Source organism: Vicia villosa, unplaced genomic scaffold (assembly GCF_029867415.1).
Source record: "Vicia villosa cultivar HV-30 ecotype Madison, WI unplaced genomic scaffold, Vvil1.0 ctg.000084F_1_1_3, whole genome shotgun sequence".
Taxonomy (NCBI): domain Eukaryota; kingdom Viridiplantae; phylum Streptophyta; class Magnoliopsida; order Fabales; family Fabaceae; genus Vicia; species Vicia villosa.
In genome coordinates, this window is record NW_026705007.1 from 480,688 (window position 1) to 552,776 (window position 72,089).

Here is a 72,089-nt window from a genome sequence, read left to right on the forward strand (position 1 = left end):
ATAAATAGAAGACCTTTCTTCTAAATGCAAACATACAACATTTTTTAAACTCACCATTGCACATAAAGCCTGTTTTTAAACTCGTTTGTTATGCAAATGTATGGTACCATTGAGCCATAATCTCTATATGATGTGGAAGCATTTCTCTATGTTCTAAAGGCTCAGCTTGATAAATTTTGCCAAGAGCCGGTTGTGTCATCCGTGTCAGCGAATATAGAGTATGCGAATGATCAAACAAGTGGTGTGCATGACAATATCTCCAGCAGTCGTGGTCGTGGATGTATGTCGCGAGGTAGCGGTCGTGAAAGAGGAAGCTCATCATTTGGAAATAGACCTACATGTCAACTTTGTAGAAAATATGGTCATATTGTGATTGATTGTTGGCATCTATTTTATGAGCATTTTACTCCTACTTAACCTCATGACAAGAACTCAGACTTTTCAAGTTTGCCTACTTAAAATACTGAAGCATCCACCTCTGATTCTCTAGCATTGGTCATGATGTCAACAACAAATGAATATTCCTTGCCTAGTGATCTTGAAAGTCAGGCAAGGTTTTCTAACCCAGGTGTTTCACACCATCTTACTTCTAAGTATGCTTACTTGCACACTAAGAAACCTTATTCAAGTAATTGTGGAATAAATGTAAACAATGGTCAATCACTCAACATTGTGTAGGTTCCTCTTATGTTTATTCCAACTCATGTCCATCTTATACACTTTCTCTTAATAATATTCTCCTTGTACCTTGCTTTACACACGATTTGTTATCTGTTTCTATGTTTTCAAAAGACAACAATGTTGCTTTTGAATTTCTTGAAAATAAAAGTAAAATTCTTGGGGAAGAAATAACAACATTAGAAGTCAATCAGAAAAATGTGAATCATTAAGAAACGATGTTACTTGTTTGCATGAAACCCTAGGAAAATTTATTAAGGATAAAAAGAAATTAATTTTAATCCTATTTAGTCAAAGAGCTTCGTACAATAAAAATGCCTTATGTTATAAACCTAATAAATCATTTAGTAATATCTGACATGCTAAGGAGAAATATAATTGTCATGTTTTCAAATACAATTTCTACAATAAGCTTGGTCATATGGAACATTATTGTTATGCAAAATTAAATGAATAAGATGGTCTAAAGGGGGTAGCTGTAGAACTTTTAAAGTCACTAATGCACTAGGAACCAAAAATATTTGGGTACCAAAGGTGAAAAATTAATTTTGTTTTGCATGAAGGCTTTGCAGCTTTAAATAGGCTATTTACAAATTTAAAGAAGTTTTACAAAGCATAAGTATACTCTGAGTATATCAAATAAATATGGTCCTGATGGTTGTTGATCATGATGATGCTTAGTGGTATTAATGGTCTTTGATCAAGGTAATATTTAAATGGACTTATTGATCCTTACGGCCATGGAACTTCTTGGAAGTTTGAGTTGAAATATTTGTCGAACCATGTTTTGTAGGATACTGGAAGAATTCATCAAAGCGTGATATTATGCTTTTAATGATGACAAATAAAAGGAGTTTTTGATAACGAACTTGTATGACAACTTGCATAACAACCTTTATAAGCTATGAGGATTCAAATATCACAAGTGTTAAAAGATACAAGCAGACAAGTTAGGGTTTGATGATCACTGCAAACATCCTCTAATGATGGTACTTAACATGAATAAATCTCAAGCCTAGTCTCTAATAAGATTCAATAAATTTTCTATATTATTGTTTTACTTAACAAGTCTTGAAGCTTCAAAGTGTGAAAGTTCTCCCTATTGCGTCTGAGTGAACCGTGTTTTGTAAAAAAAAGGGCTTTTTCGTAAATATATATATGGCTAAATCACACATACACACACACTAAAAAAAGTTTTGAGCCTCTACTTCTTAAGAATAGATCCCTAAAAATGTTTTGGAGTCGTGCCTATTGAATTGGAAACTGTCATAATAGTTTTGGACAAAATTTTGTATTGACCAATCCATTGACAATCATACCAAATCAATTGAGTTAGTGAAAAATTGTCCTTAAATGTCTGTGATAACGTCTTAATGAAGGGTAAAGCCTCTGTATCTTTTCTTTCCTTTTAAATCTTCATAGTCGTTAATTTTTTGGGCTTCTAATCGATTGGAGCAAGGTGTCAATTAATTGGCTTATAATTTAGTCTCATGGAAATTTCCTTCTTTGTATCAGTAGATGCTATTCCCTTCACAATTTCACATCCAGAAGCGTGAGCATTCTATCTCACTCATCACACTCTTTCTCTCTCTAAAATATTTTTAACTTCCTCTCACATCATAATGGACATCCATCTTGGCCATCCACCCAGTCGAGTCCTCCTCCTCCAAGTTATACAGGGAAATGTTCCGTATAGATTTAATATCATGTTGATTAAAGGTATTATTGATGAGGTCAGTCTTCCAATAACCTTTTTCCTTATCAATTAGGTCTCCAACTCCAAAAACTTTTGTTCCCAAAGGTTTTTGTGTTAGGATTTTAAACCCAAATGATTCGAAATCCAATTGTGGCTTTAAAAACATCCACTTTAGGATAATATTTGGCTTTTAACTCCCTAGACACAAGAGCCCGAGATTCAATATGCATCCTCCAAACCTATTTAGCTAGCAGAGCTTTATTGAATTCATGAAAGGTTCTTAAACCAAGGCCCCCTTTCTTTTTGGGGGTGTAAACTCTGTTCCAATTGATCAAGTGAATTTTCTTTTCTCCCCACCGCTAATTAGCAATAGTACTTTCCATATTTTTTCACAATCCTTTAGGCAGCAAAAATGAGCTCATTATATAAGTGGGAATAGCTTGTAGGATCGCTTTGATCAATATAGCCCTACCAGCATAGGACTTTTTGTTATCTTTCCAAGAGTTTAGTTTATCCCTGACTCTATCAAGAATGAAATTGAAGCTGAGATTTCTAGAGGTTCCAATGTGAGTAGGTAGACCCAAATAGGTATTGATTTTCCCCATTCTAGGAAAGCCAATAATCTTCTAAAAGATTTCCTATTTGCACTAGTTAGTGTTGTTGCTGAACATAATATCCGACTTGTGTGTGTTAATTTTTTGTCTCAAGCTGTCTTGATAAGTGTAAATAATATTGAGGAGCATATATGTTCTTTTTCCTCTTCTTTGCAAGAGATTAAACTACCATCTGCAAAGAAAAGGTGAGTGATATAAGGAGCATTTCTAGCTATTTTAATCCCATTAAAATCTTTCTTTGTTTGGGTGTTGGTAATAAGAGGGTCTCCTTGATAATACGGGGGATAATAGGTTTTATTCTATTAGCAAGGGTTTTAGTTGAAGGTGGAGAAAAACACAAGAAAGGGGGGATTGAATTGTGTTCTTTATCAGTTTAAAATTCCCTTTATTTAAATTCTTTTCCTTCTTCTTTGTATCTCTTCTTCTAGATATGCTTTTGTGTTGCGGAACCATGCTTGGAATGGAGTTGCATAACCAATGAGATGTTCATTTAAACTTCTTATGTATTATCAGAGCTTCTGACTTGCTAAGTACAGTTCTGAATATGTTTACACGACTTGAACGAAGTTAAATGAATTTTACAAAAAGTAAAGAACACGTTTGTTTTTATCCTGGTTCACCTCATGAATAAGGCTACCTCCAATCCACCTTCTTCATGTGATTTTCCTCTCAACAGAGGTCTTAATCCACTATAACCAAACTTGATTACATCTGTACGATCCTCCGTCGTGACTAACAACCTGCACAGCCAGCTGTTGTGACTAACTGCAATGGACTGTTCAGTGATCTGATCCAGATATAACATCTATTGACTCCCGCACAGCCAACTGCTATGTCTAACTCCTGCACAACCATCCTGTTGTGACTCACCCCGCACAAGCCAACTGCTTGTGACTAACTTCTGATGATGAACCGTTCAGTGATCTCAGCGAGATATGACGTTCATCAATCTTCTGGAGATTACAAGAGTGCTTCTTAGCTAAGCAGATTTCTCCTATTCTTAAGTACATTTGTTTATGAAACATTGACTAGAAGTCACTTCTGGTGTCTAAACATCCTATCATAAGTTTCTAAGATATTACATACTACGAGCAACAACTCTATATGTTTTACATTTAAATACAATAATCAAATATCTTGCAGTCTTCTTTTCTTCAACTTCTGGATGAGATCTTCTCCTTCTGTAAGCAGATTAAGAGCAGCAGCTCTTGTAAGGTTGCTTCTTGTCTTGATCTTCATCTTCAAATCTTCTTAAGCTGATTAAGAGCAACAACTCTTTTGTTGATTGCTTCTGATTTGATCTTCAGCTTCTTCTTCAAGCAGATTCAGAGCATCAACTCTGTTTTTAGTTGCTTCTTCAAATGATCTTCTGAAAGCATATTTAGAGCAGTAACTCTAGTGAATTGCTTCTTCATATTGATCTTCAGCTTCTTCTTCTTTAGTACTGATCTTAAAGCTTGTTACAGCTGATGACATATTGATTAACATCAGTAAACATGAAACACTCTTTGAGCAACAACTCAGTTTATTCAGTTTCCTTAGTCATCCAATATGAACAATATTAGACCTGATCAGATATCAGTGGATTTCTTGTAAGTCCATTGGAGGATTCTACTTAACAGCAGAGATTTCATCTTTACTCATTTCAGGTATATGGTTTGTGTATAACAACACATTGGATTATCACATACTGAGTATGTGTTGCCTCTTGTGGAACTTCTGAAGCATGGTTTCTTGTTGCATCTTTTGTGTTTTCATGCTCAACTGCTCTGCTTATTCTTCTACAAAGTTTCTCTTAAGATTTTCTCTTTTTCTTCTCTCTGTAGTTGAACCATGGATACACACTCTAGATATTCATTTAATGCAATTTTAGTGTTCCATTGACACATTCTTCACACACATTTGGTGTCAGTCTTCTGTACTTACTTGGTGCTCATATTCGACACACTTGGTGCTTACCTTACATTGCACACATTCAAGTTTGAAGTTTGATCTATTTATAGCTTGATGTGTTACCGTTGAAATAGATCCGTTGAGATTTGTTGAGTATACTTTGAATACTTTGTCTAGATTGAAGGTTTAATGACAAGTGTTGTTCTTGGCAGAACCTTATCTTTAACATGATGATTGCAGTTGATGGTGTGCTTCTCTGGTTAAACTTATCTTTCCAATGCGCAGCATGTGGCTTGCTTCTTCAATCACCCTTGGGAATTGCTCCTTTTAAACGTTGTAACCATTTTTCTTATGATGATGTTTCTAACGGCTTTCCATTTGATTCTAAGCTTTGTATTTTTATTCAATTTGTATGTTGAGTTGTAGATTCTTCATAGGTTCACAAATGACTCTGTTGTTGTTTGCATTTTATATGTCACTGTGTTACTCTATTAGAACTTCTGATCTTTTGTTCATGTGATCTTCTTGTTGTAACGGATTTTTAGGTATATTGATATTTCTTTTTCAATTCCTTTGAAGCTTCTGATGTACTTTCTGATTTTGTGCTTATTATACATGAACGTTGATATTTCTATTTAACTCTTTGAAGATTGTCTTGTTTAAATCTAGCTCGTTGTGATACTGTTGTAGTAGTATGTTCTTCTGAGTGGGCTTGTTTTGCATGTTCTTAATCAGAACATCTGATGAATTTTGGCTTCTTTAATCTTCTATATGTTTGATTCTTCTTTCATATCTGAGCCTGTTTATGATGTAGTCATTGTACTCTCTTTCTGATGAATCATGTATAAGGCTTATAGCATAATATCTGCATACTAAGTGAAACCATTAGTAATAAAATTGTTACTCACAAAATATACGTTTGTTATCATCAAAACTAGATTCTGAACATAGATTTTCAATCTTGTTCTAACATTAGTGACTATTTTCATGATCACATTACATAGGGCTATAGGTCTGAAGTCATTAGGATTGGAGGGTTTTTTATTTTACAGATTAGGCTAATAAATGTGTGGTTGAGGTTTATGAGATTCTCATAATTGTTAAGAATATTAAGGATGGTCGAACTAGTGTCTTTCCCAATAATATGCCAGTAACTATGGTAAAAACTAGTCGGGATCCCATCTGGCCCTGGAGAGGCATGGCTTATAAGGTTTTTGATGGCTACATTAACCTCATCCTTAGTGAAAGGTCTGTCAAGGTCATCTTTCTCTTTCATACTATAATGGTAATTTTTAAAGCAGTCCGCGAGAATAGTAGAATTTTTAGTCTGAAATTTATTCTCATAGAAGTGAAAAAGAGTTTCTTGAATATCCTCATCCTTATTAAAAATATCTCCATTAGGCATTCTGATCATAGTAATTTTATTCTGACTTTTCCGTTGGTTTGCCCTTTGGTGAAAAAAACGTTGTGTTTCTATCATCCTAACAAGCAAATGAATTTTAGCCCTTTGCGCCTTCCTTATCTCCTCTTGGTGCATGATATTATCCAACCTAATCTTGAAATCTTTAATTACACTAAAGTTCCCGTTATTCTAATTTCTGTCCTGGTATCCTTAAGCTGGTAAAGGATTTTGTTATTCTCATGAGACAGGTTGCCATACTTCTGTCTGCCCCAGCTCCAAACATCTTCAAAAATGTCATTGAGCTTAGTTTTGATGTCTCCAATATTAGAAACGTTCAAGCTATTCTTCACAATGGATTCAATATCCAAATCTTCTAAACAAATATTCTTAGACTTCTTTGGTTTATCCCTTTGAGTTTTGAAAGTTTGATTAGGAAGATCTTTTTTTGAAATCTGGGATTAAAGGGTTGTGGTCAGAGGAAGTTCTAGGGAGGTGGGTATTAGTGTGGTAGGGAAATGTCTTCTTCTAATCTTTTGTAGCCATGAACCTATCCAGCTTAGCCACCATATATGTGCCATCATGGTGGTTATTGCACCATGTATCCATCTTACCTTCAAATCCAAGATCATGTAAGCCACAATCAGTAAATATGTTATTTATATGGTTAGTTAAGTTGATGTCAACAGGGTTTCCCCCAATTTTTTCACTATCACAAGTAATGAGATTCAGATCTCTAAATATAATCCACTTAGGCATGTCATATCTTTGAGCTAAGTTATTAATCATGCTGCAAGTGAGATGTTTTTTTATTAGAGTTAGGATAGCCATATATGCATGTACCCCTCAAAACAAAGTTGTTATTGTTAGAATTAGAAACCGACATATAAAAATCAATCATATTTTTTATTAGAATCAAGGATTTGCAATTCAATATCATTTCCCCACATTAAAGATAATCCTCCTGATTTTCCATTCCCATTACTACTATAATTAATACTATTAACGATCCATAAACATTATTATGTTTGTCTTGTACCCCAAAATGTACCCTCTTAATTTCGACCCTAATTGGCTTTGGCTCCACATTCATCTGCATAATTCATTAGGTTAATAACTTCATAATCATTCATTAGCTTTGGCTTCAAAGGTATGGGATCAAATATTTGTTGTGATTTGGGTTTCCCCCATTAAAAGGGAGAGACTTGTCCCTCAAAGGATTGATTCATCATCATCATCATCATCATGATCTTACTCATCAAAGCACAAGGATCGTCATCCCCTTCAAGATTTCCTCAGTGCTAGGGTTTCATCAGGAGATTGTGTATACTGAGGGTTTTGGTACTATCAACAAATCAAGTCATCATTGATTGGAATTAGGGTTCTCAAACACATCAAGATCTCCATTTATTAAGTTCCTTGTTCATCAAAGCATTGTGTTTGAAGACTATGGTTTTGGCATTCATCAGATGAAACCAGGAATTAGAGTTTTGTTCAAGGGATCATCAAAATCATTATTCTATAGTCCTCAAGGTGTCTCAAGATGCTAGGGATTTCTCCATGATCCTAGGGTTGCATTTAGTTTGAAGTTGTTCAATTCAACTGGAAAAAGTCAACAAAATGCCTAAAAGTCAAACTTTGACTTTTGAGATTTTTATTCAACCATGGACTTTTCAAGTCAAATTTCAAAAAATATGGAAGGTGGATATTTTTATCAAGTTAAGTCATGAAAATCAAGAAGTTTGTGGAAATTGATAAAATTGAGAAACTTAGATTTTTTTTCTAAGTGTAAAAATTTCATGTTCATGAAGGTGACTTTCCAAGGTTGTAAATTTCTCCTCAAGCATTTAATTTGAACACTTAGGGTCTGAATTCAAAGATGTTATTTGATACTACAAGGTGGTGGAAAATTTGGGGCCAAAAGCTTTCTCTAAGGGTTTGAAATTTGTTTGAGAAATTTGAGGGTTTAAGAAGGAAAATACTTAGAAAAACTTCTAAGTATTGAAACCTTTCCAAGTGCATGACTTTATGGCCAATTTGTGACTAATTAAAGTAACCATTTTTTATGCTCAAGGGCTACAATTCAAGATTTCATATAATACTACGTCATGGTGAAAAGTTTGGATTCAAAGGCATTCCTTAATTGCTTATAGCAATAGGGCAATATGAGATGTCAAATGGTGAAAATTGTCAAAACACTTAGAATTTTTCTAAGTGTAAAAAATTATGTCAAAGTGGTCAACATTCCAAGGTTATAACTTCCTCCTCGAGCATCCATTTTGAGCAAACAAGGACTGCAGTTCTAAATTTCATATGATACTACATCATGGTGAAGAGTTTGGATTCAAAAGCATTACTCATTTTCTTATAGCAATAGGGTAAGATGAGATCTCAAAGTTGTGAAAATGGCCAAAACACTTAGAAAATTTTCTAAGTGTTTTTCAGTCTCAACGTTCAATTTTGATGGCCTATTTTCTCCATGATGCAAGTTGATTCTCTTCAAGTATTCAACATCAAAGTTGTAGAGCATCATGCTAACTTTCCATAGATATAAAGAGCAATATTTTTGGTTGCTTGAGCATGAAGTTTTGAAGGAGCAAAGTAGCCATTGTGGGATTGCATAATTGGTCAAGTTAGAGGTCCAAAACCATGTCCAATCAAGAACATAACTTTATAAACCACCTTTTCAGGTCGCATACACCTCTTATCCTCAGTTGATGCTTATTGTTTCATGGTGTTTCTAATGCATAACAAGCTATCAAGCATATCCAAAGATTATACTATAAGTGGATAAAGTATTTTTGCCAAAATTGCACAAAGACAACTTTCCCGATAAACCATGTCTTGAGCCTCGTGATCAGAAGTTATAAGCTGCAAACGCTCCATCTAAACACCTAATCACACTTGAACGTCTCCATCCATGCCAAAAGCCCTAATTTTTGTGATTCAAACCTATGAATTTTTGGACCTTTTCTTCCACTACAAGCATACCAGCTTCTCACAAGCTTTTAGATAACTCAAAGTCTATCTCATAACTCACTTGAAGCCTTTATAAAAAGCCAACATTGGTTCATATAAAAAAAACACAGAAAATCACCACACAACTCCATTATTATAACTCCAAAACTCCAAATTTTTGAAAATCATTATCATTCCATTCTCTTTGTAATTTTTCTCCATACACTAAATATAAGCTACTGAATGTATCAATATTCCAGTGTAACCATCAAATCGCTCTACCCAACTTCCATTTTTCAGTTGTGCAACTTAACTTGAGCAAAACGATTTAGAGCAGCTAAAAACAAAGTGAGGATATCATTACACTCTCGGGGACTCAGGGAAGCTATTATGATCTTCTTTTTCTTTCAGTATTTGAGTCTCAAGAGGAAACAAACTCACTCTGTTATGTACTTTTCTGTCCTTTGTTCTCATACATACAAACATCATTTTTGATCAATTTTGTTGCAGTTATGTTAGTTTTGATGTGTTGATTGAAAGTCCTATAATTTGGATCTTTGATTTTGCACGTATGAGATTTAATTTCATCATGAAGTTTTAGGTTTTTTTTTGCTCGATTACGTTTTATACCATATGAATTAGTGAAAATTAATGTCATATTTGTGTTTCTTGTTAAATTTCAAGTGAGATGGTATACTCACATGTCAATTTTTATGTGAAAAATTGTTTTGACCATTTTTGAAAAGTTACAGTAACGAATGAAGAAGATGAAGTTGTAACAATACTGTGCACGTTATGTTAATATATGTTATTTTTAATTGATTCTATAAAACGAATGAATGGCATAGTGCGGTGGTAATGCTTGAGATTTGTTACTTAGAGGTCTTGGGTTTGACTCCAAAGGAACCCTCTTTTTACTCCTTTTTTTATTTTCACGCATTTATGAATTTGTTTTATTTCATTTGCATTTTTTAGTGCCTATACTATCACCACGCCACCTAGGGCACAGTGGCTGAAGTTTTGCCTGTGTACCCCCAGGTCATGGGTTCAACACCCATGGACCTCTCCTCTCTTTTTTATCCCTTGTTTTTTATTATGTCCTTTTATTTATTTTTCTTGTATTTTTAAGTTATTTCTTTATCTTGTGATAATTAAAAAATGCTAGAGAATATGTGTAGTATTTTAGGATGTTTTGTTTATTTTGATGTTGTTAATTTACTTTCTTTTTTTTAGTTCATCAATATAATGCATTTGTCTTGGTCAAGAAACTTTTGGTGTTTTCTTTGAATGCATGATGCTATGTCTAAACTTTCTATGATTCAACTTAGAGGACATCTTTGTTAGGGTTTTTGCATGTCTTGAACTTGATAATCTTAGGCTTGATGATTGAAAATGACATGCTCACATGTTTACTTGATTCATGTTTTGAGGTCTTTCTTTTAAGTATTCCTTCAATATAACATTGTTTGCTTCCATGATTTAACTTTGGCTCATAACATGACATGTGATTCTCTTTGCTTAATCCTCACTTGTAGTCGAGTCTTGTATTTAAGTCATTTCTTCAAGTCTTGTGTTGTGCCTAACTTGTGGCTTGCTTTTGAGCTTTTATTTGGTATTTAATATTTGTTTAACTTAGGTGTTATTGATCATTACTTGTTTGATTCACATGCCTCATTAGGGTTGTTTAGTCCAACTTAATTTTTGATTAAGATATGGATTGAGCCAGACTTTAGGATTCTATCCAAATATGACAACATGATTAGGGTTTCCCTCTCATCCAAATTTAAGTCCATCATTGCATGTTAACATTAGGTTAGAAACCCCCTCTTTAAATCTCAACTATAGGCCCACTTTGCATGATAACAACTAAGATCAAGTTTCCCATTAGATTTTGTTTCTTTCTTATGCATCTGCATCAAAAACTAAAACCTTTTTCTTAATCAAATCCAAAAACACTTAATAAATATCTCAAACACTTTCAAAACTAAAGGCTAATGTACTCAAACACCCCCAGCCTTGAGGGACCATTTGAGGGATTACCTAATAAAACACTCAACAAATTCAAACTCTTTTCCTTAGGGATTTTCTTTAAAACCTTTTCAAAAAGGACATGTTGAATTCCATTCTACACAATACAACAACGCGTAAGTCTCCAAAGGTCGAGCGACAAACATTAACTATTAGAATGCGAACTTAGCATTGTAAAAAAAAAACACCAACAAACAAAACCTTTTCAAGACGAACTACAAACCTCTAATTTCCCTATTGCACTATGGCGATACATAGGCATTAGGTTTTGAAGCTGAGGCGAGCACAATAATAAAACTCTTTTCGTTTTGTTTCCTATGTGTAAACAATTATGCATGCATTCCCCTTAGCAAGTAAGTTTTAGATATACACACCCATTGATTAGAACAACAAGAGTGTGTCCCGTTGAGTACAACAGGCGTGAGGGGTGCTAATATATTCCCCTTGCGTAATCGACTCTCTTACCCAACATCTGGTTACGAAACCATGTTCTTTTCCCTTTTCTTGAGGTTTTCTTCGATGTTTTCCTTTCTCTTCTTTGGGATAAATAAATATTCGATGGTGAATTTGTTGCCTCTTTAAGATAGTCTCAGTTGTTAGTTTATTTTTCGCGAGGTAGCGACAAATTGCTGCCAATATACTACATTCCTAGCATAATTTGTGTGTTGATATTCAGGCTAATTTTGGCCTTGACAATTATGGTTTTGTCTTGCATTTCGTAGATTCTAGTATTCAGGAATTCCCCCATCATTTCTCCAATTTTTTTACCCATCTGATTAGTTTTACTGTTGATAGGTAGCATCCAAATCTGAAGTCATTTAGGTGCTTTAGATAATTCCAGGTTGGAAACTGGGTTATGCCCATCCCATTTCTATAGGATCAACCATGAATTCCAAAAGATCCAAGGGCCCCCTTTTAGGATTCACAAGTGATCATTCATACTGTCTATATAGAACTAAAATATACCAGTATTGATTTCCTTGAGTGTTAGATTTTTGGGGTTGCACCATATATTGGCAAGAGCAAGTTGCATGGAATTGTTGTGAATAGGCTTCTCGATGATAATTTTCCCCATAATACTAACCTTTTGTGCCGAGTTTTGTTCTTGTATTTCCTCCTCTTCATACAACATAAGGCCAGGCGATTTAGAAGCTGCATAGTTTGATCGCGTTGCCATATGACTATTGATATTTATTGTCTCTTTTTGTGGTATAGTTAGTAGAGGGATGTTTGTTTGATTTTCTTTTCTTCCGGTAGCCATTTCCCTATTTCTTGATTGTTGATTCTTTGGTTTCTTGGATTATCTTTTGTTGATTGGGATTCAACAAGCGTGAAACCTGTGTTGCTTGATTCATCTGTGTTGGTTATTATTTTGCAGGTCGGATCCATCTTGACAGAAGGGAGGATCAGGGAAAAGGATAGATAGCAGAAAAAGACCCACTGAAAATAAGGGAAAACCAAAGAGGCGGGAAGATGGGTAGACAGAAAAACCAGAGGAACCACCATAACCAGGGTGCAGAGGAGAACAAAGGGAGAACACAAACAGGAATAAAAATATTCAAACACCAACAAAGCACCTATCCAAAGAAGACACGCAACTGTGGACAAAGAGGGATGGTAGGAGAAACCGAGGAAAGAAAGGGAGAAGAAAGGGCAAATCCAAAGAAATATTTAGTTTAGTTTTCTTGAATTCTTTTGATTATAATTTTATTTCAATAATTTATAGATCATATATATTTAATAAATATTTTATAATAAGCGTAATGCTAACGTGTGCTCTTAGGACATATGTTAAAAAACCTATAAATAAAAAATTTGTCTAAAAAAATAATAAAAATATATTATAATTTTTAAGATAAATTTTCTATAGTTAGTTCTTATCATGCACCACACATGTTAGTATTTTTTTTTTTTTGAAATAAAAGACTTTATTCATTTCAAAGAACTATTACAAGCAAGGCTATAAAGCCCATATAAGTTGACCTTATTTACATGAGTATATTAACTATGTGATTTCTATACTTGGGTTTCATCCACCCTCTATAGACTAAAGAATGTATAATAAACCTAATGACACTTTGAGTATCCCTATAGGACCCTTTATTACCAAAAATCATAGAATTCCTATACATCCAAATGCCATAGAATACTTCAGTTGCAGCAGCTTTTAGAAGCACATTAGGCTAGCCTTTACCTTTGGATTTCCTTCTGATCCAAGCCAAGTCAAGTTTACTCTCCATCTTCAAATCCATCCATTTGAAAATCTCTTGCCAAATGATGAAAGTACCCTTACAATTGAACAAAAGGTGATCAAGATCTTCATTATCCTCTTTACACAAGTCACATAAAGCATTCTGCAGCATGCCCATGTTCTTCATCCTTGTTTTGGTGAATAACCGGTTCTGACATACCAGCCAAAGGATCACTTTTGATCTAGGCCTTGCGAAATTATGTGTCATCATATGGTACCAGTCAACTCTAGCATCATCCTCAATCAAGATGTTATAGACCTTCATCATGCTGAATTTCCTCTGATTTCTCATGCTATTCCAGCAGTTCTCAATTCTTCCAATCTCAGATTTGCTAGCCAAGATGTGTTTGAGAATCCAGGTACAGTTATTGCCCGGACTATCAGCCATAAAATCCCTACCCTTTAAGTAGTATGTGTGAATCCACTTCACCCATAGGATGTCTAATTCCATGCTAATATTCCACAAGCATTTAAGCAAAGCCACATGGTTCCAAACACTCAGATTTAACACATTAAGACCTCCTTGCTTGACTGGGCAGCATACTCTCTTCCAAGCCACAGGGCTTTTCTTGCAAATGGAAGCTTTTCCAGACCAAATGTAAGACCTGCACAGACTATCCAACTTTCTAATAACAAACTCAGGTAATGGCAGACATGTCATCCAGTATTGGACAGTGGCAGAGATAGCGCTTTTCACAAGTTGGCACACATGTTAATATTATTCTTATAATAATTATACCCATGCGTAATCACAAGTATTTTGTTACTTATATTAAAATTAAGAATATCCTATTTAAGATATTTAAAAAAAAAAGTAAAATGGCATTTGAATTACTGTAGCATATAGATACCAGAATTGGCAAATGGCAGCAAATACATTAATGGCTGATGTCGGCAAATGGAATTTTTTTCCCCATATATTTTCCACCCAATAGCCATATGTTTTAAAAGGAGGGGGTGTTTGCGCGGTACTTAGAGTTGATTTTGAAATAAAAAATTATTTAATTTAAAAATAAAATGATATGTTGTTTACTTCAATTTTAGATGATAATTCAAAAAAAAAAAAAATTCAAATCGATCTAATTTTATTTTAGACTGGTTTTTAGACATTCAAATCTATACAAGCCCCAAAACCATCCGGGCCAAACAATGAAACAAGCATTTCCAAACTAAGCAAAAGTAAAACTTAATGCAGACATATTAGTTTAAGTTATAATGTTTTCATACAAGTACTGTACTACAATCTAATTGTGCACATGACAAACAACATACTCCTAGAGCACTGTCTTTAATAGGTAGAAGAAAAATAAAGTTTCCTAAAAGTGGCCCATACGTAGAACTGAGTGAATGACTCATACATGTGATAGTGTCACAGGAAAAATGTCATGTATTATTGATCATGGCAGTGTCATCACGCTTCATATGTAGGTGTGTGGTGGCCATTTATTGTAAATATAATGCCATATTTTACCGTGTGTCGATAGGATATAGAAGATTGGATTTTTTTCTTTTATTTTTAAGGGCATTCGTTGTAAGATAAGGACTGCACGCAAGAATAGAAAAAGTGTATGGGATACATATAAGAGAAACAAAGAATGAGTACAGGTCACTTCTTCATGATTGTGGCCACTTTAGTCCCCATTCTTCATAAATACAGTGATATGTAGGACATGGAGTTTGTGGAAATGTTACTTTTGGATGCACGGTAGTACATTATAATTCCTTTAGATTGGGATTGGGTAAGCCCAAAAATTATGGCTCAACATGCAAAGGATCCACATTCAACTACATGAATTCTATCATATTCCGAGGCACACATGATCAAATTATGATTAAATCACGGCCATTTGATAGCAATCAGGCAGAAACCCAATATGTATAAAGTGTTATAGGTTTAAGTTCTCGTAAATCTTTTAAGTTCACTTAAAACTCTCATTGACTTGAGTAATGTTTTTGCAAACACATTACTCATATAAAAAACAAATATCAACATCCACCTCAATAATGAGCTTGGTCCGCCATCTTCGTAGAAAATAAGTAATTATCAAAGAAGCGATCAATCATACAAATATATAAATATTTGATGCCAATTGAAAGTTAAGCAAATACATAACACATAAGAATGAGTTGAGTCTTAGAGCTTTAAAAATTATTTAAAAAATAGTCTTTGAATTAAAACAAACTTCAATCCGACATAATTAATAAAAATACTTATTTTCTACAATTGATAATTGTTCCTTTTGACGAGGAAACTTGTTTCCTAAATGCTCGGATTCTGGTTGCCATCGCTTGAAGATCGAGATCTTCCTAGCTTTTTGGCCGTTTTGGAAAGAGAGGATACATGCACACACTCTGACACTCAAGTCAATGACTGACATATATGAGAAGTATAAGTTTTCTAAGGATTTTTTTGTGTATCCGAATTTGACGCATATAGCCCTTTTACAGGGCTCATATCCTGCCGTCAGTCGATGGAGTCCGACCTTCAAAGATCGAAAGACGACAGCGAATCAGAGGTCTGGTGACGATGGCAGCCAACCAGGTCTCAGGCTTATTCCTAGATTTGTTTGTTCGTGTGTCATATCTTAGACTCGTTAATATTTTGACAGCTATGAATATGAATATCTCTTATTTATTGTTAACACGTGGTGGATAAGGTAGCAATCCTAATGAGAAGAAGTTCATAATATTATTATATTCTTAGGGCTGGACAATCTTTTGGGATTATAAAAGGGATTTAGGAAACACTTTATACATATTGGGTTTGTGTGATTCTTATATTGAGAGTTGGAGAGATTAGAAAACACTTAGGTAGAAAAGAAAGTTTAGTTTGGGAACTTCAAAAGTTAATGTATTGTAACTCATATTGTAATCTATTGTAATACTTTTGAAACATAGTGAATTAGAGAGTTTATCTCTCCCCCAAACATAGATCAGTTTGATCAAATTGGGTAAACAATTTTCTTTGTGTTCTAGCCTATTATATTGAGAGTTGTCTAAAATTACTTGGGTGGTTGCCAATGTTATTTGTTCATCATATAAAAGTCTTGGTGTGTTTGAACTTTTAATTATTTTACCAGTTCTTCATAACAAGTGGTGTCCACCGTGAGGCAAAGGGGTTAAGTTTTTAAACGAGCACCAAGATTTCTAATGGAACATCGAGAAGTTTCCTAGAGACAATGACTTTCGATTTTGGAATGTAAAGATGCAAGCAATACTAATTTAACAAAGTTTTGTATAATCATTGAAGGGAGAGACATTGATGCCTCAGTGCCTAACAAAAGCTGGGAAGGTTGATATGGTGAATAAGACCAAAAATGTCATTATCTTATGCCTCGAAGATAAAGTATCAAGTGAAATTGCAAGGAAGAAGACCATGATTGGTACGTGGGTCAAGCTTGAATCATTATATATGACCAACTCATTGACTGAGAGATGGTGTCTAAAACAACAACGAGAATAAATCTATTATAAAGAAGCTGACACAATTTCACAAGATCATCGATAATTTGCAAAATATTAAGGTGAAGATTGTTGATGAGGTCTAAATTCTAATCTTGTTAAACTCATTACCCTTACCATTTGAGCACTTCAAGGTTACCTTTATGAATAATAAGAAATGTACTAGTACTTTGGATGAAGCTAGACGAACGTAAGAATCATATGAGTTATCAAAGTTGAAATATTTGAAGGTTAATGATTTTGGTGAATGCTTAAGTGTCTCGAAAAGAATGAGTGAGAGTAAAGGAAACCAGAAATTTAATATATATATATATATATATATATATATATATATATATAAATATTTGAAGGTTAATGATTTTGGTGAATGCTTAAGTGTCTCGAAAGGAATGAGTGAGAGTAAAGGAAACCAAAAATTTAGAGAATTTCTTCACCCACCTCCTAACCTTCTTGCCCACCCCTGGTGAATTTACAACATTACCCCTTGTTTCGGAAGTTCATTTCCGAAACGGTACTTTTTTTTGAAAAAAAGGTGTTTTCGGAAATGAACTTCCGAAAACGTGTTTTTCTTAATATAAAATATTGATTTCGGAGATGCATCTCCGAAATAAAGTTACATTTTCAGAAAATGTGGTGTTTCGGAAGTTCATCTCCGAACTCACCCCCCATGATGGAATTCGGAAATGAACCTCCGAATTTATGTCTGGACAGAAGAAAAATGAAAAATAACAACGATTCGCTTTATTTAATCGGGTGAAGATTACAACGATAATATTATTGAAAATTAAAGTTACATATTGTTGAACACGGGTAGGTGGGGATGAGTCAACATTTTGATAACGTCGTCCGCCGATCTTTGAAGTTTGGCGTCCAACTCGATCGGGCCTTTCGAAGAAAATCGGTCGAACGTTGTCCACATAACCGCTAAATCTTCGTCGTTCTTGATCTCAAAAGGTGTGATCATCAACCCTCCCTCGTCGTTAAGCGATGGCGAGCGGTACTCGAGCTGACAGTTTGAAGAAACTACCTACGACATCAGGAAATAATGATATACTTCTGGCCGATAAGGAAGATGTTTTTATTCCAGATAACCTTCATATGAAGAAGCTTTTTGAGAGCGAGAAAGTTTTTGTATGGTATCCTAAGCATAACATGACACCATTGTTCAAGAGTAAATTATCTGATATTTACAAAAAAGTTGGTGCTAGAAATATCTCTGAGTCACTATCAAAAAGAAGAATCATCTGTTGTGAATGATGATGTTGAACTCGAGCATGTTGATCCAAATAATATTCTCAACTTAAGGGGGTTGGTTAAGCTTATTCTTGGTTTTCTTGCGTGTTGTAGCCTGAAAATGGAACAAAGTAAGAGACATGAAGCTGTTCAAAGTCTTGTCAACTTGAGTTTCCGCGAGACAAAGGAGCCAATCAATGTAAGCTATAGTTTATCATTATCATCAGGGGACGTCATTACAAAAAAATCAAACAAAGGGGTGCGCTGGGAAATTCAAAGTTCTATGTTTATAATCCAGAAGATGGATAGTGTTCGCGGCGATGAAATCCAAGAATCTACATATTGATTTTAAAAGCGAAGAAATTGATTTTCTAATGGAATCCAAGAATCTACATATTGAGCATGAAGATGAGATGTTCCTCAACTCTGCCTTCTCTTCTGGCTAACTCTATTGCCGCTGCTTACTGGTTTTTCTGTTTGAATATGCTTTTCGGAAGTTCATCTCCGAAGACACCCCCCATGAGGTGTTTTCGGAGATGCACTTCCGAATTATGGAAATTTTTTTAAAAAAAAAAGCGCTTCGGAAGTTCATTTCCGAAGCAGGGGTATTTTGGGATTTTCGCTGGGGGTGACCCCCATAGGGAGGTGGCTAAAGAAATTTTCAAAATTTAATATATATATATATATATATATATATATATATATATATATATATATATATATATATATAAGTCATAGTCCAAGACGAAGTTTAAGGTTTTTGATAATTCAAACAAAGTTTAAATGTTTCACTTGCCTCAAAATTGGCCACTTCAAGAAGGATTATTCCGGAAGAGGGAGCAAGTGTGATTTTGTTTAAAGTGCAGTTGCTTCATATGACTATGTTTATGAAAATGATGGCCCACTATGTTCATGGGCTTTTAAAACTTTTAATCAATTAAAAGCATGTCTTAATCGATTAGCTTAAGTTAAAAAAGGAAAATTTGAATTTCAACGTCACTTAGTCGATTATAAGCCTCTTGATTAATTAAGAGGCGTTTTACTTAGTTTTAGTGTATTTTACCTTCCTAATTGATAAGACAAGCTTCTTTGTCATTTAAGCACTTGCCTGAATATATTTTAAAAGTTTTATCTAAAATATGAGAAGTTTGAAATACTTTTTCCATGTGTGTGCGCATCGTCTTAGCAACCCAAGACCTACTCTTGCTTCATTTACAATTGACTGATAAAAAGCAAGATAAGACGCTGAGCGCGAGATCAGGGGAGCTTTTATAATTTAACAAGTTCAAGTTCATATCTTCATAGTTTCAAGTTCTTTTTCTTGATTAAGCTTTGTCAAGCATGTTATTTAAACATTATCTATTTGATGGTGACAATACATCTCTCATAATTGTATTCCAATGACTCGCAAGTGAAGACTTAGGGTTTATGATCACATATGGTTTAAATTTCAAACTCTTAGTTGATGGTAATCAACATGGATTATATCATGCCTCATCAAAAGACTCAACGTTATTGTGTAATGCTAAAATCAAAGATAATGATGTCAATACTTAAAGCTTGAGAGTATGAAAGAGAGGAAGTGTGAAAGCCCGCGTGACTGTGTCCATTTGAGTGATTAATGTCTTGAAAAGATAGAAGGTCATTTCTGGAAGTATTATGGCCAAATAACACACATAAAAACACACACACACACACAAATCATTGAGAAGCCTTTCATTTTTATTTAAAATCACCAAAAAAATGTTTTTTTGGGGCCTAACCAGTTGATTAGGAGATTGTCTGGTTGATAGGATTTTTTTAAATTGTCTAATCGATTATATTATATGCCTAATCTATTAGATAAAGCCTAATCGAGTCTATAATGGATTATGACAGTATCTTAATGAGTGGCAATGACTCTATATCTAAACCTTTAATTTTGGGCCACAACAATCGATTATTTGCACTACCTATTCGATTAGCCTAACCGATTAGGTAACTAATTTGACCCATGGATTATTTCCAACCTTACACCAAGTGTTAGCCCATAAATCGAGATATTCTCCATCATTTTTAATCATCCAAAAAATGTGTAAAACCTCACTTTTCATTTCTCTCATCACCTCTCTATACTGTACTTATTTTTCTCACATATTTTAGCCATAGTGCTTTGAGAGTGTTCTTGAGTCTTAGTGAGGATATTGTTATGGGTTAAGGTATAATTGTAAATTTACCAAGAGTATGTTTTTCTCTTGATTAAATAATTCTTCCTTATGAAGTGATTATTTTGGTTGAGAGCTAAACCATATAAAAAGCTCTTATTTGTATATGGGGGATTAGTCTTAGTCTCTGTTTGGTTCGTCAACTATGCCATTAAAAAAATCTCTCTTTTGGTTCATGAAGATCAGCCAGTAAAAGTCTCCAAAACGATTCTTGAGCTCAGCTCAGTTAAAATCTTTATCGGTTTGAGATCATCTTGGTGTAAAATCTCACTCGGTTTCTGAGTTCTGGACGATATAAAAACTCGTTATGTTCGAGATCATCCTGATATAAATCTCAGTTTAGTTTGTGGTCTTCCCGTATAAAAACCCAGTTTGGTTCAGAGGATAGCTAAATCAAAGTCCTGTCTTGGTTCGAGATCAACCTGTGCAAAATCTCCTTTTATGTGAAGACTAACTCCTTCATCCCTTGTTCATTTTTGGTTAGAGTTTAACCTAAAACTTTATTTCCTTATATAAAGGGGATTGTGGGCATAAGCTTCTAAAAGGCCTCAAGCATAATGGATACTCTCAAGATCAATTTATTGGCGTAATTAAGTCTTCTTGATTGAATTTGTATAATTCTCTATTGTTATCTCATTTCCCTTATCTTTTTATTTTTCAATTATTTACTTTGAATTTCTGTTGCGTTCTTAACTATTTTTAAAAAATAGGTTTTAAACTATGATTTATCAAATGATTTTGTTTTCAATCAAAGATTTTCAAACCACCGCAATTCACCTTTCTCTTGTGTATGGAGTCACATGTCCAACATAAGGGACCTTCATCAATCAATCCAAATATTGCAAGGAGCTCATAAAGAGGTTTGGCATGGAGAATGCCAAATCTATAGTAACTCTAATGGAAACCTCATCCAACCTAAATAAGGGCGATAAGGTAAAACTAGTAGAGGAAAGCAAATATTAAGGTATGATTTAATCTATCAGTTACTTCATTACATCCCGTCCTGATATTATGTTTGTTGTGAATCTTTATGCTTGCTTTTAAGCATCCCCAAAAGGGTCACATCTCAATATGGTCTAAAATGTCCTGACATATCTCTCTGTTACACCACATATGGGTTTATGGTACCCTAAAGGAGCATGTTGTAACTTGGTTGGATACACTAGCTCTAACATGTCACTTAATTGGGAACTTGCTTGTCTCCTGACATTGCAAGAAACAAGCAAATGTTGTTCTATCCATAACTAAGACAAAATATGTTATTTTAAGTAGTTTTTGCATGCAAATTATTTGGATGAAACTATAATTTAGTGATTACAGAGTTAATCTTTGAGTTTTCCCAATAAAATGTAACAACACTAGCGGCATAAACCTCATTAAAACCCGATACTTCACTCTTGGACTAAACACATTGAGGTTAGTTACCACTTTATTATGGATCATGTTGAAAAGGGGAGATGCGTACTTGAGTTTGTAACTTCATCTAATCAACTCGCATACATTTTTACTAAGCTTCCTCTTAAGGAAAACTTATTTTTCATAAGAACTGAATTAGGAATCTCAAATCAATCATACATGAATTAATATGAAAATTGATTCTTCTTTTTATTCTTACTCCATTTATCTAAATGATTATATGTAATTTATGTGCTTTGTTTTTCCCGTATATTTTACTATGCCAAAGAGGGAGGAGTATACTCTATTAAGGAATAAAGTATACTCTCTAGTCATGTGAGGGGGAGTTTAACCACTTCAAATTTTATCTCTCTGTTTTCTCTTTTACCATCTCCTTGAGAGATGTAATCATAATAAAAGGGGGAGAATGTGGATTTATATGCTTGCAGGTATGAGGCTAATGATCAAGATACTCTTGACCATCTTAGTGTTTTACTGATGATAATGTTGATGATTGTTGAATTCAATGGTGATATCTTTCTAACTATTTGAAGATGATGATTAAATATAAGATATCTCAAGCCTCATCAAGTATAAGATTCAAGGTTCCATTAAAGTGTTGCTATGATAGGTGTATCTGGCAAAGTAACTTGAAAGCTTTTGAGTTGTGAAAGAGAGGAAGTGTGAAAGCTTGCATGGTCGTGTTTGTTTGAGTGACCAAAGTCTTGTGAAAGTATGTGAGTAGCTCCTAAGATATTAAGGCAACACACATAAACACCTAAAATATTTCTAAGTCATCTTTTTATTATTTGATAAATACACCTAAAAATATTTTTATATTCTAGCCAACTGATTAAGGGAGTGTATGATTGATTATAAGACTTTTTTCACTAAATAATCATTTATACCTAAGTACCTAATCAATTATTTTCTCTTGGTTGAGTCTAAAATAGATTAGGACACTATCTTAATGATTGGTAATGTCAAATATCAAAATCTTCCATTTGTGGCCTAGACAATTGATTATTATGGGATAATAATCGATTAGCCTAATCGATTATTTAGTTGGTTCAACCCATAAATCATTTTATTTTTAAGCCTCATTTTCTCCTATATAAAAGAGGTCTCTCCTCATTCGAAAACAAGCCAAGATTCAGAGATTTGCCATTTCTTAAAATTTATCACTATCTTCCTCTCTCTTTAATATTTGTACCAGAGTTATCTTAGTACCTTTAAAGTGAAAACTAATTTTGAGGAAAGTGTTATATTGGTGTTGTGCAATAGTTATATTTCAAATACTCTAGAAGGTTCGCGTTTGGTTCTTAAGACCACCATTAAAAACCTTTGTCTGATTATAGAACTTAGTATGGTAAAAGTTCTTTTTGGTTATTGAGATTTGTTGCTAAATTACCTACTTAGCTCGCGAGCTTAGCTCGTGCAAAAGCTCTATTTTGGCTGGGGGGTAAGCTAGTCTAAAATCCCTTGTCCCGCTTGTATCAAAGGTTTGGGCATAACTTATAAAGCTCAAGTTTTAGTGAACTCTCAAGAAGATCTCTTTGGGATAGGACTAGGCCAATATTCAGCTGAACCTCTATAAATTTCAATGTCATCTCTCTAACTTTATCTCTTTAAATTCTTCCATTTACTTTATTGCTTTATTTCTTTTCACTGCTTTTCTCTCTGAATTTTTAAATACTAACACAAGTTTCTTTTTAAGTAAGAAAACTTTTAAAATCTCGGTTTGGTTATAGAACTCAGTATGGTAAAAAGTTCTTTTTGGTTATTGAGATTTGCTGCTAAAGTTATCTTTTGGATGGGGGATAAGCTAGTCTAAAATCTATTATTTCACTTGTATCAAAGGTTTAGGCATAACCTATAAAAGCTCTAGTTTTAGTGAACTCTCAAGAAGATCTCCTTGGGATAGGACTAGGCCAATATTCAACCGAACCTGTATAAACTTTGATGTCACGTGTCTAACTCTATCTCTTTAAATTCTTCCATTTACTTTATTGCTTTATTTCTTTTCACTGCTTTTCTTCTGAATTTTTAAATACTAACACAAGTTTCTTTTTAAGTAAGAAAACTTTTAAATTAGTCATGAATTTTAAACACCACAATTCACCCCCCTCTTGTGTTTGAAGACAATTGTTCGACAAAATTACAATTGAAATATATTTTTTAGTGTGTTTTAAAATGAGGAGAATCTCTCTATTTATAGGAGAGAAATTTGATTGAAAAAGGAAAATATACGTGGTCTTTTAATGATCTACTCAATTAAGGCCTAGGGTTAATCGATTATAAGCTTCAATATAATTGTAACCCTAATTCTACAAAGGAAACCCTATAACACTGATTTGTCTAAATCAATTAGGAGTATTTTTTATTAATAAAGAAGTATTTTTGCCTTTCTTTAATTGACTAGACTAATTACCTAATCGATTAGGCAATATACTTATGCTTCTTAAAATATTAGGAACGCTATTGGTCAATCCTATATGCACCTTCATAGGTTTTAAGGTGTTTTACCAAAATGGAGAGGTTTAAAAATTATTTTTAAGTATGTGTGTGAGTTGCCTAAGTAGTTTAAGAATTACTATTATATCTTTATGATACACTGATCACCCAGACACAAACCAAAAAAAGCTTTCACACTTTCTTTCTTTCACAATATTTGAAGCTTCAAGATCTCTTGCTTGACTCATCAATGATTCAACACTTTGTATGTGACTTGATTTTTCTAACTGATGAGACTTGATAAAACTTCTTGATATATATACAATCATCATACATTTCTTGACAAGAGATCGTTATGGAGTCCATAAAATGCCTCTTGACATTTAGGTGTTGTCCTTATTGAATTTGACTTTACATCTTGATCTTACAAAAGCATCTTGGTAGAACTTCTTGATCACTACTTCCTCTTAATAAATGAAGACTTTATAACATCTTAATCAACGCTTTCTCCTAACAGATAAAGACTCTACATATACTATTTGACATATGGTGTTATCGTAATCAAAACCATCATGATCATCTAATGGTTCCAGATAGTTATACCTGCAAGCACATAAGTGCACATAAGTTATTTTATAAACTTTCAAAAATCAAAACAACTTAAAGGTATAATTAGGGATCTTGCCAATAGTTCCAAAACCAACAATTTTACCTTTGTTTTCACCATAAGATGCAAAGTCGCCTTTATTAGTAGTAAAAGAAGAGAAAATATTTGTATATTCACTGAAGTGATTTGAACAGTCTCTATATTTCATTCACCTATATTTTGAACAAATATTTCCAAAATATATGTGCCACATTTATTTTGTAGAATAACAGTTTGAAACACACAAAAATATCATCCGTGCCTAGAGCAATAGTGATGATAGTTTTATTTTCAAATTGTACTTCACTTTTTCTTTATCCTTTTTGTTCCCCAGATTTTTTGTTTGATTTCCACAACACCATTAACTCGATGAGTAGGAACAACTGACCAATTTTAATAGAGTCCTAACCATTGAAAAGTCATACCACAATGGTTAGAAAAGGGATACGACCACCACCGATCAACCGTTGTGAGGTAAGGTGTTATTCTAGGTATGATACTTTCCACCATGGGCATAGGACCGTTGTGATAAACTAGTTAGCGCTCTATATATCATAACAGTCAAAGAATACAATTGTCGTGGGTTTGAAACCCAGTGATTGCGTGATTTATCATATTATGTGCTATATAAATTGGTCATATACAACTGTTGGATTTTGTGCGTGATCACAATAAACATTCAAAACACCAAGTAAAAATGGTGACTGTTAAAACTGTAACAAATATGTTGTTGCGGCAGTTCCAAAACTATTGTAAAAATTAAAGGAGATGGAGCGGCAATTTTGTAAACTGTCGTAAAAAAACTGATATTTTGAAACAATTTCTAAAATACCGCAACCTGAGTTTTGAGGCTGTTTGAACCGCCACAACAGCAAAAAAAAAAAAAAAACCAAAACTTTTTTTTTTTTTAGTGATAATCATATTCTAAATTTTAATTAGTCGATTTTAAAAATCCTACCCCTTCTCTAAACACGAACAAAGTCCAACAATCTATGAATCAGATAAGAGTTAAAACCTTAACCATGTTAATTTAAGACGAAATTTAGTTGATATGAAATATAAATTTTTTTAATAAATTTGTTTAAAGATACTTTAAAAAATTATTATAGCATTTTAATATATATAAGTAATTGGATTTTAAAACAAATGTACTATAATTAGTTGATTATATTATTTTTCTTATTAGAATATTAAAATACCACTCAATTATTTAATAATTATTATTTAAGATAAATAATATTTACGAAATTTTTATAAAGTTAACATTGGCAAATTTGACATGATTAAAGATATAAACTTATTTAATTTTTTAAAAACACTAGTCCATAATAGTACTATAATTATGTAACAAAAATAGATAATTACTCGATGGATTATAATATTTGACCATGCAATTATACAACCATTAATTAGGAATATAAGCTAAAATGATAGGACATGTGGAAAAACGAATTTGAGTGGGGAGAAAAGGGTGAGCACGAATGAGCGAAACTGATATATTTAAATCCAATATTCAATGGAACTTCATGTCATTCATGCATGGTTTTTTTAGCGGATTTTTTATTTCACCCATGCTTTTCGAGAGTATTATGCGAAATTCTAAAAATATCTTTAAAAATAAAAAATATGTTTCCGATTTGTACCTCCACACACATAATTTAGTCGTTTTTGAGATTCGCTCCAATTTTATGTTAAAATTTATTTTGGAAATACACTTCAGATAAAAAATCAAAAATATATTTCCGGTTCCTAATAATTCAAAATTTTAATAAAGTTCTCTTCACAAATCCATTACCCAAAAACCATATACTATCTCCACCATTTTCCTAAAACAAATTCAAGCGACCAAACAATAATATTTAGAATCAAACCAAAAAAATAAAACATTCACCATGTTCTCTTCAATCTTCCAACATTAACACACCCACCAACAAATAATTTTCATAGAAAAATCAGTCCTTCATAGCCTCATGTTGTCACCACTTTCAACCTTAAACCACCACACGGGATAGAAAACCATCCAAGTTTTCAATTCAACCGTGCCCTCTTTAGGGTGGCAAACGGGCATACCCGCCCCGTTTAGGCTCGCTCCGCAAAAGCTCGAGAAAAAATGGAGCGGAACAGAACAGACATATTTGAGAGTGCAGGTTTAAAACTTTGTTCTGCTCCGCAAAAATTGAAAGTAGGGCGGAGAAGGCCCGCAGACATTGAATTTTTTAGACCTAAAAATAGTAAAATTGTATGAAAAATTTATGCCCGCAGAAAAACAGAGTGGGGCGGGGCGGCATATTAAAGAGAGTGGGCAGGTATGAAAAAACTCCCCACAAATTTTTAGTCTCTTAATCTTTTAGTTAGTTAGTCTATTTAAATATTATTTTAATTACTTATTTATATATGTAAAACAAATACTCCCTCCGTCCCATAGTATAAGCAAAAATCACCTTTTCAGATTCATTGAATAATTAATGTATCTGGACTACCAGATATATTAATTATTCAATAAATCTGAAAAGGTGATTTTTGCTTATAATATGAAACAGAGAGAGTAAAGGGTTAATAAGGACGAATATGAATAAGGTATGATATTAACTCATTTTGGTTGGGGGGGGGGCGTAATAATAAAGGTATAAGGTGGATGGCTTGGGAGAGGATGACTATACGGAAGAGTGAGGGAGGTATGGGATTTAGGGGCTTTAAAGCTTTTAATATGGCCATGGTAGCAAAATAAGGTTGTAATCTTTTGGAGAAACCTCATTCCCTTGTGGCTAGAATCTTCAAAGCAAGGTATTTCCCTCAATCCTCTTTTTTTGATGCTAAGGTTGGTAACAATCCGAGTTTTGTGTGGCGGAGTTTAGGGAAAGCAAAAGATGTTCTGAAGCTTGGAAGTAGGTGGAGCATAGGTGATGGGAATAACATTAAGGTTATGTATGATTCGTGGCTCCGGGAGAAAGGTAGTTGGTGGGTTAGTGACCCTCAATTTCAAAATGTGCATGATCTATATGTAAAAGATCTTTTGCTTCCTAATGTCAAGCAATGGGATGTGGTTAATGTGAACACTCTTTTTAATCAGGAGGGGGATGAAAGTATTCTTAGAGTACCTTTGATGGAGGATGTTGTGGAAGATAGGTTGGTTTGGAAAGAGGAGCAGAATGGTGAATATAATGTGAAATCGGGATATAGACTTTGGAGAGGATTGCAAAGTAGCATTAGCCAGTATGTTGTTGAGGGTAATTGGAAGAATCTATGGAGTACTTCCGCGCCTTCTAGAGCTAAGCATTTGTTATGGCGGATCTGTAGGGGTTGCCTTCCGACTCGCTCTAAGTTGCAACAACATCATGTTCTTTGCCCATCTCTTTGTCTTGGGTGTGAGTTAGAAGAAGAAGACGATTGACATGTTTTTTTCGGTTGTGTTTCTACTTCTCATAGTTGGCGGGCAACAGGTTTGTCATCTATAATTGATTCTCGTTTACATTCTTTTCATGATGTTAAGTCCCTTATTTTTGACGTCTGTAGCCGGGAGGATAGTAGGGATGCGGGTAGATTTGCTGTTATGATTGAGGTGCTTTGGAGAAGTAGAAATAATGTGGTGCGACAAGATGTTCATGAAGATGCTATGAGAATTGGTTTACAAGCCTATCATAATTGGTATGATTGGTTTCTTGCTAGAGAGGAGCATAGACAGAGTGATGCTAATAATATTTCAGCGATTTGGACTCCCCCTTTGATTAATCAAATAAAGTGCAACGTGGATGCTGGGTTTAATAATTGTCGAGGTACTACTAATAGAGGGTGGTGCTTTAGGGATCACATGGGGAGATTTATCAGAGCAGGTGTTTCATGGGATGTGGGTCTCTTTTCTGTCTTTGAAGCCGAAGCCATCGCTTTGAAGGAAGCTATCCATCATGATATCTCTTCCCATTTCTCTCATGTTATATTTGAAAGTGATTGTCAATTTGTGATTAATTCTATTCAAGCTAAACATGTTGGATCCTCTGAGTTTAGTTTTATCATTAAGTCTATTCAGAATTTGTTATCTTTATTTCTGAACTTTGAGGTAAAGTTCATTAAGCGCCTAGCAAATTCAGTTGTCCATACGTTAGCTAAGGCGGCCAATTTTTGGTCTAGGCGTAGTTTCCTTAATATATTACCTCCTTGTATTGAGTTTTGTTTGATGAATGAAAGTTGTTGAGTTTGTTCATGTAAAAAAAAAAAAACTTCATACATACATTTATCATTTAATATGCTTGTTTCACACCTAATAAACATGATTTATTATTATTATTATTATTATTATTATTATTATTATTATTATTATTATTATTATTTTATGTGTTTAATTAAGAGACACTTAAGTGTCAAAACATAAAATATTCAAATTATAAAATTATCCTATAAACCAATTCCATATATTTTTCCAAAAATAATTTTCTTAAAATTAATAGATAAAAAAAATACAAACTTAAAAAGTGCTTAAATAATTTTACAACCTAAAATAAAGCCAACATATGGATTTAAAAATCGTACAAATTAAAGTCAAATATATTTTACAAGAAATATGAAAGTCAAATATTAAAAAACTGATTAGATAGATTCAATAATTGACATACTTTATTTATGCATTACTAGCCTGGCTGTAAACTGTAACGAAAGGGGAAGAAGATATTATGGATGAGGATAACGCAGAAGCATTTGTGGTTCATTCTCTTCCACGATATTCATTCTCGGTAATAATTCATTCACTAACCCCCAAACTTGTCACTCTCATGTCATTTTTCATTCCTACTCACTTTCCACACTCCAATTTCCCACTACTTCGCTTTCTCCATTTCATTTTCTACTAGTATCTTAGTTAGTATCAAACGGAATCAATAAACCCTTTTTCGTCTAAAACCCCTTTTCTCTCTCTAATCAATGGCTTCCATGCCCAGAATCATTCTCAGAGACCATAGAATTGGGTCGTTCGATGCGATTCTTAGGCCAAATTGTAGTTATCTCCCACGGAGAAGCCTCGTTAATAATCATCTAGGTATGTTTGTTGTAATGTTTGATGTGTTTTTTTGGTTCTGTTTTGTTAACGTGTTTTGCATTGTTGTTTGTGTTTTTTTCAGACGTGAGAAGTGATTTTGGAAGAAGCTGTGCGGTTAGAAGTGAATTGCGGGGCTCAAATTCAGTTGTTGCGGCTGCTAGATTCCCCTTGGTTCCTCTGAGTTCTAAAAGGTAATCTTTTTGAAATGTGCAATGAGTCTATGTAGTACTGACACTTCACATTGAAGGCATAAATGGGGCCTGCCATGGGTTGGGGTCGTGGTTTTGGTATAAGTGTAAGTTTGGTTTAGCTTTTGGAAGAAGTAAAAACAATTATAGAGGATAGAGGCGTAGAATTGATTCTACTTGAAGCTAAAATTTATAGTTTTTGAATTTTAACATGATTTTTACGTTGAGATTTATTGATCAACTCAATTTTGCATAAAGTTATCCAAATATAAATCACTTTACATTCAACTCATTTTTAATCAGAATTAATTTTACCAAAATTAGTTATCTCAAAATCAATTTTTTCACCGCATAACCAAATACACGCTAAGTATTGAAAAAAGTGTTTTATTTCATATAATTGGAGTTTGTGGAAGGATTTGAGGAAATGGAATCAATATTTCCACATGCAGGTTAGGATGATAGTACGAGGTAGCTAAGCTAGGGTAGCTTTTGTTTGTCATTGTTGAATGGATAGAAGTTTTGTGAATTGTTATAAAAGATGGAAAACTGTTAAAGCTCTTGTATGAAGGGCTAGTCTGTTCTTGCACATGTATTATTGATTGGATTTGTCTTCAAGTAAAGATTTGTACTATATTGAGATTTAAGTTACTCATTCTATTTTAGACTAGAAACAAGGGAAGAGAAAAAAAGGAGGACAAAGCCAAAAGTGCACTGAATAATGACTCTAACTTAAGAAATTATAAACATTTTAATCTGTGGTGCTTTTATGGAAATTTAGCTTCTCAGTGCATATTTTAATTTAATTAGAGATACCCTTAGGCTCAGATTGTTTTTTCGCATCGGTGGTAAGTAACGTAACTACTGAAAGTCTTACTGTGAACTAATCCTCCTGTTCTCAATTTTAGGTATACTCTTTATGCCTTCAGGCTCAGATATTGTGGATACCATAGATTGTTAGGTTTATGGTTTATTTCATTGCTGGGATAAAACTATGTCCTCTTAATGGTTAGCATGTCTTGTCTTCCTTTTCTCCTTTACTTCTTGAAAAAAAAAATTTAGCTGCTTGGTAACATTATGTTCATTTTCACATTATTGATTTAAAATGAAAATTGGATTGAAAAAGGCCTAACCACCGTATGACAATGTTTCTCTAACTCCGTTCTGTAGTAGTCAGGCACTGACTGGTGATTTGTGTCTTTTCTAAAAGGCGCTTGAGTACTTTGTTTAACATTCTTTAGATAAGTGCTAATGACTTGCGTATTTCTATGTTTAGGAATTTGCAAATATTGTGCTCAGCTACAACAAACGTTTCTGGAGATATTCCTGAAAGTGCCGGGGGCCTGAGCCAGTATGAGAAAGTTATTGAAACTTTAACCACTCTTTTTCCCCTGTGGGTAAGTCTGGGATTTTTCTTCTTCTACCTACTATCTTTCCGATTTCATAGTCTTAATTATTCATTTGTTGAAAGCCGCCTGACTTGAACTTACATGTGCAGGTCATCTTAGGGGCTATCCTTGGTATTTACAAGCCATCTGCTGTAACAACTCTGTCTCTCTGCAACTATTTTCATGGTTGAGTGAAATATTTTTATTAACTACTATATCATTATGAACTTTATTCCAGGTAACTTGGTTGGAGACGGACCTTTTTACTCTTGGCTTGGGTTTCCTCATGCTCTCTATGGGTTTGACATTGACATTTGACGATTTCAAACGGTGTCTGCGAAATCCATGGACTGTAAGTAACACTCACTCGTGTGTAAAGGAAATCTTCTGTTTGTTCCTCCTTTTCAATATTATTTATTTTGTTTTTGCAGGTGGGCGTGGGGTTTCTTGCACAATATTTTGTCAAGCCCTTGCTAGGCTTTGCCATTGCAATGGTATTTTTTTTATTTATTTTTTAGCATGTTCATACTTTGCTATTGTGCTGCTTCAATTAAATTAGTTCTTGAAATGTGTTATGCCCTGTTATATTTTAAATTACCTCATAAGATTGTCGTCAAAGATATTATATCAATGATATTGATTTATTGAGTGAGCAAAATTTGTAAGATTGGTTATTTATCTTTTACTACTAGCTGATGTGGTGTAGATCATAAGAACCTACATCCTGCCAATCTGCTAACATCAATTTCTGTTTTTCAGTCACTTAAACTTTCGGCTCCTCTTGCAACGGGTCTTATTTTGGTCTCATGTTGTCCTGGAGGCCAGGCATCAAATGTTGCAACATACATATCCAAGGGAAATGTTGCTCTCTCTGTTCTAATGACCACGTATGTGTAACTCACATTTCCTTGTTTGGTTACCTTTGTATTTTCTATTTTATTTTTTTGTCTGGCTTATTTTGGTTGCTATTTAGTGATTTCTGTTATCATTGAGCTATTTGCATTTTTTTGTATACAATTTTATTTATTAAATTTCAATTTCTCCCATAGTTAGAAAAATTCCATACCAATCTGTTTTCTCTATGTCCTTGTTTTCTAAATTAACCCTTCTTATTTTAATAAACATTTTATGACTTAAAAATGCTGATTGTAGTGTTGTGTGTAGGTTAACTTCTAGTAGTTTGGATATGAAGTAAATAATATCATTTTCAGACTTGTAGTGTTGGACTTATTGATGTAATAAAAATTAATTTTTATTATATTTGTTGTATTTTATGTTTTATTTACATTCATAAAAAAATGAAACAAAACGAAAATTGAATAACTGTTCCCATACAAATTGAAATAAGGTTACCAACATGTTATTTACCATTCTACAGGTGTTCAACCATCGGAGCTATTATTATGACCCCACTTCTAACAAAGCTTCTAGCTGGTCAACTTGTTCCAGTTGATGCTGCTGTAAGTTGTGGCTTGACTAATCTTTATCACGAAAAGAATGTTCATAAAATGCGTACTTGACACTTGACAATACGAATCACACTATCTCCTTATTATATGAAAAAGGAAGGCTCGTTTACTTTGTGAAAACATTTATTTTTTTTTTCTTCTAAAATGTGTTTTCTTTTTATCTTGTTAATAAGATGTGAGACTCTTGAAGTGAATTATTGTGATGGAGAAAAGATGAAAAGATAGCTAGAGATGATGCATTTTTGGAAATAATGAAAACAATTTTTCTGCATTTTCTTTGTTTCCAAAAATGCACACAATTGTTCACTTCAAGAGTCTATTATCTCTTTGTTAGCATTTAAAATTAACACAAATTTTTTAATATAAAGATAAAAAATGTTTTCGCAATGTTAACGGGGCTTCAATATCTAGAAATGACTTTGTTTTTTTTAACCTGAAATACTCAGTATTCTGGCTGTACTGTAAATTTATCTCATTATTTCTGACAAATATTCCATTATATCTTATATTTAGTTTTTTTCATTCATGTAATAAAACTTTTGTTCTTTGACTTTTCCAGGGCCTGGCAATAAGCACCTTTCAGGTTGTTTTAGTCCCTACAATTGTGGGAGGTAAGATATGATTATATGTATCTTTCAAGTTATATGTGTTAGGGTTGGTTGGTTGGCTGAGCACTTGAATTTATATTCTAATGCGTCTCCACTTGGTGTAAGGTTTGGTTCTTAAATATTAGGATGATTTTGAAAAATGTTTTTACTATATCTCGCAGTTTTGGCAAATGAGTTTTTCCCCAAGTTTACTTCAAAGATAATCACGGTCACACCTTTGATAGGAGTTATCTTGACCACTCTCCTTTGTGCAAGCCCAGTAAGTTGAACAAGTTATATGAGATGATGCTCATTGGCTTAATCTCCTTTAGCCAACAGTTTACTTGGTATTATTATCAGTTGCCATTCTTTCTTTGCATGGAAATTGACATTTATTAACCTTTCAGATAGGGCAAGTTTCGGAGGTCTTAAAAACTCAAGGAGCACAATTGATATTGCCAGTTCTTGCTCTTCATGCTGCTGCATTTGCTATTGGTTATTGGATTTCAAAGATATCATTTGGCGAATCCACATCACGTACAATATCAATTGAGTGTGGGATGCAGGTATACTTTCTCTTCATACGACAGACAACATCTATTGTTATCCTATAACTTGTATAAGAAGGTAACTCCAATTGGTAGTACTTTAGGCTTGATTATTTTATAGTAACATTTTTATCATTATTTGCAGAGCTCTGCACTCGGATTCTTGCTTGCTCAGAAACACTTTACAAACCCCCTTGTAGCTGTTCCTTCTGCTGTCAGTGTTGTCTGTATGGCGGTAAGATATGGACATTTTTCCCTTTAGTAGACTTTTTTAGTTTTGTTCATTTCTTGCAGAAGAATTTAGGATGTTATCAATGATAATTACTTATTACTGTTGTCATGCAGCTTGGTGGGAGTGCTCTAGCTGTGTATTGGAGGAATACTCCAATTCCTGTTGATGACAAAGATGACTTCAAGGAATGAAAATCATGACATATTTTATGTCCATTGCGTTCCCTATGAATAATTTTCTGCTCTTGTTTAGAGGATATTGTTTTATGCATTAGTTGATAAGGAAGTTTTGTTTTTGAATTCATGTAGCCTTGTAATGTGTCAAGAGTTTTAAGAATTTAGGATAAGTTTGCAACAATTTATACCATGGAGAAGAGTGATAACAAATAATATATCCCTAGGTAGCAACAAAAAAGGGGCAACCTAGAGCTACAGAACTCTTGCCGTGGTTTTATCAAATGAAGAGTCGAATCCACTGTGCTTCTATTTTCTTGCATTTGCTAGTGGTTAATTCCACCAATTGCACTAGGGGTTTTTAGTTACAATTGCTGTGCAAAGACTCTGTACCCATGTATCAAAAAGTAATAATCAGCTGGTTCTTTCTTAATAAACATAAGGATATATCTCTAAGCTCTAAAATCCGAAAGATTTTACTCTACACTCCAACAATCATCCCTTCACTCTTACAAGTCTAACACTATATTGGGTTTGTGTAAATTTCCGGTGCCGGTCTTTCATATATACCTGACATTATACTAAATTTGATACAATCTCATACATTTCTACAACATTTTATAAAAACTCGATGTCACACCCACATGCTACATAATTTATGGGGAATTTACCTTACATCCCAACAATTATACCTTTGTGCCTAGAATTCACTTTACTTAACCAATTAGCCCTTGTTTATATATAGTATAACTTTCAAAAAATTTAATTATTTCTCCTTTCTCTTTCAATTAATTCAGTGCACAAGTGAGAGAAGAGATGAAATCACTCCACATTGTATATCAGACAGTCAAAACAAATTGATCTAGTGTGAAGAGTTTTCTGGAATTGTGTATTGAAACAGTCAAAACAAATAGACCGGGTGTGAACAATTTCCCCGAATTGTGTATCAGAACAAGCAAAACAAATAAATCTGGTGTGAAGAATTAAAAAATTCCTACTTGAATCACCTACTTGAATGTATTTTAAAAAATTCCTCACACCAAATCTACTTGATTTGACTGTCCCGGTACACAATGAGAGATGATTTTCTCTCTTCTCTCATTTTTCACCGAATCAATGGAAAGAGATATAAAAAAAAAATTAAATATTTTGAAAGTCTAACTGTATAAAACAGAGCTAATTGGTTAGTGAATTGTAGGGACGGGTGGATAATTATTGGAGTGTAGGGTAGATTCTTCATAAATTTGGTGTAGCATGTGGAGGTGACATGCGGAGATGACAATAGGTTTTTATAAAACTAAGTAGAAATGCATGAGATTGTATCAAATTGTATATAATGTCTGCATAAATGCAAGGTAATCACCAAAAAATTTTAAAAACCTGATAAAATGTTAGACTTGGCACAATTTTTATCAAATAACCGTTAAAGGTGGAGGTGGCATCACATTTTTATAAAATCTATTAGGCTTTTATTTATTTATTTATTTTTTAGTGAGAGATAGACATACATTACTTAACATAGATCTAAAATAATTTCTTATTAGCACCAAGTGTTGAGATGTTTTTATCTTTTTTTAAAATATAGTTTTGTTGATCTTGAAAGTGTCGCATCCATCTTAATTGGTCCTTTAGTTTGTAACAGTGAAATGTATTCCACATTAATCTTACATCTTTTTTAGTCTTGAGCTCAAATTTATTGGACCTTATTTTCTTCTCAATGTCAATCGTGGGGGAACCATAATTGATTTTAACAATTCTTCGATTGTCATTATGGTTTAAGAGATTCTCGAGTTGGAATTTCAGATCTACGAAGATGATATTTTTCGTAACCCTAAATTTAAACTGATGGCTGGTACCGTTAAAGAAAACAAATGCGATGTAAAAATATTGAATCATTTTTAATGATTTCATAACAACAATTAAAGTATACTTATATATCACCATTAAAAGCAATGTAGTTTAAAAGTGTCAGTGCAATGTAGTCCATACAGGATTTTCAGTGCAATGTTGATCATACAAAAGTGTCAGTGTGTTAGGAGTGAATTAATGGTATTTTCATGTGTTAAATTAACTACCTTTTGAGCTAAAAGTAAATAGATCTTGTGATTTTTACGGATTTTATAGTTAGAATTGAACTTTCGAGGTTCGATGTTAATTGTAGAACGACTTGCATCACTTTGGGTGTTATTTGTGCAGATATTGAAGTTAAGAAGCAAAGACGAAGGAACACGCAAGCGTAGAAACTCTGAAGAAGTGGAATCACAAAGAATTGGGTTAAAGCAAGTGGTGAGCCGCGCCAATCAGAGGCGAGACGCGCGAAACCTTCTGTCTTGGGTTCGCGCCGCGTCAGCCCGTGTCGCGCCGCAGTGATTGCGTTATAAAGAAAAAGGCTATAAATACAAGCCCTAATCCTCATAAATCAGAACTTTGGAAGAGAGACTTTTTGTGAGCGAAATTCAGGGAGCAATCCTAATCTAGAACAGCAAACAACATCCGACGGAGAATTCAACATCAATTGAAGACATTCCCTTGATGAAGATGAATCCATCCATGAAACCTTGTTTGTTCTTCATATCTATGGAGAGCTAAATCCTTCTTGTTGAGTTTAAGGTAGTAGTTAACTTATGAATATACAATACCGTTGATTAATTCTTATGAACAATTGTTTGAATTTATTATCAATAAGAAACCTTGTTTTTATGTTAAATCATTGTGGAGTCTTTGATCGAAAGAAAGGATTCTAACTTTTGCCCTAGGTTACTATATTGATTCAATCTCAATTTGCAGAGATGGAATTGTGATTGTGTTTTCATAATTATCGTTCTTTATTACTATTATCGATATTGATATTTGGAGAGATCGAATCTCATACCGGTAAAAGTTTATCTAATTTGATTTGCAGACATGGAATCATATTTGAGGATAAGTGAAGATAATAAGTCAAATGATTGTTCGAATAAGGATTAATTAATAAATTGTATAGGAATAGGTTGATGAACCCTAGAACTCAACATATTCGTTTACCATTGTTAATCATCTTTAAGCTTTTTATCAGTCAATTATTATTCTATTAGATGCAATTTGAGAACAAACAAACAAACTCAAATATTTTTCTCACTCAAAATAAACAACTATAGAACGGCAGTAATATTAAACCAATCTCTGTGGATACGATATATACCGAAAATATTTACCCAAAAATACTTTCAACACAGTGCAATGTCAATGTTGATCATACAAAAGTGTCAGTGCAATGTATGTAGTCACCCTTAACAGTTAAACAAATGCGATGTAAAAATATTGAATCATTTTTAATGATTTCATAACAACAACTAAAGTGTACTTATATATCACCATTAAAAGCAGCGTAGATTAAAAGTGTGAGTGCAATGTAGTCCATACAAAAATTCCAGTGCAGTGTTGACCATACAAAAGTGTCGGTGCAACATATGTGTAATTTGACTTCGTGTTTCCAATGCATTATGTGATCCACATATGTTGTTTCCAATTTTCTAGCAACTTCACTACCATTCTCTCTCCAACGGTTAGCGACTACAGACAATGTGCAATCTTTCCTCAACTTCAACTGAACCCAATGATAGTTGTTGACAAAATCAACTCAAATAAGTTCATGTCTACTTGAAGACATAGCTAGATATAACATAAGTGGAAAGAAAGTGATGTCCAAGGTCCCTGGACAAGGTAATTAATATAATTTTGTACTTATAAGCACTAAGATAACCCATATTAAGAATGATCATCCACTTGTCACACCCTTAAACACTAAAGTTAAATGCTCATAATGAATTCCTAACACCTGAAACTGACTCTTTAGAACAATTTGGAATACACGCCAGTATTGTAAAAATTTTCACCATATAACTACATATGAATCAATGACTAAGACTCCACGCCTCATCTAAGTAAATCACCAATAGCACATAAACCAAAATTTCCATGAGTCTCCACATTGTAATATCTTCAATATAGTCATACAAAAATACAAGAAACTATGACAAGTAAGTATGTCTTGAAGACATAGTAAACAGTTGACTTGTTGAAAGTTTCCTAGATGATATTTGGGACGATTAACTTGTTGAGCCTTGTGAGGCATCAACATGCTCTCAATAAGAAGGGTGCACATCACCCTCTTTCTCCTTTTTACTCTTCATGACCATCTTTTTGGACTTAAACTTCACAGGTAGCCGACAAATATAATCGATTAGTGACTGTTCCATTTAAAAGTCTTCCATATTTGAATCACATAATTGATTGCAATATGCATAATCGATAATCGGTGTTAAAAAGCCCATGGATTTTTTTCATCTTTGAACCACATTTTCTACTATAAAATGAGGGTGTCTCCTCACTTTTATACACACTAGATTTCATATTTTAATTATCGTTTTCTCATTCTAACCTCTCTTTCTCTAATTTTTTTCATTAAAAGTTGTCTTAGCGCCTATGTGAGTGAAATATATTTGTGAGATTTTAGATGTACTAGTGTTATGCTATTTTATTAAGAGTGTGATTCTCTTTAAGCGTTTCTCTTGTTTGATTGTTGATGTTAGAGGGGTAAAATCTCTGTTTGGTTTTCGAGATTAGTTGATTAAAATTTCGTTATTGGTTCATGGGTTTAGCCTTTTAAACGCCCCTTTTTAGTGTGAGGGAGCAGCATGTTAAAATCTCTTAGTCGTTTGTAAGAAGGTTCATGAGCATAACCTGTTAAAAGTTCAAAGATATTATTTTAATGGAAATTTTAAGAATAATTTCTTGAGGAGAAAAATAGACTAAGAGATCAGTCAAACCTCTATAAATCCTAGCGTATCTCTCTAAAATCTTTCTCTTTAATTTTAGTTGTTTACTTTCCTTTACATTTTTGCCTTTCCATTTTCTGCTGCTTTTATCTCTACTATTTAACTATACTAACACAAACTGCTATTTTAAGTAATAAACTTTTAAATTTATCATGAATTTTGAATACCACAATCCACCCCCTCTTGTGCTTGAATTCACTTATACAAGAGAAAGTGGTTTGATATAATAAGCTATGATGGCCGAATCAGAACCAATTGACCTAATCCAAGAAAACAAAAATGGGAATTAACAAGAATATATGAAAGAGGAACTCAAAGAAATTGATAAGAACCAAACATTATAGTTGGTAAATAAGTTAATTGAAAGTTATATATGTGAAATGGGTCTATAAGTTTAAGATTAGACCAAATGGAAAGATAACCAAGTAAAAGGTAAAACAAGTTGTAAAAGACTTCCTTCAAAGGCTTGAAGTTGACTTCAATGAAGTGTATGCACCAACTGCAAGGCTTGAAATCATAAGAGTAGTGGTTTCAATTTCAGCATACAAAGAGTGAAAGATGCACTAGTTAGATGTAAAATATACTTTCCCTAATGGACCAATAGAGCAGGATTTCAATGTCAAGCATCCATCAGTCTTTGAGATCAAAGAAGAGAAGGTGTACATAATGAAGAGGCTTTGTATGGATTGAAGCAGACCCATAAAACCTTGAACAAGTAACTAATAGTTTTCTCATAAAATTGGGATTCACCAAATGCACATCCAAACATTGAATATATATATATATATATATATATATATATATATATATATATATATATATATATATATATGTATGTGTAAAGGATTCAAATGAGCATGATCTAATTTTTCCATGTCTAAATGAAGACAATCTATTAGTTACATGATCAAATAAAAATGAGCTGACAAGATTCAAGGCTAGCACGATGCATGAGTTTAAAATGTCAGACCTTGGGAATCTATCATATTTCTTAGGAATAGAATTTGAGAACATAATAAGTGGAATTTTCTTGCATCAGAAGAAATTCTAAAGAGATTCAAGATTAGCAACTGCAATTTTGTAAACATCCATATGGAGGCAAGTTTGAAGATGAGCAAGGATATAAATGATAAGGTTGTTCGTGCAACTCAATACAAGCAAATAACTAGCTCACTCAGATATCTATGTAGCATACACTAGTACAAAAAGGTTAATTTACACCCGTTTTTTATTAAATTTACACCCATTATTTTTAATAAAAATCGGGTGTATATCCACCGGGTGAGAAATGTCTAACGAATTTACACCCGTTTAAAACGGGTGTAAATACGTTCTAGTTTACACCCTATTTTAATTAAAACCGGGTGTAAATAGATTCTTAATTACACCCTATTTTAATAAAAATCGGATGTAAATACATTCTACGTTACACCCTATTTTAATAAAAATCGGGTGTAATTACATTCTTAATTACACCCTGTTTTAATAAAAATCGGGTGTAATTACATTCTTAATTACACCCTATTTTAATAAAAATCGGATATAAATACATTCTACGTTACACCCTATTTTAATAAAAATCGGGTGTAATTACGTTCTTAATTACACCCTGTTTTAATAAAAATCGGGTGTAATTACGTTCTTAATTACACCCTGTTTTAATAAAAACCGGGTATGAATATGCTCTTAATTACACCCTATTTTAATAAAAATCGAGTGTAAATATATTCTTAACTACACCCTTTTAGATAAAAATCGGGTGTAAATACGTTCTTAGTTACATTCTTTTTAAATATAATTTACACCCTTTATAAATGAACAAATTATATTATATTTAATTTCATTTATACCCTATTTCATATGCTACATTACACCCTATTTTAGTTATCAAATTTCTTCATATTTCTTGTACTAAGAATAATATTTCAAATACTAGAAAATCATACACATAAAAATAAGGGAGAATTATGTATTAATCAAGAAAAGCATATCAACATACAACCCAAAAATGTATTCACTAGTTGACAACAACTAACAAAACTGATTAGATAACTGAAGCAAATAACAACTAACAAAATCATATATTTTACATGAAGTCCAAACAAATTCACAAAAACCATCTAACTCAAAAACCTGAAATCAAGAAGAGGCAGAACAAAAATTTCCATTTTCCAGTCAACTATGAATGTGACATCAGAAAGTATTGGATTGTTTACATATTGCTCATCCAAGTAAATCTACAATACATCCAACACAAACAAATATCTCATTTTTCATTCTCATGATCATCACCATAATATATACAGTAGAATATGAACAAAACAACTAAGGTGTAAAGGCCTAACAAATATCTTATTCCTTTGGTAGCCATTGCGTGAAGTGCTGCAGAGGCTTCACGCTTCTGATTTTTGTTTGTAGATTCAAGATGATCCAATAGCAACTCTAATCCTGAAGATTTAGCAACATATTGATTGAGAATACTTTCAAAGTACATCCAGAGAAAGGGGACAAAAGTATATATTAAAGTTTGTTACCATTATTGTTAATGAAAATAGTTTTTGTAATACTTTCAAATATCTTTTTAACATCTTTGCTACACACTCTTGAGTAGGCTGCAGGTCAGACAAAAACCATAAGAAACTAAATTTGTAATAAACTAGTAAGAGGTTCTAATGGTTATCTTGATAAACAAGACTAAAATATCATTTGCAAAGAGTAAACGAACATACTAGAACACTGAAATGTCTATCCTGCAGTTTTTATAAACCATCAACTTTAATAATAAGAGGCACATTGTCCTATCAAACAAAGAAGTTATGTCAAGGCATCATATCACTAGATTATAAGAGGGATGTAATAGGAAGAAAAATAAAGGACAAAATAATGGAGAAAAGGGAATTAGCAGAATATTGTGTAAGTCATCATCTAAAATGTATGAAAATTCTTTGTACCATTGAATAACTAACTCAGAAAGTTAATTATTCTTGTCACTGACTAGTAAAAACTCTTTACTCCAGTAGGAGTTGGACTTGTTAGTAAAAACTCTTACCTTGATATTGATAATGTTTTATTTGTATAAAAGTTTAAGTCATAGCTCATTTCAACCTGTTACAAAGTTTGAGTAGTCAGAAAGATTATTGGACAACATTAAGTCACATGCGAAGTTAACATATATATCGAATCTTTTTCTTAAGGATATATACAAAATTAATGTTGGATAATTTCTTAGCTCATATGTTTGCATCGATCAGCAAATTATTGAACAACAGCCTGTTTAACTATCCAATATTCACTACTTCATGAAAACCGATCAACTTTCGGCCACTGCCAAATCAGGAGCCACCCATGGCAGTAGTGGAGATTCAAGTTAAAAGTTGAAACACATTAGATAAACATGAAGATCATCACTATATTCTGCGTTTCAGAGGAAGATATTATTGTTCTGTGACTCGTACCGCGACGCGTGTCATCTTGGACCCCGTTGGATGTTTTTGTGGCGTCCGCATGCTTGTAGTAGGAAAGGAATGACTTCATCTGGTTTAAGGTCGGAAGATGAAACGATGTGGTTCAGATTTGATCGAAGAAAGTTGAAGGCTTCGGTCAGTGTTGATGAATAGTCTAAATTATTTTATTCATCTAATCAATTTAGACCCATTAATATTCATCCATTAATTTATTAGGAATGTTTAATTATTTGTTAATATATGTTAATATGCCACACAAATTAAATTTTTAAGTTATCAAATTAAATAATTTTTTAATTTATATAAATTTACACCCGATTTTTTAATTTAAAGGGTGTAATTGATATTTGATTATAATAATATTTTAATTTAAACCCGTTTTTTTAGAAAACAAGTGTATATTGTTGTCACCTTATAATATTTAAAATAACATTTAATTTTCAAAATTGCCAACGCGTTTTTCTTTAACACCCATTTTTTAGTTTAAAGGGAGTAATTAAGATTTGATTATAATAATAGTTTTAATTTAAACCTGTTTTTAGAAAATAGGGTGTATATTGTCATTTGACAATACTTAAAATGATAATTTATTTACAAAATTGGCACTATATTTTTTATTTACACCCATTTTTAGTATATCAGGTGTAAATTTTAAAATTATATTGTTCTCTTTGCACTAGTGATAAGGCCAAATATTTATCAGAGTGTTGGTTTGGTAAGTAAGTTCATGGAGAAGTTTAGAACATGCCACATATGAGATGCTAAAAGGATACTAAGATATATCAAAGTCACAATAGATCAGAGTGTGCTTACGCCAAACCAGAAGAATACCAACAAGAAAGCAATGACATATGATTATTTTGATTCAGATTGAGGAGAAGATCAAGATGATAGAAAAATCACTAAGGATGTCTTTCATCTATCATCCTGTTAAGCTGAATATTTAACAGCCTCATATTCAGTTTGTCAAACACTTTTGATGAAAATCTTATTTGAAGAATTGAAGGTAAGGGAAACATTGAAGATGAAGCTACTAGTTGATGACAAATTTGTAATTAATCTAGCTAATCATCCAATGAGTTATGGTAAAAGCAAATATATTGGTCGGTTTCACACATTTCTTTTGACCGAGTGGTTTCACAATAGCGACTTCAGTTCAAACAAGTTAGGATGGTTCAATCTATTTTTCAGTTTTACACATATTTTAGGTTACAAGTAGTTCGGCAAGGTTAGTCAGATCAAATTTATCTGCAATTCTCAAACCGACTGGTCGAACCAAATCCAATCAATCCGATTTAATTTTTAAAACATTATTAAAAATAAAAAATTTCAAACTCAAAATCATGCATATTAATTTTTCTACCGCTATCATCTAAATTGTAATTTCATACCACAAACAAAAGTTTAATTGATCATAAAATATTAGAGGTCATAAAAAAAACAGAGTAAGAATTTAATTTGAATGATGTACCAACAAGACTCACATTGTCACACAAAAGTGACGAAAATCCTAACATATTCGTAGCATACCCACTAATATTGCGTTGCGTGAGGAACAAGAATGTGCCGTCAATACTCAATAGAAACAACACAACAAAAAATTACCAAAAGAAAAACTCGTAGTGTCAAATAATTCATTTAATAAGTGTGTTTGAAAAAGGTAAAAGGAAATTAATTCGAAAACTTTTCCATTTTGATAAACAAATAATTAATTAAAGACAAATATATTAGTAGTTTTTACTTTAATTAATCAAATGTCATAAAATGCGCCTATATAAATAAATATTCAGTTTGTTTTAGTTTCAGAAAAATCACTTTGTAGCGGGAAAAGCCATTCTCTCTCAAAAGCTCTCGAACCATGTCTCAATCCAAATGTGATGAAGTTGATAAAATGTACGTAATAATCACTTTTTAATCGCTTATTTTGCCGTAATCACTATAATCGCTTATTTTGCCGTAATCACTTTAATCGCTTATTTTGCCGCCATTTTTCATTTGTTCTTTCTTTATCACACACTGAAGTTTCTGTTTGGTTTGATTATTTCTGTTCATGAAGTTCTTCGAGATTTGCTAGTTGCTATTATCGATAGATCGCGTTAATCAAATGCAGAATCGCTATTTTTGAATACCGTTATTGTTTAGTATACTTGTTCTCTCCATTCCTAACTAGCTATTTGTGGGGATTGGAAATAGGTTAGATGCTTATATCTACGATTACCTCGTGAAGCAACAATTGTATGAAACTGCGAGAATTTTTCACGATGAAGCCGAGGTTGTACCCGATGTTGGTAAGATATACTAGTATGAGCATGTTTAGGAGAAATTGATTTAGTTTATGCAAATTGAAATGCTCTTCTAGTTTGTTGAATTTGAGTTTTGATTTTGGCTGTATGCTCCAGTTAGGTATGCACCTGATGATTTTCTCTTTGAGTGGTGGTCTGTTTTCTGGGAGTTATTTATGGCTAAGAGAGGTCTGTCACAATCAGAACCAGCAGTGTCTTATCTTAAGGTGCGTTCGTCCCCTTTTAATTGACCTATTTGATTTTTTGTTTTTGTTTCGTAGATTAGTTCCTTTGTATAGACTATAGATCATGAATTATTAGCTTAGTATGAATTTGAAAATCCGACAAATTAAGGCTCAGGGAATGCGGAAGCAAGAAGAGAAAAGGAGAATCCTGTTTGTGTCACGGAGACCTGCTCAGCAGCAGAAATATGGGGCTGAAACTCAAGTTGTTAATGACAATGTTCTCTGTTCCATAAACAATGGTCGTAGGCAGAACTGGGTAACTTCTAATGCAACAAAACGAAATAGGGACATGCTGAAGCCTCCCCTCCATGGAAATGCTTTAGATGAAATGAGAATTAAGGTATTACATCTGTTCGAAGATTCTAATATAAGTCCTGTTGTTTTTATACGATTAGCATCACAGCATTATATTGTTTATACTTATACTATTTTATATACAGAAAATGAAAACTAATAACACTGGTCAGCTTCCGATCGAGCATTGTGCCTTGTTTAACGCTGTAGCTGCAATGTCTGCCAGACAGACTTCAAGGTGCCAACTAAACATTTGTCTTTGATGAGATTATTAATTATTCATGTTATCTAGTTCATGATGCTTATCTCATTCGAGCTGAATACGCAAGCTGTCAAATTCTGTTGACAGACAAACATTCCGCAGTGCATTTAGCATTTTAAAAGAGAATCTTCAACAAGACGAAAATCAGAACCAGCAACTTCCAGGGTCTATACAAGTATTCATGAACATAATTTTTTCTTGGTTTGTGTGCTATCTCCATATAAATTCACAACGATCTTATGTATTTACCGTCTTTTGTCCTGACACAGGGCATGACCAGTAATAAGAATCCAATGATGGGGTTCCGCACATTTATCCATATTAATCATGGTACTGGTTTTGTAGTTTCATGTTGAATTTGACATTACCCAGTTTACTTTTATTACATGTTAAGTTTTTCAATATGCGGATTCGGTATGTTCAATAAGGTATCTTTTAAAGATATTCACTTGTAAAATTGTAAATTGGCTTAATTATTTTCAGTCCCTTTTTTGGGAAGTTTATGCTACTGAATTTATTTGTTGTTGCCTTAAAGTCATCCTTCATAATATCTTTGGTTGTAAAGAGATACAATGTAACTGTTATTAATTGCACATGGTTACTTACAAATGCTTCGAAGCTACTTTAAGCTGTTGGAATGAACACCTTTTTATAGAACTAGAAACTTATTTGAACTCTCTAAGTATAGTATATAAGGAAAATTCCCTCCTTGAAGGTATAAACAAAACTCACGCGCACTAAGTGTTGAGAAGTGGGGAATTGAGGATTCAAAATCGCTCCCCTAAATATCAAATGTTCTTGCAGTTTTTTACCATGTGAGTAGTAATTAAAGGACGAAGGTCTAAATCTTTATTGTTGAAAATCAATGAACTCATAGATAGGAACCTGCATACACCCATACAGCAATTATTACTTGGCAAAAAATGCTTTCTCTCAACCAAACTCTCCTATTAGTAGACTCCTTCCCAACTACTTCCCCACCCCCCCTCCTTACTAAGTACTCTCAGATATAACTCCCGACAGTTGTGACTAACAACTTTCACTTGTCACATATATATTTCTTTTTCTTCCTATTTTCTATTTATTTGGTTTCTCCTAACATAGACTTGATTGATAGGGAGTTTCCTTGTTCTATTATCACCTTAACTGAATTATTTAAGCTTTCATATTTACTGCTTTCTTCCATTCTTGAAATACTTCATATTCCCTGCTTTGGTACACAGTTGATTATATGCCATGCCACCTCTCAAATAATGTTTCATTTATCTGTGTTATATTGCAATGACATAATTTTAGGATATGCATTTGATTATTCTTTACAACTCATTTTATGTTCAAATCAAGGTGGGAGCAATTTAACTCGGAAAAGGCGGCCTTTAGCAGTAAGACTTTGGCTTAATTCTCCCTAACAAAGCTGTGATTTTTTTCTTTGTTGTTGCGTGATTTTTCTCCAGTGTATATCTCATGGTTCATTGATTTACTAAGTCCAAATGAGAAGGGTGGATATATTAAGTGAAATGACATTTAGTAGTGCAGTGTGGCACTGTATTGGTTTAAGTAAATTGGGTTCTACACTTGATAACATTGAGATTTTTTAGCTTTGTCCATGCATGTATTTTAAGGTTGAATGTTGGCTCTTTTCTTAGAAAAAGGCATACACTAACGAAGTAAATTTTCTCGTAATGATAAAGGGACATTATATGTCGTCTATATCATTTGCAATAATAGTATGCTAATGAAGTAAACTTGATCATAACAGGAAAGGCACATTACCTGGTTTGTGCAGAACAACTACATAGTTGGCTTCTGCTGTAGCGACTTAACTTATAATACAGGAAGTCACTGTGAAGTGAAAATTACGAAAAATCAGCTGTGATCTAGAATCATGATACTTTACTTTATTAATTAATTATGCTTTAAATTCAAGTGCGAGGAAGTGGCAAAATAACAGAATATAAGCTATCTTTCTCATCCTCACTTTTTCTTATATCCGTCTAAGTAACATAGGTGCATCAATGTTCTTTCCACTGGGAGAGCAATCCTATTTCTGATTAGATCTCAATTATTTTAGGAGCTGGATCAGCTTCACTCAGAACTTCTCCAGGAGGATAATTTGATGCTGTCTTCACAATCTTCCAATCAATTTTCACCACAGCAGCAACTTATGCTTCAGGCACAACAGGATTTAGTTAATCCGTTTCTCTGTGGTTTTGTTGGCAAAAGACCAAGGGTGCTTCTAAATAATCAAAATATTGTTCCAGGGAAAGATGGCCAATCAAATTATTTTGGTGATTCAATTCCCAATATTGTAACACCTGCACCAATTGGTTTCTCTGAATTGCCTTATCTTGTCAATATCTTTGGAACTGCAAACACAACAAGACAATCTTTTGGTTCACCTTCTCCACCATCAATGCAGACACCACTGCCAACTTGGCAACAGAATGATTTGAGCTCACCTGTGTCAACACAGACTCAATGGGTCAGTGACTATTGTTCAAGCAATTTCTTGAAACCACTACTTGTATACATTGCCCGATTGTTCCATCCGCACATTGCACCATGTTCTCGTTGTAAACTTTTGTTTTATTGTCTGTAGAATGAAATTTTCTTTATTAACATTGCAGAAAGGCCTTGAAAAACTACTTTTTATTTGTAAGTATTAGCATGCATAATGATCATGTCCCCTCTCCCCACCACCACCACCATAAAAAACAAGGAAATATTGACTTTTAAGAGTAAATATATCAGCACTATAGTGTTATGTTCATCTTTGTGATTGTCACTCCGTTAATACAGTGGGCATATAAGATTTCTTGAACATGGAATAATATTCTAGGAATCTACTTGACCTCAAGGTAATTGTTATTTGGCAGGATAATATGGATCATCACAAGAGTGATGTGTCTGTGGGTGACAATTTTGAGGCATTATCATGCTTCGCTGATGCAGACCAAAAAGGAGAAGTTGACAACGGTATGATAAATCTGATAGTTGTGAATTATTCACCATCCCTTCTCTTTTCCTAAAATATCTCAATTCAACAGAAATTTGATGAAATGAAAATTTATATGACTATATGGAAAAGCATAAGCTTTTAAATTTCAATGGTCTGCTTTTCATTAGGATTCTCATTTAAGGAGATCAAGCATGGAATGGCTAGTTCACATAAAGTTAGTTGCTGCCACTTCTCCTTGGATGGAAAACTACTTGTTACGGGTGGTCATGATAACAAGGTATATTCTGCAATCCAACTTTAATTATGAAATTATCGCTATTTAGCAATATTGTTACATTTAATGATTTGTTTAAAGAAAATTTGTTTATTGATTTGTATTTGTTAACCTGCTATGTGGTGCAGGCTTCTCTTTGGTGCACAGAATCGTTTAACCTGAAATCTACTCTTCACGGGCACTCGAAATGGATAACTGATGTTAGATTTTCCCCAAGCATGTTGTGTGTTGCTACGTCCTCAGCTGACAAAACTGTAAAGGTTTGGGGTGTTAACAATGTAAGTCTAGATTTTCATTATTCAAATTCAATTTTTAAGTAATTATCAACCTATTTGGATTTAAATAAATATATTGAGAAAATAATTGTGCTTTTACTTTTAAGCTATAAATTATTGTCATGAAAACTGTAAGTCTGTAACCCTGTCTAATCTCACTCCTTAGATGTCTTAATGCATTAATCAGATTCACACCCTCTTTTTTCAATTACCTTTTGTTTCTTTTATAACCTTCTCTTCCTGTCTGCTATTAAAATTTCATTATTTCCGCAAGGGACTACAGTCTATTATTATCATTAATAAACTGATATGAAAGATGTATTTGGTTAATATGAGTAAGTGTTTGATTATAAATGATTGAAAGTAGAGGATAAATAAGATAGAGGGGCTTGACAGTGTTTTCTGTTACTAGATTTAGTGAATAAATCAACTTGAAGTTGGTTCTTATATTTTTTCCCTCTGTGCATGCTGTTTGCTTAGCATCAGTTATGCAACCAAGTGGCAAAGTTGATTCTGTTGATATTACTGTTGAAAGTGGACTAGCCTTAAAAGACCTCCAGGACCAGCTTCAGATTAAATTTCTATGATTGATCATTTCATTAGTCTTAGGGTGCATCATACAGATTTTTCTTATATAAGTTAAGATACCCTTTTATTATGAGTTTATATTTTTCATCATATTAATGAAATTTTCATTACCCTTTGCAGCCTAGTCATTCTATTCGGACATTTACAGGGCATACAAGAACTGTGATGTCACTAGACTTTCACCCAAAAAATGATGACCTTATTTGCTCTTGTGATCAAATGGAGATAAGATATTGGAGTATTGAAAATGGTAGTTGTGTTGGGGTTTTCAAGGTAAGAAATCTCAAACAGATACTATGAAGCAGATCCCAGCGTACATATATATTTTGTTTGCAAATAAATTTAAATTTTTCATTACTTTATCAGGGTGGTGCAACTCAGGTGAGATTTCAACCTGGTTTGGGAAAGCTTCTTGCAGCAGCAGTAAATAATCTAATACTCATTCTTGATGCAGAAACTCTGTGTTGCAGAATTAAATTGCTGGTAAGCTTTGAATTTGGTGTTTGCCTATTCCTATTTGTGAATATGCTTAAGTTTTAATTGACTTCAAACGACTGTATTTTTCTTTTTTTTGTAACAATAGACTAACAACCTTCATCTTGGGAACATTTTGGTTCACATGTACATTTGATTACTGTCATTCCTTAAAAAAATAAGTTTATATCAGTTGGTTTCGTTTTCTTAGCTTTAAATGTGTAAAAAAGGTAAATAGTCAATACATTTCCAACATCTAAGTGTTATCCATCAATGTCATCTTTCTCTATCTCTTCCTTGAGCTCTAAACTATCCATTATTTATCAATTTTAGGGCCACAATAGCATTGTTCATTCGGTGTGCTGGCACTCGTCTGGAAAATATCTGGCCTCTGTCAGTGATGATCTCGTGAGAATCTGGGACATTGGTGCCAATGTCAGTGGGGTGTATATTCATGAACTGGATACAGCTGGGTCTGATGACAAAATCAAGAGCTGTGTTTTTCATCCCATTTATCATGTTCTGATCCTTGGCCGCGACGAGGTAAGTTATCTATTGCCATATTATTATTATTATATCAAAGAATATTACATGCTATTCTGACTTTGGACAAATAGAGCATTGATTATCTTTCTTTTAAATTCAGACTCTTATGCTGTGGGATTATATAAAGAGAAATGTAATGTTTCTGCGTGGACACGACGAGCTTGTATCTGCCTTGGCAGTATCCAAAGTTACTGGATTGGTGGCTTCAGTTAGTCATGACAAACATTTCAAAATCTGGATGTGACTTACTTGCACATGCTGCTGATATAGGTTTACACTCCTTCAGGCATCAGTAGGATTTTTTGTATATGCCTTTTTGTTCCAACTTCCTTCAGGAAAAAGAAAAATATAATACATACCAAAGCATATAGTGTAGAGTCAACAATTAATCCGTAGAAAAATATCTGACATTTTATTCAAAACTAAAGGGAAGGAAAAAATATTCAAGAAACCATACTTTTAATATTCTAATTAAGTTTAACAATAGACTTAGTTGCATAATTAAAACGGAGCAAGTTTGACGAAATCCTAGAGGTATTTTGAGTTTGTTAAAAACACGAAGTATAGTTTTTAAGGGAAACTAGACGTTTGCCCGTGCGATGCACGGATATATTTTATTGAACTATTATTAATAAATAAATATGATTAAAAAATACTTTAAAATATTGTAATATCATATTAATTGTTTTTTTAAAAAATATTAACAACAATTTAATAATGCGTATTTATGAAAAAAAATAGAATTAAAAAGGATTTAAAAAAAAACAAAGAGTATAAAATAGTCAAATTTACATTAGATAAAAAAAGAAAAATAGTTCAGATATTATATATTGGTATAGATAAAAAATATTATATGTACTAATCTACTTTTTTACAATTAGCAAATTAAATAGTGACATTATAATTATAAAATAAATAACATATTTTTCGAGATTTTAAAATGAAATAATAAAAAAAAATATTATGAGTAAAATAAATTTAATTTAATTTTTATTGTTAAATATTATTGTTTAAAAAATTATTTGATTCCTATTTATTCGACAATATAATAATTTGATAAAATAGAAAAGTTCAACCATGTTTATTCTCCTCATAAAAAAAACTTGTCATTTTTCATAAATGAAAAGCACATGTAAAAAAATGATGGTTGTATGGTGAGGAGGGTAATATATAATTGATAATGATAATTGTATTGTGAAGGGGAAGGTAATGTATAATTTGTTTCATCTTTTCTTTGATGGAGATGGGGGAGATACATAGATTTGAAAAGAAATTGGAGAGTTGTAACTTCCCATTAATGAGTAATTGTTATAGAGGTTTATTAATTTATTTTAATTAATTAACTAAATTTATTTCTATTAATTATTTATAGGAGTATAATTTCGTTTGATATAAAATAGCGAAATTTGCGAAAGAAAAAAAAAACATAAGTAGAAGAATGATTACTTTTTTGTAATTTTTGTCAAAAAAATTTCTTTTATAATTTTTGTAAAATTTATTAATAAATATGAGAAGTTGAGTTTAAATATAAAATGAATTAGTGGTGACAATAGTTATAAGGGAGGCAATGGACAATATGAAATGAGTTAATGATGAAATAAGAAGAAGAAATATAAATAATAAACATAGATGTGTGAATAATAAACATAATGAAAAATTAAAGTTAAGAAATCATCACATATAACAATAAATAATTCAATTAATCTTTTAACGAAACCTCTATGACAACACATTCTTTTCAACAATTTGTTTGTCAACAAATTGGGATGATTCAAAGTTTAAACCTACAAAAATAAATATAAAAAAATATATCAAACAATAATTAAAAAATAAATATATATAACTAAAATTAGCAAACAATAATTAAAAAATAAATATAAATATAAGCATCGAATAGATGTATGAATAATAAACATAATGAAAAAATAAAGTTAAGAATCATCACATATGACACTAAATAATTCAATTGATATAATTTAGCAAACAATAATACATTAAAAACTAAGAAAATAAGAATCAAAAACAACTTTATAAGAGTATAATTTAGTATAATATAAGATCAAACCTTTATTACAACACATCCTTTTCAATAATTTGTTTGTCAATAAAATACATTTTGTGATGATTCAAAGTTTAAACCTACAAAAATCAATATAACAAAAAATTAGCAAACAATAATAAATTAAAAAAAGTAAGAAATGAAAAACAACTTTATAAGAGTATAATTTAATATGATATAATATTGCAAAGATTGTGAAAGAAAAGAAAACCCATAAGAAGGATGAAGGAAAAACAAACTTCCAAAAGTGAAAAATAACAACATAGATGTAGAATGAAAAAATTAGTAATGAAAGAGGAAGTAAAAGTTCTTAAATAACATAAGAACATATGAGTTTAGGTATAGCAAAATGTGCAATAGAACAACATTTTAAAACATTGTATGAGGTAGTTTTATTATTTGTTAGTGGGATAATGGCTTTGGCTTTTGAGTTAGTTTCTATTGCTAGTGGGTTAGTGATTTTCTAATTGAGACTTTTAATTAAATTTGAAACGTGGAATTTTGTTATTGAGTTAAGTTTTTGAAAGCATGGAAGTTAACATTCTTTTTCTTTTAACTTTTTTATTTAAAGGTTTTTATTTAATTAAATAGCTTAAAATGTAATTAATTAATTTTTTATTTAATTTATTTAATTTATTTATTTATTATTTATTAAAAGTTTTGGCGGGAAATTTTAGTGGGAAGAACTTCTAGGATTATAATTTAGTATGATGATATGATATGAAAAACATTATTGAATCAAATATGAATTACAATATAATTAATTATCATATATCAACAACATAAATAAATAAATAAAATTAAAAAAGTGAAAACAAATAAAAAAATCATTTAATCCAGTTCTTAGATGAAAAAAATTAAATGAATACAAAGGTAGGAAATAAAAAATAAGAATGTAATTGAGAAATATCTTGGTATGCAATTTTCTCATGCATGGCACGGTGACACCTACAAAAACAAAGGCAAAGAATTAAAAAAAAGGTAAAATATAAAAAATTAATTGAAATATGTCTAATCATTATTTTAATATGTGAAGAAGAAATTGAGAAATGTAATTGAGAAATATTGTCATATGCAATTCCCTTATCCATGGCATGGTGGCACCTACAAAGACAAAGGCAATGGATTAAGAAAAAATATAATACAAAGGCAGACAAAGACAACAAATTAAGAAAAAATATAATAGAAAGATAAAGGCAAAGTATAAGAAATTAATTGATACATATCTAATCTTTGTTTCAATATGTGAAGAAAAAATAGAGACTAATGATGAAAATCAAGAAGCTGAAGAAGCCTAACAATTTTGATGTTAAAAAATAAATGAACTGTCTTAAATATATATATTGAATGAGTTAGTGGTAGTGGTGGAATAGTTATAATGCAATATGTAACTGTATTTTCAATGTACGTGGTTTTAATGTAGGTGGTTGTGGTTGTGTATTAACTAAAAAATAGGAAGTATAATAAGTGGCTTGTGGGTTTATTATTATTTATTATTAGAGATTTATTTAAAAGGTGGTTGTGTATTAACTAAAAAATAGGAAATAAGTGGCTTGTGAATTTATTATTATTAAGATTTTATTTTAAGAAAAACGTGGTTTTAAATATATATTAATTAATTAATAATAATAATAATAAATAGTGAATTAGAGATTTTATTTTTTTAAAAAACGTGGTTATGTATTAACTAAAAAATAGGAATTAATAAGCGGCGGTTTTATATTATTAAGATTTTATTTTAAGAAAAACGTGGTTTTAAATATATATTAATTAATTAATAATAATAATAATAAATAGTGAATTAGAGATTTTATTTTTTAAAAAAACGTGGTTGTGTATTAACTAAAAAATAGGAATATAAGTGGCGGTTTTATAATGATTTATTATTAAATAATTAATAATAATAATAATAAATAATGAATTAGATATTTTATTTATTAAAAAAACGTGATTGTGTATTAACTAAAAATAGGAACTAATAAGTGACTTGATTATTATTATTATTTATTGTTTTTAATAAATATGATGATTTATTATTGGTGGAAAATTTGGCGGGAACATTTTGGAGGGAAGAAGTTGTAGGATTATAATTTAGTATGATTACATTCACCTCTTTGAAGTTCGTTAAAATGGTATTGTCAACCCCTCAAATTTTAAAAATGCACTAACATTTCTTAAGCTTACATAACCAATGAAAACTTCTAGTGACAACTAAAAAATACTGAAATAAACGTCATATATTTCTATGATTTTTCGTTGTCATATAAATTACATGGAAATGTTAGTGCCTTTTTAATAAAACTCAGAGGCTAATGTATTGTTTAAAATTAAAAGGGATATTGGTAACATTTTAATAGACTTTAAGAAAAGTGAACTTAATTCTCCCTAGTTTTTATTAAAATTCCGATCGCACAATATGATTTAATGAAACTCTCCTATAATCTGAACTAGTGATTAAGTACAAGTATTTTATTTCTTGGTTTTTAAAATTTTAACAATATTTATTAAATTAATATTTCATTTATTTATTACATTTTAAACATAGTTGAATTATTATTTGGTAATATTAAATTTTAGTATCTTACTAGTAAGATATCTGTGTGCATGCACAAATCAATTTATTTTATACAGTATATATAATTATTTTAAATATATATGTAAATAAAAAATGCTAAATTTAAATATATGAAGAACACTAATGATATAAAATTAAATGTATACTGTAATTTTTTTTACTAAACCAAAATATAATAAATAAACATAAAATAGTATAAAATACTGAGGGGTTAAAATTTGACTCAGTTATGAGGGGATAAAACCTAATTCAGAATGTATTGTAACTGTATATTGTAATTTAGTTACGCATGAAAAATGATAGTAGAAATTTAAAAAAATAGTAGTAAGATATTCCTTTAAAAGTGATGACAATGACTCAAAACATTAAACAAACATGTTGGGGGAAAAAGAGAACGTACATATATTAGAATCATTATGCCTTATATTCTAGCACTTTGATATTTCAACTAGTAGGATGGTAATTGAACGCACAATCAATGGGCATGCAAAAATAATAGCAATTTTATGAGATTATAACTAAATATATGTATTCATAAGAAAATATAATGTTTAATCTTTACCTATAAAATATTATGAAAAATTTCTTCCAAAAAACATTAATGGTAGGACGGACTCACTTGTGTTGGTGTGTGGGCTAGTGCCCCCACTACAAATTAAATAAAATTAATATATAAATTGTGATGTGATCTTGAAAGAACTAAAGATTAATATTAAACTATCTCTAAATTATTGTTCAAAGATTAAGTTTAATCGATTATTGTGTTTATCAATAATTGATGAATTTCAGAAGAATTCATGATTTAATCACCTTTAAAAGGTCACATCTATAATATTATTGATCCTAGAAGGATTGTATCAATTATATTAAAAATTAACAAAATGATTGTTTCAATAATATTATCGAGTTGTAGAATGATTGAATCAATAATAGTGAAGTATTCCAGAAGGATTTCACAAAAAAAATTAATTTTTCTTTTATTGATGTAAAGATCTGTGACATACATTTTTGAGAAATAAAATTGCATAAAAATAATCCAATTTTCTTTTATAATTTAATAGTATGCATCTATGAAGGATAGAAAATATTGTAATTTTCTTAGTAAAACGAAACTCTCAGGATAATATCAATTGTGATCTTCATGCATTCCAAAAATATTGCAAGAGTAATATTAAAATATCCCTGAAGGATTTCATAATTTTTTGTTGTTGTATCGATCTAAACATTTATAATTTGTAATATGCTCATAAAAAGATTGTCATTCTAGAAGAATAACACAAATAATTTTAATTTTAACGCATCCCATATAGAAGAGCTTATCAAACATCCTTATAGTAAAACAAAATAATTATATGATGATATGATTTTAGTGATATGATTTTGTATAATTTTAATAATTATATGATAATATGTTCATATGCGTGTATATGATTAAAGTTATTAATCATGAGATACTATCATATTGGTTTTGAATATATTGTCAATCATTACACAAATTAGATATAGTTCTTGATGCTCCAAAATTAGGGTGATGAGTGTTTAATTTATGTCTTCAATTGTAATATCTCATACTACAAATAAAGTCTCGTTGATACAATTTCTTTATATCATATTATTTCTAAATATTGATATTTTAATAAGAGAATTGAGATATTGATTACTAAAAGAGAAAATAAAAAGTCTCTTTCGAGACCGTAAGAGTCAGACATAAAGAGGGAGCCATAGTTTTATTGCTACTACCAGACTAACCTCACTCTCCCTATCCCTTGGTACTAGTCAAACAATAGAATTAGTCTCTTATGTCAATAGTTAGTGATTTGGTTTATATAATTAACGTGAATTATTCTTTTTTATTGTATAGATTACAGTTTTGCACTACAAATTTTTTATAGTAAAAATATATTGCATCCTATTAAAGAAAATATCAATAGTCCAAATATGTTACAATTATACACAGAAACGTGGCATTGGCAAAAATGATTTTCATCCCTTAAAACCAAAACTAAGAAATCAATGTTTTCAAGCTAACATTCAGTAGTAAATAAAACATCATAAGAAATCATGTAACAAAAGTTGATAAAAAGCTCAATCTCTGCTTCCATTTTTCATCATATGAAGGGAAAAATTGATTGCAAATAAAAAAGAACAATGCAGTGTCAACAACCTCACTTCTCTAAGCGTGTCATAAAATCCAACAAAAAGAATAATCTTGTGCTAGTATAATACCTACAAATGAACCAAATAATGCAATCAAAAACATGTGTTAAGACAAAAGATCTATGGGGTGATGCTTCATCATTTTACTCATAAGGAAAAAATGCATAATTAATGTTTATGTCATATCTGCAATAAACTAAAGCTTGAAAAGCTTTACTCACATCAGGATCTTAAAATGGAGGAAGTAACAGGAAGAAACATATCTTAATATCAGGAGAAAAAACTTATTCACTTGATGGCGAGTGTATCAGCTCAAAGAATTCTAGCCATAGCAGAAAGGGATATAGAAACCTTACACGCATGGCCATTTCTTTCAGTTTATTCATAGCAGAGAATTGCTTCAGACGTGATAAAACTGCAAAGTCAATTGGTTTATCAGGTGTGATGTTTTCGTCAATAATCCACGTGCGATGTTGTCCCTTACACATATCAACCACCATGTTGGACATCTTAAACTCTGTAACAAAATAGGATTAAACAAAATTATTACCGATCTCGACATACCAATATAATTTACGGTGGAGCCTTGATAACTGCAAAACATTTTTGTTTACCTTCCTAATGCATCATAAGGTTGCAGCTATTTTGAGCCAAATGGCCATATGTAAACCTCCTAAACAATTCAATAGGATTATAGGAGAGTTCAAACAAGCCTTCCATTTCATGATAGTCGTGTCCATAATACCAATCAAAGCAACAACGTCAAATAACAATTCATAACATTACTATTTTCCCTTTAGCGATGGATTTTGATGATTTTGACACATGGATAGTACGAATATACGATTTTGATATCTCTTATATGTTGTTCAACTTTAGAACTCGCCAGAACATATAAAGCCATAAATGTGAGATCAGAAGCTGTAGAGCTAAGCACCATATAACTGAATGTGTACAAAGAATGTGACTCTATTGGAGTCCAATTATGTATGTGTTGTGAATTGAATACTGTCGCGGGGAAAAATCGTTTGTCTTTTTTGGGATGAGACACCTGATGCCTTCTTTGGGCTCGAGTGCTCAAAAAAATGATTTTTCTTTTGTACGGACCAAACTTTTTATTGTTTCCAAAAGAGGAAAAGGAAAAAAGTTGCAATAACCTTAAAAGTGGGGGAGAGATCTTGGGTAAGAGGGTTGGTTATACGAAGGGAAGGTATTAGCACCCAACGTATCTATAGTACTCTATAGGTTTCTTTGTTTTGTTTATTCCATTCTTGTTATGGTGGAGGTTCTTGTGAAAAAGGTGGGACCTAAGGTGTTTGTTTGATTATGCTCGCAAAGATCATCGCGATCCTCTGCATACATATCCCTTAGAGGGAATCAGAGCATCTGTAGCTCGGGGTCTACGGGTGCTAAGGTTTAAATGGTTTTTTTTTTGTTTTATTTTTGCTCGCCAAGGATCGACCTTGTGCCTACGTATTCTCAAAGGGATGTTGAGAAAGTCAGAGCAATCGTAGTTCCCACTTATGCTAGTGGAAGCAAAGGAAAATAGACAAATGTCGTCTAAATGCTAGATGTATCTAATCTATATCATCACATACATCTGTTTGATTTTGTTTGAAAATCTTTTCATTATAAGCCCGGGGCCATGCCACTTAGGGTGCTTAGAATGATAAAGATGTTTTTGTTTAACCAGCCTTGTGGCAAAAGTTTCAATGAAGTCAGCCTTGTGACAAAAACTTTGATTAATCAGCCAGCCTTGTGGCAAAAGTTTCAATGAAGTCAGCCTTGTGACAAAAACTTTGATTAATCATCCAGTACGGTGGTAAAACAGTTTGATTGATTAGCCAGCCTTGTGGCAAAAAGAAAGTTGGATTGATTAGCCAGCCTTGTGGCAAAAAAGTTTGATTGATTGATTGATTGTTTGTGATGATATAAAAGAGATACTCCTATCATAGAGATGATAAATGTCTAATCTCCTAGGGTATTTGTTTGGATATTGGGATGCTTATAAGAAGCCCGTGGGTCCTTGTACGAAGCCCAAGAGGAGGCTATCCGAGGGTCCTTGCATTGTAAGCCCAAGAGGAGGCTATGGGAGGGACAATCCAGGGTCCTTGCATTGTAAGCCCAAGAGGAGGCTATGGGAGGGTCACTCGTTTGTACAAAGCCCAAGGGGAGGCATGGTATAGTTGGTCTGAGCTCTTAGAGCGATTTCACCGGGAAACCATACTCTATGTCCTAACCTAAACTAGGGAGATTCTTTGCACGAAGCCCAATAGGAGGCTACGGGGAACCTAGTGTTGTACTAAGTTGAACAAGCACACATATCACACATATGAACAAACATGAACAAGTATGAACAAATATGAACAAACATGAACAATTATATATATGACAAAGTGTGTGTATATAATGGAGTTTATGAAGGAAATATACCTGTAAGCATGATCCATTTGTATACACAGGGGCTCGGGACTCACACTCGGGGAGAGGTCCGCTTGAGTTTATTCAAAGTTATGTAAACAGGTTTTTACAAAGGGCTTGGGACTTATACCTACATGGAGGCCCATGGTATATTTTTGGGAAGATTTAAAGAAACCTTCATTTTTGGTTTGTTATTCAAAGTTAAAAAACAAATTAAGATATGTACAAAAATGTGTGTGTACAATGAAATACCTAATTTCATGTACAGGAATGGGTATGTACAAAAGGGCTTGGGACTTATACCTACGTGGAGGCCCGTGGTATTTACAAAACATCGTTGATTGTTTATCTACAGACGCGAGGTTTCGCTTTTGAAAAACTGTTTGAAGATTGTTTGAAAAGTATTGTTTTGAAAGAGTTTTCTGTACAAAGAAAAACTGTAAAAAGGAAAAAGAGTGGGTCTTATACTCTCTAATATTCGAGAGGCCCCTGTTTTATTTTCATAAAACAGGGTGGATGGTTTTGAAAAAAAAGATGTGAGATTTATTGTTTTAAAAACTGTTTGGAAGTAATTTGGAAAAAGTTTTCTGTTTAAAAAACTGTACAAAAGGAAAAGAAATGGGACTTACACTCTCTAATATTCGAGAGGCCCCACTTCGTTTTGAAAATCAATTGATCAATTAAAATTTAATCAAAAGTTTCAAAAAGAAATGGTTTATTCGTTTTTGAAAAGAATTGTGATCGCTCGTTTTAAAACGATTTGAATTTGAAAGAAATCAACTTAATTAAGTTTAAAACAAGTTTTAATGCTTAATTAAGACCCAAGTGATTAGGGTTTGATCACAAAAATATTTACAAGTGATTAGGTTTGAAAAAAAATCAAATAAAACAATATTTAAAGTATTTAAAAACACTTAAAAATATGTCATTTTAAACCTAATTAAAAGTATATTAAATAAATCTTTTTTTGTGATTTTTTTTGATATTGTCAAAATATGTATATTAAATAAGAAGTGTTTAAAAAATGAAGTGAAAATGAATTATTTTGATTGGTTAAATAATGGGTTAAAGTTGTGTAAAAAATCAAAGAAAATAGGTGATAAAAAGAAGGGTTTGGTCCCATAGGGACTTGAACTCGTGACCTTGAGGTCACTACTCAAAACAAAAGCCAACTGAGCCACGCTTGTGGCTTGTTAGTAATACGCGCTGGGTAAAGTATATTTTCAAACTGAATTTTAAAACTCATGAACCAAAAAACGCGCCAAGAACACAATCCCATTTTGAATTTGAATTTTCTGAAAACTGAACCAAATTGATCAAGTAGATAGTCTATCTCACTCGGTTTTGGACGAGGAACATGATGATGATCTCATAATTCATTTATTTTTGCTCTAAGGTGATCAATTTTGTGATGAACACTAAGAACCCTAATTCTGAGTTTCAATCTGAAATCGTGTATAATTGATGAATTGTGAAATTGATTGAGGGCTATTGATCAGTGATAGTGCAGAAACAAGATAGCAACTCAATTTTTCATTTATGATGCATGTATGTATGAGTTTGAAGTTCAAGAGAGCTTACCTTCAAAAACGGCCAACTGAGAATCGAATTCTGCAATAGAGGTGTTACAGAAGTTGTTTGATGATCTGGATAGCTTCAATGGACCTTATGGAAGGTGTCTGGATGCTTGGAACCATCTGAATTCATCTGGGCATGGTCATGGTACCCGACCTGCATAAGCTTCAAGAGTGAATCGAATTTGATGATTCTGAGGTTATTGGCTATATGTGATGGATTGGATAGTTCATATGTGATATATGGATGATGTTAGAAGTGATAGTTTGGACAGAATTGAGCCTGAATGAAAATTGGCATGATAAGGTTCATTTCATGTTCATATGGAGGTGAGATGATGATTCTGAGTTTTGGGGTGATTTGGGGTGTGTGAGTGGTTCAAACACTTCCTAATTGATGTTTAGAAGTTGTTGGAATCATCACTTTGGCCAGAACTTCAAGGATTTGGAGGTTGGAATTTCTACCTCCTTGAAACTTAAGAAACTTGCATTCTAAGAAAGAAAGAGAAAACCTATAATTTGTGAGGTTTTGGTGTGAATTGAAGAGTGGAAATGACCTCTATTTATAGGCCAAGCTTTCTGAATACCAAGCCCTTGCAACTTGCTTCTTCTTTGGTGATTTGGCACTTAAGGGATAGAAAGGAATCTTACCATTAAATGCATATGGTTAAAGTTACTAAACCATGGTTAAAATTGGCTATGCTTCTTATCTCTTTCCCATCTGTCTCAAATCAGAAAATATCTCTCAATCATTGCTTTTTTGCATCATTACTTGGATTATAGGTCATGTAGTCTTGAAACTTAGTGAAAAATGGTGAAAATTCAAGTGAAAATGATCACTAAATGCATAATTCAAAACCATAGCTATGCTCCATAATTTTTCATGCTCTTGGACATTTTGGAAAGCTCATGTTACACACTTCAAAACCCTAGTTGAAAGTTTCTTCAAGACCTTTAAGGAAATGGGTGAAAAAGATCCATGAACTTTGAAGAAAATGAAGTTTTAAGTGAAATTTTCAAAAAGTACCAACTTTGAAGCACCATATCTCTTAAATGGTTGATCTTATGGAAAAAATTTATATGTGTCAAAGTTGTTTATTGGATCGAAATCTACAACTTTCATGTTGGAAGTTTTTTTCAGTTTGTAGGTGAAATTTTGAGAAATTCCCTTCCAAAGTTTGGAAAAAACTATTGAAAAACACTTAGAAAATTTTCTAAGTATGAAAAGTCAAACTTTTGACTTTTGATTCTTGATTGATTTTCTTGATTTTCCTTGATCAAATGACTTCTCATATCATATATTGATGATTTAAAACTTCAAAAGTCATGGTTGACCAAAATTCCCCAAAAGTCAATGGTGATCTTGTACAGTTGACTTTTTCAGACGAATCGCGTTTCTGGAGATTTCAAATGAAACAAGCTATCCTCATCAAATGAATAGCATGAATGGATCATATTGAGGTATTAGAGGATATTGAGCCATGGTTTGAGTTGTGGCACCATGTCCTGATTAAAAAGTCAGTTGTTCAGTGAATTAGGTCAAAAAACCCTAATTGTCGACCTGATGAAATTGATGCCTGTAGGTCTTGAATTGAGATGTAATTTCCATTGTATATTGTCATAGGGATTATTTGAGGATGATTGAAACCTTTGATTGACTTCCTGGGGGTTTTTAGGGTTTCCCAAATGTGATCCCTGATTTTAGTCCCTGATAGTTCAAAAAACCCTGATCTGAGGATTTGTCTGATCAATCTTTGTGTAGGAGATGTTCTGAGCCAATGGATTAAGTCAAAATGATGCACTTGGGGTCTTGAGGTCATGTCCCAAGTCATTATGTCAATCTCTGAGCAAAAGTCAGGAGTATGCTATCTTCAGTCAAAACCCTAATCTGGTTGGTTCAGAGCCTCTGAGCCTGTTGAGATGGATTTCTGAGGACCAAATGTTGATTGTTGATGAAGATGATTCATTTGAAATGAAGGGAGAACAAAACCCTAGTTGATTGTTACTTGTACTAATGAGTGGTTTCTTGATTAAACCCTGCTGAGTCACAAGTAGCAAACACAAGCTATGCAATTTGTTAGAGATGCAAATGATGCATATGCAGATGATATGAGGTGGTATCTTAGGTCAAAAATTGGGGTATGACAAATACCAAGAACAAAGTATAATAGGGAATTAGGGAGGAGAAGAAGAACACAAGAATTGGTTATAACTGCTATTCTTTCACTTTCTCTTAAAACAAGATTACAAGTTTACAAGAATAACAAATAACCTCTCTCACCCTAAATTAGGATTTGCAGCTTAGCAATGATGAGAGACTAGTATGCTATTTATAATAAAACCTAACATACTAACTAATGGGCTTTTTCAGCAAGGCCCATTACACAAGCCAACTTAATACACAAGCTAACTTAACAAATTAGGGTTTAAACACTAAAACCTAATTTAACATGCTAACAACTCTAGCATCTTCGACATCTGCATGCTAGACCCATCTTCGACTACAGCATGCACACTTCGACACCAGCATGTGAACAATCCTTCGACTTCATGCTTAACTCTGTCGAACTGTCGAACCAAGAAGCTACCATTCGACAATACTAGAGTTCGATCCAATATCTCACAAATCTCCACCTTGGACCTAACTCTACAACGTCAAGGAACAAACTAGCTTTCTTCATGCAGCTTTATCAACTGCATACAGTGGAAAAACTTGCAACTCGGCAATGTCTTGGTGATCATATCAGCAGCATTGTCTTCAGTCGAAACCTTCAGCACTTGGACTTCTCCACGCTCGATTACTCCTCTGACGAAATGCAGTCTCACATCAATGTGCTTAGTTCGCTCATGATAGGCTGAATTCTTCGACAGGTGTATTGCACTTTGACTATCACATTTAACAGTGATACCTCGACCTTGAAGTTTCAGCTCCTTCGCAAAACCTTCTAGCCACAATGCTTCTTTCACAGCTTCAGTTAGGGCAATATACTCCGCTTCAGTGGTTGATAGAGCAACAACCTTCTGAAGTGTTGCTTTCCAACTAATTGCAGTGCCAAACATAGTGAAAACATATCCAGAAATAGATTTTCTGGAATCCATACAACCTGCATAATCAGAGTCGACATATCCTTCTATTACTGCTTTACTATTTTCACCCAAGGCTCCACCATAAATTAGGACTCTATTCAGAGACCCATTTATGTACCTTAAAATCCACTTCAATGCTTGCCAGTGAGCCTTTCCAGGATTCGCCATGTACCTGCTTACAAGACTTACTGCGTATGCTATGTCGGGTCTAGTACAGACCATAGCATACATCAAAGAGCCGACTATATTAGCATATGGGATGTTATTCATATAGGCTCTTTCGACATCAGTACTGGGACACTGATCAATACTCAGCTTGAATTGAGGGTTTGTTGGAGTCACAACTGGCTTCGAATTCGACATACCATACTTTTCAAGAGTCTTCCGTAGATATGCCTCTTGAGATAGGCATAACTTCGACTTCTTTCTATCTCTTCGAATGTCAATTCCAAGAATCCTGGAAGCAGCTCCCAGATCCTTCATATCGAACTCCTTATTGAGTTCATCCTTCACCCTCATCACATCTTCAACACTGTTGCTTGCTATGAGAATATCATCCACATAAAGCAACAAAATAACAAATGAATTACCAGGTCGAAATCTGAAGTAAACGCAGTGGTCGAACTGACTTCTAATGAAACTTATGCGTGCCATGAACTTGTCGAATCTCCTATTCCACTGTCGAGGAGATTGTTTCAGCCCATACAAAGATCTCTTTAACTTGCACACATAATCTTCCTTCCCCTTTTCGACATACCCTTCAGGTTGCCTCATCAGGATCGTTTCATCTAGATCACCATACAAGAACGCAGTCTTCACATCCATCTGTTCCAGTTCAAGATTGAACTGTGCCACCATGGCAAGCAACATTCGAATGGACCTATGCTTCACATCAGGAGAGAACACATCATTGAAGTCGACACCTTCTTTCTGAGTGAAACCCCTTGCGACCAGCCTTGCCTTGTATCTTTTCGACGTCACTCCTTCGATTCCTTCCTTAACTTTGAAAATCCATTTACAGCTGACTAACCTTGCCCCAGCAGGTTTCTTGATCAGTTCCCAAGTGTGATTATCATGAAGAGATTTCATCTCATCATCCATGGCCTTCAGCCATTCAGTCTTATTTTGACTCCTCATAACTCCCTTATAATCTCTAGGTTCTTCGTCTAGAACCTCACTTGCAGAGATTAAGGCATAAGCTATAAGATCTGCATATCCAAGTCTTTGAGGTGGCTTGATGACTCTTCTCGACCTATCTCTCGACAATAGGTAGTCATCGTCAGTTTCCTCAACTTCAGCATCTTCTGCTTCTTCTTCGACTTCATCTGGGATATGCAATTCAGCATCAACATGCTCCACCTCAACAGGAATCTCTACCTGTTCCAGCTCTTCGTCAGATGTTTCTGTACTTCGACCAACATCATCAGTTTTCTTAAAAGCCATTTCAGCTTCATTGAAAACAACATCTCGACTGGTGATACACCTCCTGTGACCTGGCTCTAGGCACCATAGCCTATAAGCTTTGACTCCTTCTGGGTATCCCATGAACATGCATTTCAGAGCTCTAGGTTCGACCTTGTCTTGCCTAATGTGAGCATAGGCTACGCAGCCAAATACTCTCAGTTTGTCGAGATCTGGTGGATGTCCCGACCAAACTTCTTCAGGTGTCTTCATATCTAACACTGTCGAAGGACATCTATTTATCAGATATGTTGCTGTCGAAACAGCCTCAGCCCAGAACACCTTCTTTAACCCCGCACTAGTCAACATGCATCTGACTCTCTCCAAAATAGTTCGATTAAATCTTTCAGCCAAACCATTTTGCTGTGGAGTACCTGCAGTAGTTCTGTGCCTTGCAATACCAAAGGCAGCACAAAAACTGTCGAATGCCTCATTGCAAAATTCAAGGCCATTGTCGATTCTCAACCTCTTGACCTTTCTGCCAGTCTGATTTTCAACCAGAGTCTTCCAACTTTTGAAATTCTCAAAAGTTTCATCCTTAGTCTTCTGGATGAATACCCATAATTTTCTGGAATAATCATCTACTATGGATAGAAAATACCTTGCTCCTGAATGTGATGGACACCTTGCAGGCCCCCAAAGATCAGCATGGATGTAATCAAGGGATCCATGTGTTCTTTGTTTGCCTTTGTTGAACTTCACTCTGCAAGATTTTCCAAGTACACAGGGTTCACAAAACTTCAGCTTTTCGACTTTGTCTCCACCAAGCAGATTTTGTATCCCTAATTCGACCAGACCCCTTTCACTGACATGGCCCAATCTCATGTGCCAGATTTCTGTCTTCGACAAAGGTTTCGTGGATACAACATTTGTCGAACCACTTACAACTTCAGCCTCAAGGGTATATAAGCCTTGTTTCTTCACGCCTCTCAAGACTTCCTTCGACCCCTTCATGACTCTTAGGATACTTTTCTCTCCTTGGAAAACATATCCTTTCTTGTCGAATTCACCAAGAGAAAGCAAATTTCTCTTCAAATCAGGAACATACCTGACTTCAGTCAACAACCTTATTGACTCATCATGGAGCTTGAATCTCACAGATCCAACACCTGCAATCTTGCAAGCCTTGTTGTTTCCCAGCAATACTGATCCACCATCTTGATCACATAATTCCTCGAACAAGTCTTTGTTTGGAGTCATGTGCCAAGTGCAACCTGAATCCATAATCCACTCCTTCTTAGAGTCACTGCTTGAAACCACAAGAACATCAGATGATTCGAAATCATCTTGAACAATGGCAGCGTTGCCATTATCCTTACCTCCATGATATTTCAGGCGTTCAGGGCACACCTTTCTTGTGTGACCCTCCTTCTTACAATGGTAGCACCGAATGTCAGATGCTTCGCCACTGTAAGTCTTCGACTGGCTTTTGCCTTTCTTCTTGTCGAACTTACCATCCTTTCGTAAGAGTTTTCCTTTAACGGCCAAACCTTCGCCAACAGTCGAAGGTTTATGCTCCTTTCGTTCATTCAAGTCCTTAGAGTACAAGGCTGATTGAACTTCTTCAAACGTCAGGGACTCCCTTCCATACAAGAGAGTTTCTTTGAAGTGAGCATGTGATCGAGGCAAAGAACACAATAGTAACAGCGCTTGATCTTCATCATCGATCTTCACATCAATATTTTCAAGATCAAGAATCAGCTTGTTGAACATATCCAACTGCTCAGCCAATACTTTGTCTTCAATCATCTTGAATGAATACAAAGCTTGCTTCAGGTAGAGTCGATTTACCAGCGATTTGGTCATATACAAACTTTCAAGTTTCACCCATAACCCTGATGCCGTCGTCTCCTTTGATACCTGCCGGAGAACCTTATCACCAAGGCTCAACAAAATTGCGCTGTGTGCTTTCTCGATCATATTTGTCTTCTCCGCTGCCGTCAATTCTGCATTCATGGCTGCCTCTCCCTTCAACGCTTCCAAACAACCCTGCTGAACCAGTAGGGCTTTCATCTTCAAGCGCCACAGACCGAAATCATTCACTCCGGTGAACTTTTCAATCTCATACTTTGTTGAAGGCATCTTCTTCACGCTCACCGCACCAATTTGTTGTGAATTGAATACCAAGAACAAAGTATAATAGGGAATTAGGGAGGAGAAGAAGAACACAAGAATTGGTTATAACTGCTATTCTTTCACTTTCTCTTAAAACAAGATTACAAGTTTACAAGAATAACAAATAACCTCTCTCACCCTAAATTAGGATTTGCAGCTTAGCAATGATGAGAGACTAGTATGCTATTTATAATAAAACCTAACATACTAACTAATGGGCTTTTTCAGCAAGGCCCATTACACAAGCCAACTTAATACACAAGCTAACTTAACAAATTAGGGTTTAAACACTAAAACCTAATTTAACATGCTAACAACTCTAGCATCTTCGACATCTGCATGCTAGACCCATCTTCGACTACAGCATGCACACTTCGACACCAGCATGTGAACAATCCTTCGACTTCATGCTTAACTCTGTCGAACTGTCGAACCAAGAAGCTACCATTCGACAATACTAGAGTTCGATCCAATATCTCACAGTATGAAACTACAGTTGTTATGGAGCTAAAAACAAAATGAAAAGGTTTATAATTTATAAGCTGCTTTCTGTTAGTACGATCAACATAACTTTAATATAAACCTAAAGCACACAACCATCATATAATTTTCTTCTAAATTAATATTTCCAAAAGTAGAGAACTATTAGTCTTTGCAATAATGCATAATAGAATCAATTTACAATATTGCATAACGGTTTTCGCTCAATAATTACCTCAAATATTGAAGAATCAAACTTTTGGGGATCTTTAAAGTTGTTTGGACTGTGGTGTAAATTCCTACAGACAAACAAAAATACAAAAACAGAATCTGTGAATATAAAGGTAAAAAATTGAAATAAAAATAGAGGTATCAGCAGGTGTGGATGTCGGTTCACAAACGCCCAGCACGTTCTGCATATGATGGACAGTTCAGTTATTGAAACCAATTTGGTGTAGTTGTCGAACACCGAATCACTTCAGCTCATTGATGTAGCTGTCGAACACGGAATACTTAACCTCTTTGATTTATAGTCTACTGATACTGAATAATTAGTTTCAAATAATTGATCAGTACTGGTGTATAGTAATAAAGTATAAAAGCAAAATTAGATGATTAAAATAGTTTTAACAAAATATATTATAATAAAATACAGTCAATTATTTTTCATCAAATAAATATATTTATTGAAGAGTTGAAAACAATTCTAACTTCATGGATCCTCATGTTATGAACTCCTCGATGGTGGCTGCAACATTCCTTGATATTCCTTAGATTACCTTTTTGCGAGATCTCCTGCGATTAGAGTTGAGCTTGAGCAAATTATGTTGACATGAAACCTAATTTATTGATGAAAGAATTACGATACTCACCTATTTCAAAATCACTTACTGAAAAACTCTTTCAGACCACCAATTTCTTCCTTGGACATTCTCTCTGCAATAACCTACGAATAACATTACAAAACAGAGGAAAAAACGGATAAGGAAGAAACAGAAGAAAGGAGAACTCAAATTCGGAGCATGTAAGATCCCAACTTTTATTAGTATTTTTATTAATTATATTAGTAATTATATTATTTGGTGTTTTTAATAATTATTTATTTATTTAGTTATTATGTGATATAATAATTATTTGAATATTTGATTATGTATGTAATTGTGCTATTTAGGTTAGGGATGTCAATGGGGCGGGGGATACATTCCCATCACAATCCCCGCCCTCGAATCTATTCCCCATCCCCGCTTCGGATCCTAGTTACGGGGGGATTTTGTCCCCCATCCCCGTCCCCGCGGGTCCCCATGGATCCCCAAGGTTCATGCAGAGATCCATAAACATGATTTATATATTTATTACTTTAAACCAAATTAATTGTAAAAGCTTCAAAAACTAACCACAAGAAATTTAGAAATAATTCTTTTATGATAAATATATTGTTTTAACAATATTTAATCTATATTATTGAGTGTCATGACCACCAATATTTCAAACTAAAAAAATTGAAATAATCATTTAGATCTCACTATTTTACTAACAATACATATATATTTTAAATTTGTGTATAAGGTTAATTATATGAAATGACAAATAAACTTACATAATAATTTAAAAATTATATATAAATTAAGGACATTATGCTATTTTAGGCGGGGCATGGACTCCACGGGGCGGGAGATATTTACGCCACCCCCGTCTCGAAGTACCTTCGGGGAGACTTTGTTCCCCATCCCCGCAGGGGAAAGATTCCTCGTCTTTGGGGCCCCAAACGGGTAATCCCCATGGGGATTACTGCTAACGGAGGCAAGTTGACATTCCTAATTTAGATTAATTAAGTTATTAGAAAGATATAACTAATTGGGCCTAAGTGTTATAATTATGATGCTAGAAAGATTGTGGGTTAAGCCCAATTAAGAGAAGAGGGATAGTACGGGAGTTAGGGTTTTAGAGAATTGTTTCATAACTTTCATTTGGGGAAAAGTGGAGAAAGAGAGAAGAATAGAAGAGAAAGAAGAAATCGAGAAGAGGGAAGTAGATTCTTAAAAAGGGTGGACTAGAGATTCAAGAGTTAAGGGTTAGAATCCAAGTTATTATAGGTTATATAATTGGGTAATGTTGTGTGTAAAAATGCTATGTGTATAATCTCTTATTCTCTCAATTTCATAGATTTGGAAAATGTTAGGGTTTATGTTGAATTCATGAGATTGTGTTATTAATCATGTTTGATGATGTTTGTATGTGAACTCGTGATTAGAAACATGTTTAGGAACCTTTTATGTGTGTTAAATTGTGGTTTGGATGAGTTTTGGTTGGCAAAAATTGGATTTGAGATGGTGCTGAAAACGCACAGAATTTTACTGTCTGGTGTCATCCGCCGGGCAAGCACAGGGCGAACGAGCGCCAGACGAGCAGCGGGCGAGTCAGCTATTTTTTTGGTCACGCTACTGCCTTGGAGCGTCGGGCGAAGGATTTCTTCCGCCGGACGAAAATGCCCTATTTTATGAAAATTCAAATGATCGTAACTCCGTTTTATACGCCGTTTGAAGCGTTAGGAAGATAATGAAATCATCTATATGATATGATAGAATTGGTTGATGTTGAATGGTTTAATGTTTATGTTAATATATGGATAACATGTGATTACTTATATGTGCATTATGAATTAATGACTTGTGATTAATATTCATAGATGTGTTAAGTGATGTGATATCCATGATATGTTGGAATGAATATATATATATATATATATATATATATATATATATATACACTATTTTAATGTGTCTTGTTGATAATGATCATTTAAAGGTGTATGTAGTTGAGATTTGGATTGAATAATGATAATGCTAGACTTGAATACATGTGATTGATTGATGTATGTTAAGTGATGCATTGTTTGGCAGTGAAATCATGTTGTGTATATTGTGCAATGTTGAAAATATGTGATTGTGTAGTTTAAGAGATAGAGAGATCGTCTTAAATGCATGAGTCTTATTTTGTTGCACACGTACACAAGCATGAGTCTTTGAAAGTGGCAATGTCGGGTAATCTCGCGAAGATTATTTGCTTGTCCCAAACCTAACGCCGACTGGGTTTGAAATCTTAACGTCATATGGAGCTTTGAGGTGGTTATCTAGTCTATATAGGAAAGACAATCGGCG

General features: G+C 33.1%; 2 protein-coding genes across 3 annotated transcripts; both read left to right on the top strand.

Annotated features, from left to right (window-relative positions):
- The first annotated feature begins 29,558 nt into the window (after nucleotides 1-29,558).
- Nucleotides 29,559-34,834, top strand: LOC131623860 (sodium/pyruvate cotransporter BASS2, chloroplastic-like). The gene is made up of 13 exons (XM_058894860.1): nucleotides 29,559-29,937; nucleotides 30,020-30,128; nucleotides 31,402-31,522; nucleotides 31,624-31,665; nucleotides 31,752-31,865; nucleotides 31,945-32,007; nucleotides 32,273-32,400; nucleotides 32,892-32,973; nucleotides 33,542-33,593; nucleotides 33,752-33,849; nucleotides 33,977-34,135; nucleotides 34,263-34,352; nucleotides 34,463-34,834. Exons 1-13 carry the CDS (start codon nucleotides 29,823-29,825, stop codon nucleotides 34,538-34,540), a joined length of 1,251 nt encoding a protein of 416 aa, XP_058750843.1. The 5' UTR covers nucleotides 29,559-29,822; the 3' UTR covers nucleotides 34,541-34,834.
- Nucleotides 34,835-44,616: 9,782 nt separating this feature from the next.
- On the top strand, nucleotides 44,617-51,474 carry LOC131623850 (transcriptional corepressor LEUNIG-like). Of its 2 annotated transcripts, none has more exons than XM_058894850.1 (16): nucleotides 44,617-44,696; nucleotides 44,997-45,091; nucleotides 45,203-45,312; nucleotides 45,440-45,670; nucleotides 45,771-45,862; nucleotides 45,974-46,061; nucleotides 46,156-46,216; nucleotides 47,231-47,268; nucleotides 47,958-48,368; nucleotides 48,763-48,862; nucleotides 49,013-49,122; nucleotides 49,248-49,397; nucleotides 50,103-50,255; nucleotides 50,349-50,465; nucleotides 50,790-50,999; nucleotides 51,103-51,474. In XM_058894850.1, the coding sequence occupies exons 1-16, from the start codon at nucleotides 44,662-44,664 to the stop codon at nucleotides 51,244-51,246; spliced, it is 2,145 nt and encodes a 714-aa protein (XP_058750833.1). In that variant the 5' UTR covers nucleotides 44,617-44,661; the 3' UTR covers nucleotides 51,247-51,474. The 2 variants fall into 2 exon arrangements, with proteins under 2 accessions (XP_058750833.1, XP_058750834.1); XM_058894851.1 differs by having other exon boundaries at nucleotides 45,446-45,670.
- The last annotated feature ends 20,615 nt before the right edge of the window (nucleotides 51,475-72,089 follow it).

What these genes read in the sequence shown, in the direction of transcription:
- LOC131623860 (XM_058894860.1), top strand. Translation starts at nt 29,823, where the DNA reads ATGGCTTCCATGCCCAGAATCATTCTCAGAGACCATAGAATTGGGTCG. An exon ending in CCACTCTTTTTCCCCTGTGG is followed by an intron (nt 31,523 to 31,623) that starts GTAAGTCTGGGA and finishes TTACATGTGCAG; the next exon opens with GTCATCTTAGGGGCTATCCT. An exon ending in TCAGTGTTGTCTGTATGGCG is followed by an intron (nt 34,353 to 34,462) that starts GTAAGATATGGA and finishes GTTGTCATGCAG; the next exon opens with CTTGGTGGGAGTGCTCTAGC.
- LOC131623850 (XM_058894850.1), top strand. Translation starts at nt 44,662, where the DNA reads ATGTCTCAATCCAAATGTGATGAAGTTGATAAAAT. An exon ending in CGGGTGGTCATGATAACAAG is followed by an intron (nt 49,123 to 49,247) that starts GTATATTCTGCA and finishes TATGTGGTGCAG; the next exon opens with GCTTCTCTTTGGTGCACAGA. An exon ending in GTTGCAGAATTAAATTGCTG is followed by an intron (nt 50,466 to 50,789) that starts GTAAGCTTTGAA and finishes TATCAATTTTAG; the next exon opens with GGCCACAATAGCATTGTTCA.